Below are 72,089 nucleotides of genomic sequence, written 5' to 3'. Positions count from 1 at the left end.
TCATACACTCGTTGCCATGTGAGCCCAGGGAAGTCTTTTAAACTTCTCTCCTCTGCTTTCCTTGTTTGTGAAACCTTCGTGTCCCTGCTGGTTACTATGAGAATTCAATGGGATGGGAAGTATGACATCGACATTTGAACAAGCCTGCTTCACAGGATACAATCAGAATGCAATTTTATTTTTGTTTTCCGCTACCCCATTAGACTTAGCACATAGGGTTGGCTGTTCTGTTACTGCGGGAAGACTTGATTCGGCTCATGGCATTTCTTTCCACGTGAAGACAAAAACACAGTGCCAGTTCAATCGCTCAAGGTATCTAGTCTGTGTAATAACCAGAGCTCCGAGCTTCATCCAAAAATAAAAATTCTCTCTAGCCCCACATGCAGGGCCTTGTGTCGGGAGGGCTCCAAGACCAGCTCCGGTTTGATGATTTCCCAGGACTCCCAGGACTCACATGCTTATACTCTGGCTCTGATTCATTATGTCAAAAGGATACACAGCAAATTCAGCAGAGGCGAATGGCACATGGAGCGAAGCCTGGGGAAATCAGAGGCAAGCTTCCCCGGTTCCCTCCCAGGGGCCACACAGAATGCACCTAATTCATTCCCTCAGCCAAGAGTTGAAAGGTTGCCAACCAAGGAAGCTCATTAGAGACACAGCAACAGGAATTTTACTGGGGGCTCATCACATAGGCACCCTCGCCTAGCACATACCAAAATTCCAAACTCCCGAACTCCCAGAAAGAAAGCAGGAGCTCAGCATAAAAAGTATTGTTTGTATAAACAGTTTAAGCCCAGTGAGCTACTCTGATAAGCTGGAGGGAAGAGACCCCTCCCCAAATCCAAGCTCTCCGGCTCCAATAAAGGACAACCTTCTAAGTAGCCTTCCGAAGGATAAACGGTCGGGCCTGCTACGTAACCGCGGGCGGCTGGTCGCCTGCCTGTAAAAAGTAGTGTGTCCTCTGCTTTCCTGCTTCCTTACCTCCTCCCAACCGAGCTAACCTTGAGTACAGAGGGGAGGAGAGGGAGGAGAGGGAGGGGAGAGGGAGGGAAGAGGGCCTTGCTTACTCAACTGGTGCCATTTCAACTTTGCCTCGCAGGCTGGCTCTGCCTGGTGACCGAGGTTGGCGCAGTGTGTCACTGGCATCTCTACAGAGCTCTCCCCGGACAGCGTTCAGCAGGACTTGCTGCGAGGCGCTGGCAGGTTGTCCTTGGCTGGGGAGGCCGCTCAGCCCCCGGTTCTGCAGCAGGCGCTCCTCGGGGGCCCTGTGGCGCCCTGGCCTAACTGCGAGGGGCCTGCTGGACAGGCTGCCAGAGAGCCGCATGCGGTCCCTCTCTGGCTCCGGGAAACACTTGTGTGTTTTCGCTCCTCACAAGCTCTGTGACTGTCCTTGGCCCGATGCAGTCACCTCCCCTTGGCTGCAGTTGCCTGGACAGCTTCCCAGCCTGACCCTCGCTTTGAGGTTTCCAGCTGAGAGTGAGATACCAGCCCTGCTGTTGCTCCAACTGCAGGAGCTAGACTTCAAGCCTTCTGAGTGGTCCTGCCAAAGCACCCCTTCATTTGATGTAAAAATCAGAACATCTTCTCCCCCCCGCCTGGGACACTAGGGGAGGGGGGGGCAGAAACTCCTGGCGCAGCAGCAGCCCTCTCCAGAACTGCTTTCTTAACTCCTCCACGGACCTCTGTCTCACACTCACTCTGATATCTAAAATCCACGTGCAAACCCAGGTTCTAAGGGGCCTGAAGTTTATTTAATTTGGGGTAGGGGAGATATGCCTTATTTTAAAATACCTATAGAATTATGAATGCAAAACTAAGTACTAAATGAATATTTATTTTGAATGAGGCAATAAATCACAACAATACGAAAATTTTAGAAAGCTGGCAAATACTACAAGCATAAAACTCAGGATAATAATATGATCAATGAACTATCTGACACTCCTCTGGAACTTTTTTCTATATTTTTAGCTTATTTTTTGCTGTAGACTCTTTGATCTCTTCTGTATAAGACAACAACTCTGTAAAATTTGTCGTAGTGTGAAAAGAAAGATAATCTAGCCTTTTCTCTAGCATGCTTGCTTGGAGTTTATTTTTAGTATTGAGAGGCAAGATTATTTTCTTTCAAAGTCACAATGCATCACTGGTCAAGTCATATACATTTTTAGGATTGTGGTCAAAATTGGGAAGGTTTCTATCAAGTTTCTTTCACGCATGAGTTGTAAGATTTGGAAGGAGTTTCCACAGACTGGCGTCCAGCTCCATCATTTCCACGTGCTTCCATGCTGGGTCTGTCACCCTGGTGCTGCACCTCTGTGTTGTGAGGTTGGGTGAGTGAGTCGCCACTAAGAGCAGTCAGAGTTTTTGCAGAAGCCACACTGGAACTGTTGGCGATAATGTAAACTTGGACATAAATGTGACCTTGAGCCGCATGATTATATTCCAGCCACTGCTAAATGTATCCACAAATCAACTTCCCATTAGTTCAGTAGTTCTTAGTGGATGGAGGTTCAATTACCCCTCCCCAGGGGCCTTTGTCACAACCGGGGGGTGGGGGTTTGAGGGTTTGGGAGTGCTACTGGCATCTAGTGGGTAGAGGCCAGGGATGCCGTGAACATCTTTCAATATACAGGACAGCCCTCACCACAAAGAAGTACTCAGCTCAAAACGTCAAGAGTTCTGAGTCTGAGAAGCCTCACCAGCTAGCTCCTGGCTCCTGGTGGCTGGATCTCCAACATCTGCCCCCAACCCCATCACCATAACACCACTGAACACTGGGGTAGTGTGAGAAAGAGAAAACTCAAAGTGGACACAGGCTGCAGTCCTAAAGCATTGCAGCTAGAATATTTTACTTTTGCAAATTCTGCAAAAATGCATGATTGTACAAGCACATTGCCAGGCTCTCCTTGGCCTCAGAAGGGGCCCTGGAACCGAGGGATCCTAGAGCTTCAGCTTCATCTGCTTCAGGATGTCTAGTCCCCCAATCCAGCTGAAATGCCACCCGCACAGTCCCAGGTTAGCATCCCGATGCATGGTGAACAGGAAAAAAATATCCTTTAAGTGTTTATAACGGACTAACACATGATCTCAATTTTGTGACGTATAAGGCAGAGGGAGGCCACACACTGGCCATGGGCAGGCTGGGACCTGGCCTGCAGACATGATATGTTGATTCTAACAGGATTCTCACATTCAATTTGAATGAACTGCCAGCCCTTAGAAATTATATTTTACACATAATCCAGATTTCAGGCTTTGATTGAAAACTCCAGCAGCACTAGTCTCCTGCTCCCACCTGGCAACCAGGGAGCTGGTTTTAGCTTAGCAGTTGCTTTTACACTGAGCTCTGTTCCCAGCCCAGCCCTCCAGGTATTTGAATCTGCAAGCCTGCCCTGGGGTATCAGTTCACTACAAAGGGCTGCGCAAATATTCAACAAGCTAGTGAAGTTTACACTTTAAATTTCTTATCCAGCCTCTTCTGAATGCTAGACAAACACTCCCTTATTTATTGTGGATCATTTTTCTTTTCTTGGAGTCACAAGGTCCATACTCTAAGAGAAGCCACAGACTCTGCAATTTGTCACATGCTGGACTCCCTACGAAAAAGCAAGTGCTGAGGGAAAAAATAATTGTCCTCCCTGTGGAATGTAGCAGGGCTGGCCTGAAGGTGGCAGGCCTTGGGGGGTAATCTGCAGTCAATTGCTCCAGGAAAACCATTTCTCAAAGAGGTCAGAGTATAGAATGCTAAATTAATTTCAAAGCCCGAAAGGCCAATTAAATTATGCAAAGATTAATGAGCAAAAAAAGGGCAAGGAATAATAATTGCAATACAAAAATTGTAATGTGTCTAAATTTAAATTAAGATGTATTTCTCATTTGATACAGGAAGATGGCACCCACTGACATTTAGCAAATAGTGTGAGTGGGCTCCTTTCAAAGCTAGGCCTCTGGTCACATCAACAATGGTTACTAATTCCCAGCCAGGCATCAGGTAGTATGTTAGATATCAGGCAACAAAAGAGTAGAAGTGTTGAGTATCTTCTCTCCCTGAATCCTAAACTCCAGGCTGTTAGCCTTATTCCTAAAGGCAAAATTCATTATTTTAGTTTGATAAAATCACATCCACCTTTCTTATTTCTTATTGAAACCCCAAGTTTCTTGGAGACTATCTGTGATGGTTGATTTTGTGTTAACTTGGCTGGGCCATGGTGCCCAGATAATGTGGTTGCTATTATTCTGGATGTTTCTGTGAGGATGTTTTCAGATGAGATTAACATTCAAATCTGTGAATTTTGAGAAAGCATACTGGCCTCCTTCATATGGGTGGGCCACATTCAACCAGTTGAAGGTATGATCAAACAAAGGGCTGACCATCCCCAAGCAAGAGGGAATTCTACAGCTGATAGCATTTGGATTTAAACTGCAGCAGCTCATCCTTGGTTTCCAGCCTGCTGTCCTACCTTGCAGATTTTGGACTTCACAATTCTCTGTAATCTCTTTGCGTAGATTACATACATCTTATTGGTTCTGTTTCTCTGGAGAACCCTGACTAATACACTTCCCAAGGAGAAGATTTCAGACTAGGATTAAAGTCCTGGGCCTTCCTATCCAGTGTCCTTTCAACATCAAGTGGCCTGACTGCAAAGGCCCTTAGGGACAGTTGTTAAGTAGGTAAATGGTCATGCTCTTTGGGGAAGTATCACTTGTGTGTATTGTTCAGCTCCATCAGCATGAACATTTTTCAGCTCTCTCTCCCTGAGGGAAATAAGAGTGACAAGCAGACTTAAATTAGAATCAAAAGACAGGAGCAGACACCAGTTACAGGAAATCAGAGAGAGAGCTGAGGCAGGAAGTGCTCAATCAAGATGATAGAGATACCAAGACCCTACAGATGGATGAAGTAAACAACAGACAAAACACTGAGACAGAAACTGATAAGAGAGAACCTTTGAGGGGAGTCAAATCCTAGGGAGACAGGGAGGTTTGTTAAAGTACAGAGTCAAGAATTTAAAGCCAGCCAATAAAAACTGTACAAGTACAGACTATAGGAGGGAGACTCAATGATTCACCCAACAAATATTTACTGGGCACCTGCTGTGTGTCAGGCCCTGTGCTAAGCACCGAGGATGAAACAGTGAACGAAGGCAGCATAATCCGCACCCTCAAGGAATTTGGGGCCTGCCTTGAGCAATTACCTGGAGGAGTGATTCTCTGCGGAGAAAAGGAGAGGGCGGACCTTGCCGAGAGGGCAGACCTTGCCATGAGCTCGCTTTATGTCTCCAAGGAACAGGCAAGAGACCTGTAGTTGTGTTGTTTTTAAAACGCATATTCCAAATGCTTCGATACATTTCTACTGGGAAACAATTTTTAAAATCTATTGTTTTCATAACATAAACTACAGAAAGTAAAGCTTGGAGAGGGAGCTCTTCATGCAGAGAGGGAAGTTTGAGAAGCTTTTGCCACGAACATTAGCAAGCGTCTGCAGCCTGCTTTCATAAACTGGCGGGGTTGGGCTGGAAAGTTTTGTTGACTCGCACGAAAGGACCAGGTTGGAGCAGATACACGCACGTTCCCATGCACGCATCACTTTACGCATCCTCCAGCTCCTGAGCCCCCACCTCCCACTCCAGGTGCCTGCACACATTTGTGCACACACGTACACACACACGCAGGGTGTTCACTGGCTTCGCTCACAAGGCGCGCTGTCCGGTGGCAGGTACTGGGAAGGTGCCCTTGCCCTCAGGGAGCTCCCTGTCCGTCGGAGAGAAAACCATGAAGCAACTGCTGGCACCGAGGAAGGGACACTTCACACCGATCAGCAGAAAGGAGGGCCACGCAGTGCCCCAGAGCACGGAGAGGGGGCCAACCGGCCCTGGTGTCAGGAGGAAGGAGCAACCCTACGGCTTGACATTTTTAGGAGAGACACGTTCCTCTTTTCAGAGCCATTAAAACACCTTCTTGCGCCCCCTTCCCATATTTCATCTGCATATCAGGGTGAGCGTAGCGAGAAGAGGGCGGAGGCCTAGGCTCGGTGTCGGAGTGATTGATGGAAGGGCCGTAATCTTCTGAAAATGTGACCTGAACGTCACCCCCGCGGCACGCGTGGCCCTCCCACAGTCCTCCACGGTTTCCATAAATCCGCTTGTGAGGAAGGTGCTCCTGCCACTCACAACACACCGGTTATTTGCAGCCTTTTGATTTTCGCCAGGTGATGTGCAGTCATTACTAATTCAATCAAACAGCTCAGCTTCAATAAGCCATTGGCCCCAGCAGTTTGCAAAACAAAACAAAACAATCAATGAAAAACATATATCCTGGGCTTTGTCCAGCACCCCTGAACCTTTTTTTTTTTTTTTTTTACTTTTTCTGGGGCTTCTTTATAAGATTTCCTTAGAGAACCAATATGTTTGTTCATTTCTAACCTCCTTTTTGGATAAATAAGAAGACAATTAGGTTCATCCTGTAGCTCAGAAGCCTTTTTTTATCAATAAGTATTTTTGACGACAAGACTTGTTGACAGGCTGGCAGGGAGGCAGGGAGGCAAATAAATGAAAACAATAAAGCAAGCAAGTGTGAAAGCAGAGGCAGAGACTAAATGCCTAGAGAGGAGGGTGAGGGGTTGCTCCACGGGGAGGTGCTGTTTTAGCAGCAGTGGGAGATGGAGAGGAGTTTGCCAGGCGGGCAGGAGAGGGGAGGGTGGAAGGGGAGGAGGGACTGGGAAGAGAAAACAGCTGTTCAAAGGCCCAGAGGTTTGGCACAGCCTGGCCCAGTCATGCCAGGCAGAAAGCTCTTCAATTCGGTGCTCTGCGGGCACCAGGCAGGAGGGGCAGGCGTGGCAGGCAACCAGAGCGGTGATGGGGATGGGGACCTTGGCGCTTTGAAAGCTGAGTTAAGAAGTCCGTGCTTTTCCTGGAGGCAAAAGCAATCTCTAAAGAATTTTAAGCAGAAATGATGTTGTGATCGGATTTGTGTTTCAAAAGCATCACCTTGGAAACTGTCCGACGGATAAGCTGGAATGGAGAGACCCAAGCAGCGGGATGAGCCGGGAGGACACGGCATCACGGACACGTGTGGGCTGAGGAAAGCTGTTCATCTGATTTTATTTCTCCCAGAGCCCGTTTCCTCCACCCCAGTCCCTGCTCCAGGAGCCTTGTGTTTGTTTCAAACTTCTCCCCTGGAATCCAGCACCCGGTATATTCAGGCGGGCTAGGGCTGGCAGGCAGGTTTGCAGACCTTGACAAAGTAAATAGTCCAGGTTCCTTTTTGTGCCCCTTCCATACTCCCAGCCCTGGAGAGTACCATGCCTGGCCCTTGGTAATTCCTGATTCAGGCTCCGAAATTTTTTAAAAAAGGAAAAATTCTTCATATAATACCATGGCAACCTGTACTTGGAGATAGATGGCATCTAATCCACACACATCATTTAAGTTTTTTGAAAATCTAGGTAGAGGGTATTTTCTTTTTCTCATTTTTTAAAGTTATTTATTCATTTGGGAAAGAGAGGAATTGGAGGAGAGAGAGACATCAATTTGTCGTCCCACTTATTTATGCTTTCATTGGTTGCTTGTTGTATGTGCCCTGGCCAGGGATTGAACCCATAACCTTGGTGTATGGGGAAGATGCTCTAACCAACTGCTGGCCAGGGCACACTCACATCATTTTAAAGAGGAAATAAGAGGCCAGGTAAGTGAAGGGACTTGGCCCGGGTTATCACATGCAGTTGGTGGCAAGGTCTAAACCATTATTCTCTCAGCTGAATGGCATATCACGGTGAATTGTGGAATGTTTAAAAAACAAATGTTACCAGTCATAGCGGTTATCTTGTGTTCTGCAGCGTGGCCTTGGGTTGATGAGAAATGGTTAGAGGTATCTGGAGAAGGTGATCAGGCACAGCAGTCCTCCCGGGGCTATACAGGTAGCACATTATCGGGATTCGTGGGGGTGAGCAACAGAAACCCAGCTCGAGGTAGGTTCAGTTTAAGCACCAAAGGCAAATGATTGCAAACTTCATTTAAATGTGTGAAGGGTTGAACTGCAGCCCCTCCTGTCTCAGGTGTAATTGGAAGCTCTCACACTTTCTGCTTCTCTCTCCTGGAGTAGAGTCATCTTTAGTCTTTCGAACTAGCTTCACCCTTTTGGCAGAGGCAAATACAGATGAAATATGGTAGCTGGAGATTCTCAAAGCTCATCTCTTATAAGTTTGCCCCAAAAGAGCAACTATGTTTTTCTTCCCTTGGAAAGTCAAAATATTCTCAGGAGAGAAACTTGATTGACTTGGCTTATGACACATCCCTGAACTCCATCAACCAACTGAGGTACTGTAGCCAGAGGCCACTCATATAACCGAGTATTTGTAGGTGGGGGAGATGCTAGAAAAAAATGATCCGGGAGGTGGATGCCTTTTCCTTCAACTGGTTTCACTGATGCAGCAAATGTAAGTAAATGTAGAACTTGATTCTCTTGCAAATGTAGTTTTTAAGTTTTATCATTGCAAGGATGGCAATGTTTTCTTTATGTGAATATCATCTATCAGACACTTCTCTTTACTGCATGTATTGATTTCTATTTCATATACACACAGACTTTTCCCCAAATGAAATTTAAAACTGAAAGATAATGGGCTATTTTTCTCATTCCCTCACAGGGCCTGGCCTTCATGCATTGCTTGTGGTGAGCAGTTAATTTGTGCTAATTCCAGAGCTAGGAATGCTTATACCGAGAGGGAGGAGACAAGAACAGCTTATTCAGGAGAGGGGAGGCACGTGGGCTAGGGGTGAGAGCTGACCAATGGGAACTAATCCATAGGCATCAATCAGATTCCCTCTCTGGAGAAAATGAAAGCAAAGGACCAGGGACAATTTTCCAATTTCAGTGAGACATGACCAGCAAGTGAAAGGGCCTGGAACTAGGATTTATAGAGAATTGCAAGGCCCAGTAATGCTGCAACAGAAACAAAAGGAAGGAATAGTTTACTCCACATGGGAATGCTGAGGAAAGCTTAGCAGTATTGTCATGAGATAGGATTCTTCAAGGGGGAGTATGGGTTTCCCAGGTAATAAAGAGGACAGGTAGAAATGTCAAAGGGAAAGATACGGCGCATGGAGGCGTATGACGTGCGTGCTTGGAAACACTAGTGTAATTGTAAAAAACATGTACACATACTTAATCTAAGCAAAAGAGAAAGGAAAGAAGGAAAGGAGGCAAGGAGAGGGGAGGGAGGGAGGGAGGGAAGGAGGGAGGGAGGGAGGGAGGGAGGGAGGGAGGGAGGGAGGGAGGGAGGGAGGGAGGGAGGGAGGGAGGGAGGGAGGAGGGAGGGAGGGAGGAGGGAGGAAAGAGGAAATGGGACAGGAGGAGGGGAGGGGAGGAGAGGAAGAAACCAAGGAGTCTGAGTGCGAGTTTGACTCCTGGGCCTCGAGGGGGCTAGGCAGGCAAGGGGAATATGACCATTCTCCCTGCTTCTAGTGGACAAGTGGAAACCCACCTTGCTTCTGTTTTATGTTACCTCTGCCTTCCTACACGTGTCTGCTCTGTTCCAGTGCTGCTCTGAAATATTGTTCCACTTACTCATTAGTTGCACATGGCTTAAAAAGACCACCCAATCCCCTGGCCTAGGCCCCTCACTCCATCCAACCTTTTTCTTCAAGTTTCAGAACTCTCTGGGGAAAACAGAGAAAAACTCTGTTTCATTGTGCAAATTCTCAAAAAAGGAAACCCAACGGTTTGTTGGTCACCCTGTGGTTTGTTTCCCTTAGACTGAGACACACATTTTTTGTCTGTCAAGTGGAGCCCCTGTCAAAGGCCTGCCCTGGTGCCCTCTAAGGTAGGATACCACCTGGTGGATGAGTTAAAGAAGATGTGCTTGGTAAGCGGAGAGGGGTGGAGAAGCACAGAGCACCACTCCACCTGTCACAGAACTGAGAGGAGTCAAACCACAGCCAAGCGGCATCCGGCAGCATCTATAAGAGCGCAGTGGGGCCAGCTCTCCACCCAAGCAGCAGTGCTCCATGGAGAGTCAAGGACAACGTGAGAGGTTAAAGGAAGACGCCAGGACACAGCAGGGGAGATGCCAAAGCCGGAGGGATAAGTACCACTGAATTCAGCCAGGCTCCCAATGACCACGCGTCTATGGGGCATTTATTGGATGGTAGCTTTCTCCTCTAGGGCTGCATTCAATGGGCTGGAAACACATGAGCTGGTTATTGCTCCGAGTGTGTTTCAGACTCAGGTGGAAATTCACCCTCCCAGCCTGAGTGCCATCACTGACCCTCCCAACACTTTACCGTCCACTTCCAAATGCCCCTGGCCGTGCTCAACTCCAATTTCATGTCACAAGATAGCATCCCCCTTTCCGTGTTATGTGAGCTGACTTTTCATGGGGCAATAGCAGAGAGAATCAATTTTCTTTTAAAAATGTGTAGAGGCAGAAACAGAAATTTTATGTAAGATAAACAAAGTGGTCTGAAGAATATATTCTTTGGAGAACCAGAAAGCCCCTAGGAATCGGCTCACCTGGAGCTGCAAAGCCCAGCCTCTCTGTCTCGTGTTTCCTAGCATGGTTCAAAGCGGGCAGACAGAGGAAGGGAGGACAGTCAGAGAATAACGTCCTTAGCTCTGGGCCTACAGATCATTCCTCTCGCCTTTGCCAGGAGCTGGGTTTAAAGTAAGGCTGTACTTTGCTTTTTATATATTTATTAATTTGGAGGCTGAAGATTTGTTTATTTTTTTAAGGCAGAGGTGAGAAGAGAACTGAAGAAGGAAAGAAAAATGAGTCTCTCTTCAGTAGCTTTTCTAATGCAGGCCTGTTAGATTGGAGGCTGTGAGCTAAGCATTAACATTTAACAAGATTAAATGCAGTCAATTTCTATGCGTGCAAGAGTTAGAGCCACTTCTCTCAAGCCATTATTTTAATTTGGGGTTTACTTTTGAGTTATTTTGGCCATATTTAGTCCTGGCTAATTCTCAGATTAGAGAAGATGGGCCCATGCCCATTTATCTAAGGGTGGGAGGAAGTCACAAGGGAGAGACCCACAGTCTTTGAAATCATGATCATCGCCACTGTAGTCACCACCCTCATCCCCATAATTGCTGCTGAGCTCCAGGCACCTTGTGCAAGCTTCTCCTGTGCATCGTCTTGTAAGAGACACAGCTACTTTCTAAGGCAGTATTATAACTGCTCCTATTCTGCAGATGAGTAGATCGAGGCTCCTAGACACAGAGTAAATTACCTAAAGTCACTGAGATGTTAAGTAGAGGGGCCTGGACTAACATCCAGGTCTTTCTGATTCCAAATTTTGTGTTCCCAACTGGGATGTTTCCCATAATCTAAGGGTCTGAATCCTGGGACCGTCCAACTTCCGAACAGAAAAGCAACTCACAGAGAGAGCATTAAACTAAAAGACTTATGTGTGTTGCAGTCCAGCTCATCAATAAATTATCGTTTGGCCTTGGCAAGGTTACTTACCACCTGGGCCTCAATTTCCCCACCTGTACCATGAGGGGGCTGGACAGGTTGACCTGAGTTTCCTTCCAATCCTGACATTCTGTGAAGTGGTCATTTTAGGGATTACCTACGTACACTAGGTTTCCTCCAAGCAAAAGAGTAAGTGGTCTCAGTTTCCCCATCTGTAAGTAAAAAGATTAAAACGCTAGGGCTCTACTAAAAGAGACCAGATTCTCGCTGATTAGTTTTATAAAAATATACTAGCTGGGTTAGTGATTAAACCTTGTGCTTGGTCTTCTCCCAAATCCAGCGAGAGCTGCTGCTCCCCCACCCCTCAGCCCTGAGGGGGTGCACTCGCCCCGCACCCCCAGGCTCTGCAGGCTCCCAAAGCCTTAGGCTGCAGGAGGGTTGCAGCGCTTACTATTGTAACCTCATTCTGTGCTCCATGAAAAGATCTGCTAAAGGGAGCCTTTAAATAGCAATCTCTTTTAGAACATTTAAAAGTAATTTAATTTTCTTCTTTAGAAACGCATTTACCACACACTAAGGAGGACCCACCTTTCTCTCCAACCAGAGTTAGGAATATTACCAGTCTAAAGGAAGCAGGAACGTTTTATGCTTATAAGAGAAAAGATACAAATTCACTGACTGAAAACATATTCATTGCCAGCCTATTTATTGAGCACCGAATCCTGTGAGCAAGACTGGGGCTGCCACACAGAAGCTTTAAGTCCGGTGTGTTGGTAGGCAGCTTTTAAAGTACCAGCTTCAAAGGGAGTAAATGCTGTGACAGGAAAAGTACAGGTTTTATGGGTACTCCAAGTGTGGGCACGTCAAGGGAGACTTCCTGGAAGAAGTGGCATTTGCAGTAAGACTTGAGGATTCGGAAGGAAATTGGTGAAAGAGGCGCGTGGGTAGTAGGGGTAGATTGTTCCAGGGAAAGAGAAAGGCAAGTATAAAGAGCCAGGGAAAACAGAGGGCGTGGCGTATTGAAGCCCATAACAGCACAAGTCAGAATATCCAAAAAATGAGGTTGTTCAGGTAGGTTAGGGGCCATCTTAAGAAAGGTAATAAGTCTTCTTGGAGATCTCTGAGTACCCTTGGGCTAGTTCCTTAACTTCTCTGATTCACGGATTCCTAATCTGAAACACAAGGGGGTAAGAACAGACAATATCAAAATTCCCTACTAACTATGAAATTAAATGCCATAGCGAAAGGCAGGAGGAAAGATTGGATAATAACTTCATCTGAGCTTCAATGGAGGTGGAGAGAGACCAGGTTAGTGTGTACTGATTTGTTAAATCAATAATTATTTACTTAATACTTACGATGTGCCAGCTACAAAATCAGGGATGTATGTTAGATGCCGAAGAGATGGTCCTTAAATAAATAATTAAAAAATGATTTTACAGTCAAATTTTCTAAAGAAAAAATAAGATTTGGATCAAGGATATCTATCATAAAGCAACAGAAAACACTATATGATAAACATTAAGAATGTGTCAGAAGTAAGCCAAGGCCACCTTCTGTCACTTTTATTCAACATTGTAATGAAGATTCTAGCCAGGGAAATAAAACAATAAAAAATAAAAGGTAGGAAAATCATAAACAGAGAAATAGAAGCACTACTTTTAGCAGAAAATAAGAGAGTCCAAGTAGAAAATCTCAGAATATTTCAGACCTTTGGAATGAGTAATAAAGCTTATCAAAGGTGAAGAAAAACATTGCTGTAAAAATAATAAATTATAATATTATACAATTGTTACACCAGAAATTAAAAGTTTAAAATGTATTTAAAATACTATTTCTAGCACATTATCTAAAAGATATTTAAAGAAAAAAATTATGAAACTTTTTAAGTACATTTAAAAATCTAAATAAATTGATGATGACCATATTTATGGGAAGAACCCAATATTAAAGCAATGTCAGTGCTCCCCAGACTGATTTATAGATTAAGTGCGACTCCAATCATAGTCACAAAAAGTTATTCACAAAACATAGTAAACTGTTTCTAACACTTATTTGAAAAAGGAAAATGCCAAGAATATATAAAACAAGTATGATTTATAAGGTATCAAAATATATGATTAATCTATAACAATTGAAATAGTATGGCAGTTACCTAGTAATAGATTAAAAAAGACCAATAGAACAAAATCAGACCCATGACTATTTTGATACTTGAATATGATAAATAAGTAGGGAAAGAATGAACTACATGATACACAGTGCTGGGTAAATAAGTTATCTATTAAAAATGAAATTATCTCTTTACATCACACCTTACTCCAAAGGATTAAACATGGAATAAGAACCTAAGTGTGAAATATTAAATCAACATGTGGTATACCTTAAATTCACACAATGTTATATGTCAATTACATCTGAATAGAAATGAAATGGGGAAAACACCTAAATGTGAAGACACTAGATTATGTTAGAAGAGTTGTGTTGGGAAATTTTCCCCAGATAGATTACAGTTCATACACTATCTTCAGAATCTTTTGTGTTCCCTCAGGGCCAAGATTGTGTATTTTTTATTTTCTTGTCCTCAGGAGCTAATTCCATACCTGGCTGAAAGTAAATTGTCCAATATAGTTTGTTGAATGAGATATGTGTTGAAAATTCAATGAATAAGTGAGCGAATAAATGACTGAGTGAATTCATGCTCTGTTATGGAAATACCAGCCCAGACTACTTCTCCAGGTAGAAGGAAACATGTGAAGTACAGAGCATCGAGATCTTGTTCTGCATGGAAGCAGCCCAGGTGCCCATCAATAGATGAATGGATATAATAGCTGTGGTTCATATACACAGTGGAATATTACTCGGCCATAAAAAAGAATGGAATCTTACCATCTGCGACAGCATGGATGGACCTAGAGGGTACTATGCTAAGTGAAATAAGTCAGTCAGAGAAAGACAAATAGCATATGGTTTCACAGCTAGAATGAACACCAGTCTCCACTATCTCAGGGGCAGGGCCACTCCCTTTGGTCTTCCACACTTCCCAACACAGGGGGTCCAAAAGTCAACCAACTTCTCACCTGCTCCCCCCAGATAAACAGATAAGCAGACATATGAGCCGCCTCTCCTCGTCCCCATTTTCTCAGAAATTATGCTCTTTTCCTGTCTCTGAGTGTCTCACCCCCAGCCCCATGCTGCTTGTTGGCTTCTGATCTAAGCCTTCTCCTTGCCCTAGATCAGCATTTATAGAAGTGTGACCAGTAAAGAAATCTATGTAACATTTGTTAAAATTTGCTTTTCCAATTTATGTGACCTTAGGACAATTTTTATCCTTATGTCAATCATAATCATAATAACCATAGTAATGCATGCGACTGCATTTTACTTGTGGGGCATGTGCCAAGAACTTTATGTGACTTACCCACTAGCCCCACACAAGAACCTAAAGAAAAACAAGGCACTGAGCAGGTAAGGAAGTGTCTCCAGGACAAAACAAGCATTAGGCAATAGCCAGGACAGGATTTGAATTCAGGCGTGCTTGGTCCCAGAGTCTATGGTATGACATCAAACGAACCATTCTAGAGTGATTTCTAGAAAATATTCTCCAGCCTCTTTTCAAATACCTCCTCCTTCCCTGTCTTGTCCCGTTGATGCAACCCTTCCTACCCATCCTTAGTGATCACCTGCAAGTCATCGTCCCAGGTTTTCCTGGCGCGTTGTAAGCTCTCAACGAATAGTTCATCAGTGGAGGTACTTTATTCAATGCTGGTTGCACAGTAGAGAACCCTATCATGAGCGAAACCATACCAGCCTGTATGTGTACATATTGACAATTCAGTAAGTGTAAAGGCGTTTCTATTAAAGAATATTTTGTTTCCTCATTAAAAAATTAGAGTCTCAGGCTGCACTTTCCGTTTCCATTGTCTTCTTCAATGTTCTACATTCCAGAAGGGTCCCAGTAAAAACTGCTTGGTTAATGAATCACCTCTCTGAGCAAAAGTAAAAGTAGGACCCAGCCCCTGCCTGAGCAGGGAGCTCTCAGTTGGATGGGAACACACACACACACACACACTGACACTGCAATGTTAGAGGGGTCATCATAAAACCTCAACACCCCACCAATTTCAAGTCATAGGAAGCAACTGAACATCAAATGAATCTGGGTTGATGGGCAGTTCTGAATGGCAGGTGGGGATGAGCTTGCTAATTATTACCTAGCCGTCTTTAGCTGTTGCTCATAGCTGGCTACCTGGAAAATATCTTCCATCTCACCTTGGGAATCCCCAGTGGGACTTCTCCAGATAAAGATTGTCAAGCTGGTAACCTGAAAAATCTCTCCAAATGACCTTCGGGTGTCTAGGCTAATAAAGGAATTAAATGTGAAATATTGATGTCCCTCATTGAATGTGAACTTTTGACTGTGTCAAAGCCCTCACCAGCCTTCTCCACATGGTCCCCACAGCCTCTGTTTTATTGTTATTGTTATTGATATTGTTCAGCCAGAAATTAGCCTGCCCTCTGAAAGCACTGTTACTCTTCCACCCCACCCCCTGCCAAAGTCATTTTTGTGCATCTTACGGCCTTGGAGATGATTAAAAGATGATTTCTATTTCCCTGTAGTCATTTGTCATTTTGCCTTGGATCATAAAAGTCTAGGGTAAGTTTCCAGGGAGATTTAATCAAGTATTTCCAGAGATAAGAAGGCAGAAAAAGGGTGAGGCTGTTCGACCTGAGTTCCCACCATGCCCTGGGGACCCGTGCTGATCAAGGTCCTTCACTCCTGCGCCGTGGTCACCTCCTGTCACAGGTTATGATTAATGAGCTGATATGCATGAACACACAGCACATGCTCCACACCTGGGGATTTCCTTCCCCCCTCACCTCTGAAGAGAGGCCCTGGGTACTGCTCTTGCAGGGAGGACTGTGTCCCAGGTCAGGCAAGTCCAGCACCTGCGAAAGCATAGCCAACAGGACTAGGAGGGCGCGGGGAGGACCCTGAGGGCTGGCGACCGTGGGGCTTTCCAACATCTCTTTGGAGGATGACTGTCCTTGTGCTTTGCGGGGCAGTTTATATCCAGATGGGGTCCAGTGTCCTCGTCGTCTGTTGGACTCATGCACTCCCTAAAGTCCTCAAATCCCTGGAGCCGCTGCAACATGGAAATGGCCAACCCAGATCAAACGCTGGCCAGCCTCACTCTGGGCCACTGTTCTGAAACCAATGAGAGGCCTAAGTGACCATCTCTGGAAGGGAAGAGACATCCTTGTTGGTTTCAATGGTGTGAGCTGGGTGGGAGCTAACATCGTGGGGAGCAGTTCTGTAGGAGGGGCCGGGGAGGCGAGGAAAGAGTAAGGCATGGTCCCTGATGCACACAGACTCTGTCACAACGTGAGCGGGCCCGTGCCAGCACCGTATGTGTGGTGCCAGCAGTGTAGTACAGGGAGAGGGTTTCCTTCTACCAGGAATGCAGGGTAGGGACAACCTACGAACAATGTGATTCGGGGCTTAGGGCTTGAGGCCTGGACAAGAGCTTGGCAGTCAGGCAGGCTGCCTACATGGAGGGGAGGGGGTGAGCCAGAACGCAGAGGAACAGTGGCAGGTGGGCGGGAGCGAGTCTGGAAAGATAACCTGGCCAGAGGGTCGAAAGCCTCGCCTACCCTGCTAAGGTCCCAGGCAAAGCCACCACTGAGGCTCCTTAGGCAGAGCACACCTTGATCAGTTCTGCTTGTGCTGAGGCCCACTTTTCTTCGTAGTTCAGAATTTCATTAACCAGTTCATGCTCTCTGGAAAACTTCCATTAAAATTGATATTGTTCTTTAGAGGGAGCATATTTTCCCATACAGTATTGTATTTATTGCTCAAATGAGTAATAATGTAATACATCCAACACAATGATGGATCCCTTAATGCTCTTCCAGCAGAAACAAAAGAAACTAGCATCCTGAGAATTAGAGACACCTGAAGAATCGGCCACCAAAGGGCAGGGATGGCAGCCCCAAGGATCCCAGGGCCTGAAGAGGGGCACTGTCACAGAGGTGCCAACATGGGGCTGAGTAGAACCAACTGCTTTCTTTTCTTTTTTTTTCTTCTACATTTTAAAAGTATTAGGACATAAAGGCAATCTTAGAGAATAATATAATAAACAACTGTGTTCCTACCACCCGGCATTACCAAATCCTTACATGCTGTCCTATTTGTTTTAATAAAATGCTAAAGATACAACCAAGGATGCCGTGGACTTCCTCTCCCGTGTCCTCCTTTGTATGCCTCTGTCCCAAAGGTCAGGGCTCTTTTGTTCTTATGAGTGGTCTTGTTATTTTATGTTTGGATGTGTAAAACTACGTTGCACTGTTTTGTGACTCTGACCTGCACTTTGCTTTTGAGTTTGAGCCCTACTGTCTGGTGCAGGTTAGTTTACTCACTGTGGCCGCAGCGCCGCAGTGCACTCTTTAACTGCGCCCCTTCTTTCCTGTTCCTCTTTCTTTCTCTTTATTTCTCTGTCTCACTTGTTTCTTAGATCAGGCTCTCCGGGCCAGTCTCTAACGTGGAGAGCTGTAAGGCTCACGAGGGAATATTTCTGGGCAATAAGAAAGTGAGGAGGGAAGGACTGGGCAGAGGCCTCGACCTCTCCCACAGGCAGCTTTGGAACTGGGATGGTCCTCATCATGGTCCCGAAGGACAGGCCTTTGCATCACCAGACTAGCCGAGCAGTCGCGGTTATTCCCTTGGGAGGGAGCATAACCTCGGGCGAGTCAGTTCTCGGTGCCCATGGACAATTCCCAGCAGGTATACAGATGTGAGCATGTGGCACTGGAATGCCAGCCCCTGGGGAGTGGGCCTGCCAGCTTGAAGAGAGGATCTGGGAGGAGCACCCACTGCAGATCAAAATGCCGTTTAACACCAAATTTATTCTCTCTGTCTTCCAGTGCGACTGAAACACAAAATCAAATCCCTCGGCCTTCCTTAGAAGTGGTGCTGTGCACAGGGCTTAGGTTTGTCCAGTCAGATGCTCTTGCGGGAGGTTTGGAAGGAGGGAGCTGGGTGCTCTTTCTGCATTTCTGCGGGGAGCAGAGGCTTGGAGGGGGCTTTGGTGTTGCTCCGTCCGTGACAGCGGAGTTTCTAGTGTCTGGGTCCTGGCTTTGTGGGTGTTGGGAAACAGCCTACGGGGCAGCCATTCAGCTGAGACAGGTCACCCCAGGGGCAGGGTGGCTCTGGAATCACCAGCTGCAGCTTCTGATCTTGGCAGCTGCCTGACTGTGGCCATGGCAAGCCGACTCTGCAGCCAGAGGCTTCCTGATCTGGGATCTGGTTCTGGGCAACTCTGCAGGCCATTCCTGTGACCTCTAGTCTATTTTTTATTGTTCTCCCCAAGTGATTCTCTAAGCCACTTAGTGCCCTTAAATGTTAAAATCACACAGGGAGATGTACCTACAACCTGACTGAGATATATCAGTTATTTCTCATTTTATTTAGTAATTAGCATCAGATATTTAGCCCCCCCCCAATTGTTTCTACTAAAAGAAATACTGCAGTACATATCCTTGCACATGTCTCCTCCTGACTATGTGCAAGCTTCTCTGTGTATTAAGGTGCATGTCTTCGACATTACTAGAAAATGCCAAAAGCTCTTTTCTTACCTCATGCTCCACTTTGTATGGTATGAGAGTTCAATTTCTCTGTATCTCCACCAACTCTCAGAATTGTTATACATTTTTATTTTTGCCAATCAGTATGAAGCCGGAGAGCTTTGTTGTTTTCACTTTATTTCCTCTAATAATTAGTGAGATGGAGAATTTTTCATAGGCATAATGACCATCTTTCATGTCTCCTCTCCCATGAACTCCACATTCACATCCTTTGGGGATCATTCTACCTAGTGGTTCTTCTTATTATTATTGATTTGCAAAATTTATTTATGTATTCCAGACTCAAATCCTTTGTTGGTTATGTATGTTGTAAATATAGTCTCCCAGTCCGGCTTGTCTTTTAACTTTTTATGGTGCTTTTCAATTATGCAGAAGTTTTTAAATTTTTAAGGTGTTTCCAAGCTTCTGCCCCATGGTGGTATTGGACAAATCTCAGGAAAAGTCAAACTCTCAGCCACCAGTGCCTGTGGCTTCAGCCACTCTTATTCAAAGGAATGTGTATATTTTTGAGTCAGTATGATTATGGCTATCTTTTTCTTAATATTTAATCTAATTTGCCATTTGTTTGTATCAAGAGGATACATGAAAATATTACAATTTTCCGTTTTTGTTTCACTCCACTCAAGATTCAAACTCCAGAGAAAAACAGATTATCTAATTAGTCTAGATTGAATCATACACTTACTCTTGGCCAGGAGATAATGGGCCATCTGGATTGATAGTTCCACCAAGGCTGTGTCAGAGTCCCAGTGTATCCTTCCTATAAAGGAAGAATGGGCACCGAGCAGGCAAAAAACCCCTTAGGTGTGCTGCACGCATTTGGCAGGATGCATATGGAATGAGAATACTGATTTCTCAGCTGTAGTAATAGAGTTTTGTTTTTCCAAATGGTAAAACAAGATAAATTCTTTCTAACACATTTGCATTTAGTACAATTTGAGCATGAAAGCAAGCCCTCCAGTCAGTCCCGGGCATTGGAGAAGGGTTCTGAGGAAGCGATGCTTCAGCTAAAGAGAGGAGGAGCTCTTCCAGGAAGGGAAACAGCCGAGCAGAGAAGGGGGCTGGAGTGAGCAGGCCGGGCTCTGCCAACCTCCAGGCGTTCAGCACCACAGGCGTGTGAGCTGCAGGGAGGGATGCTATAGACAAAGAGGAGAATAGAGTGTCTTATAGCTGTTGGCCAGGAGACACCTTCAGGGAGAAATAAATGAGTGTGAAGAGGTATTTTTAATAATGAAAAACAAGAGCATTGAAATGTAGGTGTTAAAAATATTTTAGGCTTCATAGAGACTAACATGTGAGACAGTCTCACAGCTGTTTCAAGGTGCCACTGCCAGGGTACACATGGGCATAGCTCATCTTCTGATCTTGGGCTGAATTTAAAGATCTCCATCTTCAGTGTTGTATCAACAAACTCTAAAGTATAAAAGCATATGAGAGTCACAGTCAGGGAGAACTTATAGCCAGGATTTTTTTAATACAGTCTTTACTTCAAATATCACGGTCTTGTTGTCCAGACACATCCTAATTTTTGTTTCTGGACACCTGAGTGCCTAGATTTGGGTACACTTACCAAGTGAAAAAATAGATAGGGTATAAAACATAGTGTCAGTTCACCTGGATTCCGAACCAGAGTCTGCCACATGCCCGGTACGTCGCTTGAAGCTTCTCCAAACTTGAATTTTCATACCTGTGAAACAGTTATTAAAATAGCCACAGACCTCACCCACACCCAAACAAACCAAACTAAACTAAACCTAGTCCCATACACCTATATAGAGAAGTAATACATAAGAGTCTTCATACATGTCATGCTTTTAAAACAATATATGCAAGTCTGCCTTGTCTATTTGATCTTTCCTTGTTTTGAAGCTATAAAGTATTTTTCAATCTGTATGTTGAAAAAACAACAACCTAATTTTGACCAGAATTTTAAAAATAATAAAAACTGAATAGACTGGAACAGCATGGAATGGCATAGAGTCACTAGAGATAGAAAATACCAAAGTAATAGCATAATTAAGAATACTATTGCTTCAGGTGTGTGTGTCATCTCATTGTGTGTGTGTGTGTGTGTGTGTGTATCAGTTCGTGGTATAAAATAGTAGTTTTAAATTGAAAAAAAATGTTTTTAATAAGATGGACTAAGATTTTTTTAAATTTATTTTTATTGTTGAAAGTATTACAAATGTTCCCTTTTTCCCCCATTGATCTCCTCCCCCCTGTGCTTCTCTTTCCAGGTCTTCACCCCACTACTGTTTGTGTCCATGGGTTATGCATATATGCATATAAATTCTTATGTTAATCTTTCCCCGCTCCCCTTCCCTCTGAGATTCATCAGTCTGTTCCATGCTTCTATGTCTCTGGATCGGTTTATTTTGGATGAACTAGGATTAAAACTAGATTTGGGCCTCCAAGTCCAATTCCCTTGCTCATAATAGATACTTGCCCAATATAGAGAAAGGTTGAGTGCCCTGTGGGCTTCTAATGAATATTGATTGCTAGTCATGGAATGAGTGATGGAAATTACCAATTGAGGGACTAAGACATTCCCAGGAATTCATGTTCTGCTAAGAAGGAGTGATATCCTAGTAAACAGCTAAAGGCTTTTAGCACCAGCTCAGGTCCATCTCTGGGGACTGTCTCAATCAGAAGTCACCATTATTTTCTCAAGAATTGCAAATGAAGATTCAGAGGCCCATAAATTTCCTCTTCTATGGGCCCCGGACTTTCATGAGTAAGTTAAAAGGCGGAGCTCATAAATACATGTCCTCTTTAATAAACCCAGAGTTGGGGGCAGAAACATTTTTCATTTTATAATTCTCTTAGAACCATTTAGTTTAGAGTCTACCAATAAGAATGTCCCTGAGAAAATTACCTTTGAAGGATCCTCAGTTTGCTGTTGTAGAATTGCACTATTTGATCTCCAGGTTTTTGTTCAATTTAACCTTCTGTGGGCCGAGGTGGAATTTTTACCTACAGAGCCCATTGGCGAGTCTTGATAAGAACACACAGAGGTTTTGGAGCCACAACTTTAATTCACTGATCCATTCAATTATATTTTAAACACAGTATATTGTACTCCCACTATGTTTTTGGTACCAGCTAAATTGAGGGAATGGAGTCAATAAGACAGACATGTTGAGTACAAGTGGATTGAGTTTATAAAGTCAATGCAGGATGTCATGGGAAACAAGGGAATGTCTCTTGTCTGGTCAGAGGGTTCACGGAAGATTTTTTAAGGAAGTAACATTTATTTTTTATTTTTAAAAATGTATCTTTATTGTTGAAAGTATTACACATGTCCCCTTCCCCCCTCGCCCCCTCATTGACCATTTAAATTACAACCCGCTGGGAGGATGATTAGGAACTAGCTTGGTAAAATCTCAGAGTGGAAGAATGTTCCTCAAATATGCTACAGGGTTGACACATTTGAAGGCCACAAGATAAAGAGGGGGAAACAGGAAAGGAGAGAGAGTCAAAGAGACAGAGACAGAGATTGAGACTGAGATCATAAAAGGAGTAAAAGTGAGAGGACTTCAGCAAGAGGTGAAGCTGGAGAAGTCGTGGGACAAGTAAGAACTTAAAAGCCACATGAAGGAACTTGGAGTTTATCCTAAGTACAATGGAAGGTCATGCAGGAGAAAGAAAGTCGAATTTTAACAAAGCTAGCAGTTGATACAGAGAAGTCAAATAGAAAGGACAGACTTAAGGGTCTGCTTTTAGCCTATGGTGGACAGGCAGTGAGGGAAAGTTAGGAGACCCATGATGTGATCCCGAGTAAGCATGTCTCCACAAGGCCAGTGGCAAAATTACAAGGGCAAAATTATTGTTCTTTCAAGGACATTCTCTTTCCCACCTTAAATCTTGCCCCCAAATACTGCTATGTAGCAAGTATTTCAAAAGTCAGTAGCTTCAATAATAAGAATAATTTTTTTTCTCTTGTTGCCTGTGCTTTTGGAATCACCTCCAAGAAATTATTGCTAAATCCAGTGTCATGAAGCTTTTCCCCTGACTCCATCCCCTTTTTAAAAATCTCTACTAAATGACACAGCAAAAGGAATGGATAGAAGGAACAGAGAAGCGTTGGTGCTAAAACCCCACCTGGATACCTCCATTCCCTCTTTCAGTTGCTCACTGTCCCAATAACCTCCTGTTACTTAGGAAGGAATTCAGTCAACTCTGAGATAGTAGTGACTAAGAATGGTCTGAAAAATCCTCAGCTCCCAAAGATACTTTCCCTTCAACCATGGGCAAAATACCTTAAACCAAGGGAAGGGAGGTTGTGTTTGACATTTTGGTCATCTCTAAGCACATGATAGAAACTTCTCACAACCAGAAGCCACAAATCAGAAAACTGACTCAGTGGCCCACTCCCCACCATTTCTGGTATTCAATCTTTAGCATCTTATTAATAAAACTGTTTTATTAATAAAAGTTACCAAGATTCCACTACAAACAGGATATGGTAGAAGAGTAATCCATTAACCAAACAGACCCAGCTAGTGAAATAAACAAAATTCTTATAACCCTGCCACAAAATGTTGATCCCTCCTTCAAGGAAGCGTGACTCCTCCCCAGGCGCCATGGCAGTTAACTGCTTTTCTTTCTTTTCCAGCTGTTTTCAAGTCATAGGTATATCATGTAGTTTGTTTCATAAAACAGAAGATATTTTCTTGGAATCTTCCCCAGATTTTATCAGGTCTCTTTCACATTGTGTAATATAGATAGTAAAACAAGTTGTTTTCTGTCTTCTAAACATAAAATTGCAATGCTGAGTCTGATCTTTCAAGCTATACTCCCTTGCTACGGATTCTGACTTTATGTCTCCACCATCATCCTAAGGTACCCCTCCGCAGACATGCACACACACACACACACACACACGCAGTCACAAATCGTTGGTACATAAAGCAGAGGGACTGGAAGTGGTGTTTGTTGCTTGTTTGCATTGTGATTTCTTTTGTTTTTGTCTTGCAGAGCACAAAAACTAATGAAATCAAGGTTTGTGTGTGTGACAACCAGAGGCAAGGGACCAGAGAGGACGGTAATGGGCCAGGCTGACTGTGTGAGGGCACTAGGAACCTGGAAGGGATGGAGGTGACAGGGAAGGGCAAGTTTACTGCTGACAGAAGGGAGAAGGTGGGTGGAATGCACCCAGCTGGAAATACTAAGTTCCACCTCCACTCAGTCGTGAGCCCGATAAGCCCATTTCCATCCACCTATCGAAGCCCACTGCGGCCACGCAGATGTGGGCAAAAAGCCCCTCCTGTGGGCTTTCTGATAAAAATCCCAGAGAGGTGAGGGGCAATGTAGGGAGGCAAAAAATATGCATGACTGAGGTTAGCATAAAAGCTTTCTATGCCTGATTTGTCGCAGAAATTACTCAAGAATAAGTCAGCTGTGAAAATATGGCCACAGAGACCCTGCCAAGGTTCGTACGAACCATTAGGATCTGCTGAGCAAACGCTAGTGATATAATCCAAAATTGCTGGGTTGAAGCTTTAACTTAAGTGCCGATTTTCCTTGCCCCCGGTTTCAATAAGGGAATGTTGTGGGGGGCAGGCTGAGGTGACCACGCTGCAGGTAATTGTGCTGAGCCAGGTAAAGTGGCTCCTGGTCTCTCTCTCAGAGAAACTAGCTTTTTTTTTTTTTTTTTTAATCCTTCTCTGTCCTCTCTCCCACAAACATCCCTGAATATTCACCTCAGATCTTACACAAAATGACAGAGACACTCATTTCACAGGGCTTTTACTAGAGCACTGGAAGTGGTAGTCTCTTTTCCATTCAGATAAGCCAGTTTTTGGCTAGATACAGGGACTCAAATAAGAGCTAAACAAAGCTTGAGAAGCTGAAATGAGGAGGGGGAGCCTAAGGGTCTCACATGGGCAATGAATTAATTGGTGTCACCAGAAGAAAACCTTCTTTGATAACTCAATGAATATTCTATCAAAGATATATTTTACATCACCCCAAAATTTATAAGCATGCTCACTCCAGTGGAAATCTCTACCCAGATTTTACTCTCTAATGGCCATGTAATAACAGGTAATATATATCTTTATACTAAGCAATAAATAGGGACACTCAGCAGCACTGTCTTCCTGAGGAAACCTCTGGTTTTCTGGGATGCATATTTGTTCACACAATGAGCAGACACAAATCCACATGGTGGCTGAGCAGCCACTGGGTGAGTGATGGCCTCGGCTCCTAATGAAATCAAACCATGAAAGACATTAGAAAGATTGATTGGTGGTAAGTTAGCTGCCAGTGTTAGCCAGGGTACCCCAGGCTGTAATGAAACTGCCAGTGGTTATTTATGGAGACGTGGGGTTTAGGGTGTAAGTTACGTCCAGCAGGCTGGTCTTGCAAACAGGCAGACACTCCCTTGAACTTCCACAATGAAAGGAGCAGCAGGCACCCAGTTCCAGGGGGGTCCTCTCCTGCTGGCTGGGGTGCCGTGCTTTTCCAAGCATTGGAGCCAGGCTCCCATCCAAAAGGAAAGTGGGTCAAGGTTAAAGAATAGCTTGAAAACATTGACTTTAGATAGGACAAGAGAAGGTGTCAAAGTCAACCGTAGGTAGATAATCGTTGCTAATAACAAGGCCAGACAAACACATACACATACAAAAACCATGCTCTAGTCTCAACCAAAGGACAGGGTATATATGTTTATTTTCAATGCTTATTAACCCTCTTTTGCTCAAGCCTCCTTCCATGAGAGGCAGAGAGGGGAAGGGAAGGAGAACCAACCTGGACGCTGGCATGTTCAGGTTCTTCACCTCAGGTCTCTTTGCTGTGTACGGTTTGGCTTTATGGTAAATGTGGATAGAAAGGATGGAAGTCTGTTGAAAAATAGAACTTTCCAAGAGCCACTGGCAACGTGATTATATAAACTGTACCATGTCCACGAGGCTAGAAGTGTCACCCAGTCAGAGAGTCTCCAATTTCCTGCCTGACCGGCTTCTACAGGGACAAAGGGAAATGATGTGATTCTTTGGGAGCCGCCTCTCTCCTAATGTGCTGCCTCCAATTCTGCAAAAGCATCTGTAAAATGATGTGGAAGGGCCTGGGCATCTGAGGGGACAGGCCAGTGAGCGGAGCAAGGAGTGTTAGGGACATAACTCCTCATGTCTCTGGAGAGATGGAAGAGAAATCAGGGAGAGACAGAGGGATGGACCAAGCTAAGTCCAAGGCCATGTTTTCCTTTCAGGGCTCCCTCCAGTGCAGACTCTGAGATGGGGGTTTGGGGTGAGTAACTTACTTGGGAAGTGATAAGAGGAAGCATACAAGAGAAAGTGGGGAAAACAAAAAAGATAATAAAGAAAAGCCCAAAACCTGAGAAAGTGTATTGAATATATTTCAGAATTAAGGCACTAAAGGGCAAAGAGGTTGGGTCATTGAGCTGTCAAGTCTCATAGCCCATTAGTTGGGAGATGCTCCCAGAAAGCATTTCCATGCTGTTCATTGTGTGGAAGCTCTGAAATTCCATGGACACCAGTAGACAAAATGACAGGCAGAGGGCCTGGAGGTGGCAAGCTGTCGGCAGGGCAGGAACTGCCCACCAGAGCTGTAGGTGACTCGGGGGTTTGAGGATGTATGGAGGAAATGAATTATGACTTGAGTCTTCCTGACACAGTCGTCTGAGAAGGCTGGAACTGGTGAGCAGGACCAAGAAAGGCCTTCAGGAGGTAGAGGCTTCCGAGCGAGGCTGGTGTGAACTGGAATCAGGAATACAGATTCTGAATTAAAAACCAAGTCTTTTAATGTTAAAGGGTTTTCTTTAAAGAGAAGAAAGAAAACAGAGAGGGATCATGGGTATAAAGAATAAAATGGCAATAAATACAGACCAATCAATAATAACTTTAAATGTAAATGGATTAAATGCTCCAATCAAATGATATAGGGTAGCTGAATAGATAAGAAAAAATGACCCATATATATGGTGCCTATAAGAGACCTGCTTCAAACAAAAGATAAATAGAGACTAAAATTAAAGAGATATAAGAAGATATTGCATGAAAATGGAAATGAAAAAAAAAGCTCGGCAGTAATACTTATATCAGACAAAATAGACTTCAAAGCAGAGGCCATAAAAGAGACAAAGAGGGACATTACATAATGCTAAAGGAATCAATCCAATAAGAGAATATAGCCCTTATAAACATATATGCACCCGACACAGGGGCACCTAAATATAGGGTGTCCCCAAAAATGTATACACGCACTTTGAATAATTATAAAGGCAGTGTTTATTAAAATGCATTTCATTTTCAAAATTGAGCTATCAGCTGTTAAAGTGTGTATACATTTTTTTGGGGGGACACCTTGTATTTAAAGAAAATCTTGGTGGACAAAAAGGGAGAGATTGACTATAATACAGTCATAGTAGAGGATTTTAACACCCCGTTGACATCAATGGATAGATCTTCCAGACAAAAAAATCAACAATGAAACAGCCTTAGATAATTGATATTTACAGAATCTTTCACCCCAAACCAGCAGAATACACATTCTTTTCAAGTGCAAGTGGAACATTCTCTAGGACAGGCCACACGTTAGGACACAAAACAAGCCTTGATAAATTCAAGAAGGTTAAAGTCATATCAAGCATCTTCTCTGACCACTATGGCATGAAACTAGAAATCAATTAAAAGGGAAAAAACCTGAAAGACACACAAACACATGGAAGCTAAATAGCATGTTACTAAACAACGGGTGGGTCAACAATGAGATCAAGGAGGAAATCAAAGGTTATCTTGAGACAAACGAAAATGAACAAACAAGTGAAAATCTATGGGACACAACAAAAGCAGCTCTAAGAGGGAGGTTCATAGCATTACAGGTCCACCTCTAGAAGCAAGAAAAATCTCAGATAAACACTCTAACCCTACACCTGAAAGAGCTAGAGAAAAAAAAACAAAAAAAACAAACAAAGCCCAAAGTAAGTAGAAGGAAGGAAATAATAAAAATTGGACCAGAAATAAATGACATAGAGACTTAAAAAAGACACACACACAATGCATAAGATCAATAAAACCAAGAGCTGGTTCCTTGAAAAGATAAACAAGATTGACAAACCTTTAACCAGACTCATCGAGAAAAAAAGAGAGGAGCCAAATAAATATCAGAAATAAAAGAGGAGAAGTAATAACTGACATCACGGAAACACAAAGGATTGTAAGAAAATATTATGAGCAACTGTATGTCAACAAATGAAACAATCTGGATGAAATGGATAAATTTCCAGAAAAATGCAATCTTCCAAAACTGAATCAGAAAGAATCAGAAAATCTGAATAGACCAATTACAGCTGATGAAATTGAAGCCATAATAAAAAAACACACCCAGCAAACAAAAGCCTGCACCAGATGGCTTCGCAGGCAAATGTCACCAAAGGTTCAAAGAACTAACACCTTTTCAACTAGTCCAAAAATTTCAAAAGGAGGGAAGACACCCAAGCTCATTTTACCAGGCCAGCATTATCCTAATTCCAAAACCAGATAAAGAAACTACAAAGAAAGAGAATTACAGGCCAGTATCCCTAATGAACATAGATGCTAAAATCCTCAACAAAATATTAGTAAACCGGATCCAGCAATACATTAAAAAGATCATACACTGTCATCAAACAGGATTTATTTGGGGGATGCAAGGTTGGTAGAATATTCACAAATCAATAAACATGATACACCACATAAACAAAATGAAGAATAAAAATCACGTAATCACATCAATAGATACAGAACAAGCATTTGATAAAAGCCAGCACCCATTTATGATAAAAACTCTCAGCAAAGTGGGACTAGTGGGCACATACTTCAACACAATAAAGGCCATTTGTGACAAACCCACAGCCAACATCATACTCAATGGGCAAAAACTAAAGTGTTTCCCTTAAGAGTGGAAAGAAGACAGGGTTGTTCCCTTTCACATCTCTTATTCAACTTGTAATGGAAGTTCTAACCAGAGATCAGATAAGAAAAGGAAATAACAGGCATTCAGTGACTCTAACTAAGACTTTATCAAGGTGGCTATCGCTCTTGCTGCCATATTTTCAGGGAGTCACCTTCCAATGCTGGTGGCTGCCGAGCGGTTCTTGGGCACACTAACCATTTTAAACTAAGGCCAGCTAGGAGCATGGGGCGCAGCCTTAGTGTGAACAAAGGCAAAGCAGAGGTTTGGGGTCTCACCAGGGGGCTGAGTCCCTATAGGTGTTGAGAGCTTCGCTCTAAGTGTTGGGATAGCACATCTTCACTGGTAAATAATTTTTAAATTACAAATACATAATATGTGCCTTTCTGTTTATTTTTGTATAAAGCATATACAGTTTCTATTGTTTTGCATATATTAAAAAGCACAAAAATATAAAATGCCAAGATTTGAAATAGAAAAGAAACAAAAACTGCTTCAAAATAATTTTAAATGTACCTATTAATACCACCAAAACATTTGGTTGTATCACTAAAAATCATGTGACTAATACTTCTGAGAGTACTGCATCAGAAAAACTAGTAAAGTCTTTGAAATGTGCAGGAAACCGTGTGTCCTTTCAGTGGAATGCTGAGCATTGTCTTCAGGGTTAGCCGATTCCCTGCACCTTGGACTGTCTTGGTCTAGGCTATTTCACAACTCCCCAAATTGTAAGAAATTAATGATAATGCAATTACCTTCATCCACAGAAATGCAAATGAATTTTGTCCAATAGAGATACAATTGATTTCTGCACTATATTAAAATACAGTTTGCTGCCCTTCGGGGTATGAACCAGTTTTATAACTATTACCCAATTCATTTTAGCATTCCCGATTGCTTATAATATGTCCGCTTTTCAGATTTTCCTTTGAGCTGAATTTAAATCATCTTATGGGTTTTCCAATTAATTAATAAATAACATCTTTGACACCTGTTCATTTTGTATATGTGTGACAGTAATAATTTTATATCTTGAAATTTATTCTTTAACAAATGAAAACAAATATGTGTGTTTTTAAAAATCTAGGTTTAATGCTTTGTGATATTGTAATTTAAGTGTCTGGTTCTAAGTTTAGTTAATTTTGATACTTGGTTTTAATGGATGCTGTAGCTGCAAAAATAAATTTCACAGAGATAACTTGGCCCAAATATGAAATTATAATGGTCATTTTTCAATCTCATCTCAATTATGTAAATGTCTTTGACACATACAAATAAACTGTCTTCCCTAATGTGAATCAGTAATTATTGTAAACTAATAAAAATGTGTCCTGTTTTTGTAGAACTGTGTATGTAATCAAATGGGTTTATATCCAACTGAAATATTTTATTGAAAAGATTTTTAAGAGTTAAAAATTCTGTTTGCAGTTTTATAAACACTGACCTGAGAGGCACAATAGTTCTCACACTTAATTTATTTTTGTTAAAAAAAATTATATATATAATGTTGAAAATATTTTCAGACATTCAGCTTTAAATGCTTTCTCCATAGCACAAATTTCATTTGAAAAATAGTTATTTTTCTTGTTTAATGCTAAACCATCATTTTTACCTTGAAAAGACAGGATAAGTATATTAATTTTAAAAATATATATGCTAAGTAGGATAATTTTTATCACTTTTGTTGTCACAAAAAGACCAGACATTTTGTGATATGGGCTGAATTGTCTCCCCCCAAATTCATATGTTGAAGACCTAAATCCCAGTGCCTAAGACTATGACTGTATTTAAAGATGGGGCCTTTAACGGGGTCCTAATCCAGTATGACTAATGTCCTTATAAGAAAATGAAGAGACACCAGGGATGTACATTCGAAACACAGGGAGAAGGCCGCCATCTGCAAGCCAAAGAGAAAAGCCTCAGGAGAAGCCAACCCTGCTAACACCTTGACCTCAGACTTCCAGCCTCCAGAAATGTGAAAAAATAAATTTCTATTGTTTAAGCCCTCAGTCTATGTTGTCTTGTTGTGGTGTTCCTGGCAAATTAATTCAAAATGTAACTCATCTTTAAGTTTGAAAACACCTTTTAATTCTTTGCTGAGAAAACCAGTAAAACATCTTGTGCTACAAAGGATGCTCATCTCTACAAAATATCCTAGAGATCACACTATTAAGAGTCATTCATATAATTTATAAGTCCCCTTAACAAGGGAATATAAATTGCATAACATAACACAGAAGCCACAATATGCTAAAGTACACTGAAAACCAGAGAATGGATCAGTCACCACTGTCAAGACCTGCATGTGATAGAATTCCCATTATTCCATCCCCGACCTACTTTCTAGATGAGGGCTCTGAACACCCATGCCAAGTCAAAGGTCAAGTTAAGCTCAATTTCTTTCTTTCTTTTTCTTAAAGATAAAAACAAAATGCAAATTAAAATTTCAATATTTTCTTCCCACACCTCAAAGAATCATTTTTTGCATGCCTGGGATGTCCACACTCTACGTTGGGGATCATCACTATAGTATAGGCCATGGGAGCCTTTAAAAAGTGTGAGTAAAGGAGATGTGATTTAAAATGGTTCCACGGGAGGCCCCATAGAAAATGAATTATGGGTAAATGTGAATAAAGGGCTGTAAAGCCACTTAAGAGGCCGATGCACTTTTCCAGGTGGAAGACGCTGAGAGTGTAAAATGAAGAGCTGTTATGAGGATGAAGAGGAGGAGGCATATTCCCAACACATCTAAGGGCCAGGGTGGCTGGGGTTGGGCAGCGGACCGGTTGTGGGGTGCGGAGGGAATATGTGAAATGAAAACCATAAGTTTGGGATTCAGGGCTTGGGGGCCTAGAGAATGGGGTGGGTGTTGAAACCATTAAAAAGAGAAGGAATGAGGTACAAGACATATATTTTGGAAAAAAGAAGATCACAATTCTATTTTATTCATGTTGAGTTTGAGTGCTTTGGAATATCTAGGTGAAATTATCCACTGTGAAGTAGGATATTTGTGTCGGGAGCTCACAAAAGGGGACATGCAGTTAATTTTGTATTAATTAGAGTAAGGATGGGGTGCAGAGGAAAGAGAGTATCACATACAACTTAAAGTCGCATTCTGGACAAAATTAGAGTCAACTCTCAATATTCTAGTGTCCATCTAACTCTGTCCTTAATTGTAGCCAGTCCACAGAGGCAGAACTCTGTTTTTGTACAGGATCTATTTGGTCTGCAAAAGAACATCTCTCTAAGCAAGAAATGGGTGACTTAGGACTGCAAGGAAAGGAGACAGACCTCGCTTCGAAGGAGTTAAGTCCATCCCTGAGGGGACTCTTTGCTCCAACACTAAATCAGCCAGGGGTAGCATGTTACACAACTGTTTCCTAGGGAACTACTCCCATCCTGGGTCCCTGGTGAGCCTTACCCAGGGTTAAGCTCTCCTCGGTGAGAAAGAGTTGACTTCGTATATTTGAGTCATGAGGATATTAGTGGCAGCAAAAGTCGAGGGAGTGGATGAATTCATGGAAGACGAGCATGCTAGGATTGTAAAATGGTATCATTCTGTTTCCTTTGAGCTGAGATCCTGAAAGAAGTGATGCCAACTATTCTCATATTCCAAAGCGAGTGATAGGCAAGGAAGGTTCCAAGAGATAATTTTTAACCTCTGATCTAATATCTTTCTTCAGGTATAACGGGGATGGAATGAAGAAGCCTCAGAGAGAGAATTTCCTTAGGAGAGAGTTGTTGGAGTGGGTGCCATTTCTTTGTCCCCCACTAAAGAGGAATGAAAGAGGGTAAGCTCTCTCCACTCCATCAGTAAAAGAAGCCTCAAAGAAACCATTCGGAGTTTGGTTGGTGACCTCTGGTGTTTATTGGTGACACACTGGACTGGTGTCTGACAGACCCCAGGAATCTAAAGCTCAGAGGTCCCACGCCTGAGGCCTCAGGGCTGAGGCCCGAGCTGCATAGGGAGTAAGCCGCACTTCCTCCAAGAGAGGCCAAGGATGAGTGTTTCTAGGGTATCAAGAGAAAGCTGCATGTCAAAGGCTCTCACACCCTGCAACCATTTTCAGCCCTCAGATCACCCAGAGGGGTGATGTGTCCTCTCATTCAGAGAGAGGGACCAGCACGGCAGGTCGGGGAGGAACTGTAAGCGGCCAGCTAGACATTATCATCACGGCGCAGAAAGTGCAGTGAGACAATCCCAGTGGTGAAGTCCCCAAGGAACTCATGGACATATCCCAGGAGAAAAACAGCCTTGCACAGAGATAGAATCCACAAAGCCAATGATGGATGACATGCCAGAATCATATAAGTAAGACCTCTCTCATCGCTGTACTCTCTTCACCCACAGCTGAGAGGCAGACACAGAGACAGAAAGAGTTGGCCCCAAAGCTCAGAGCGAGAGGGTGATGAGGAGAGGAGTGCTGATGGCAGAGGAGAGGATAACTCTTTCCAAAAGTAGACTCCCCGCCCTGAAGGAGGAACTTGTTAAGGGAAAGGAGAATTTTAACTTCTGATGACCAATGGAGCTCTGATTATAAAATGGGACTGTCCATCTTACTGATTCAAATGAGACTGTTTCACTGTTTCATGACCAAAGGTGACCAGAGGACCGTCAATTATCTGAGAGTGATCAGAAGGCTCATTCACGGGACCCGTCATGGATTTCACTCAAGGGCAGGGAAGAAGAAGCCCCACAGACCAGGTCAATGGGGGAACATAAAGTTCTCTTGTTCGCCATGGAGGCTGACTCCTTTAAGGCAATGGCTGTATGAGTCTAGAATAAGAACAGAAAAGGTCCAAGAATGGAGTCTCCCCAAGCTGCAGCATCTTTGTGCAGCGTGGGCAGAGAAAGGGAAGCATGAGAGACTGAGAAAGGACAGTGAGGAAAGGGGGGGGGCAGGAGCAGGTGGTGTCATGGAAGTGGCTGCCTTTTCCCTTTAAGGGCGACCCTATCTTTGCTGCACCCTTACACACCTCCCTACCCATGCGCATACTCAGGGCGACCCTGGGACATCTGGCAGGCCACTGACAGAGAAATGTGAACTGAACTGGCCGAATAGTCCTGCAAATAGCTTCCACCCAACTGTCTCAGTTTTAAAGACTGGCTGACTCTGTATACCAACGAGGTCCTTGTTTTACAGATACGAGAAGGGAGAAATCATGGGTCTGGGTTTCCAATGCCAATAAAGAGCCAGCTGATGAAATATTCGCAGCCTCGGATGGGATGAGTGCGTCCTGCTTTCCATAACACTTTCACCCGATGGCATGTGAGCAGCTGAGCACAGCCCATCGTCGCTGAATAAGGGAGAACAGGTGTGTTCTCTCCATTGGACAGATGAAGGTGGTGGGAATAAAAAAAGAAATCGACAGACTTGCTAATTATGACTCTGCGACGAGACACCAGGACTCCTGAATCTTAGGGCTTTTTATAAAACACTTTGCTCTCTTCCTGAGTTGCCTTTTATTTGCACGGCCCTATAAGTTTGTAAAGTATGGTCACTCACTTTACTTGAAGGTTCTCCATCCCCCTAAGCATGTCAGCTCCTAGTGACCCTACGAAATTCAGCCATTTGTCAGCACATCTTAAGTCTTCACCAAATCCCTTAAAGTACAGGCAACCTTAGACTATTTTGGATGCCTTCAGTTCATTTAAATAAAATGGAAATAATGTTATTTCCTATTCCAAAGGAATGTTGAGAGGATTAAGAAGATACATGAAGTACCCAACACACGAACAGCTTTCTGTGACTATTAACTAATGGACACCATCGTGAAGAGGTCAGTGGACAGTGAGTGGGAAAAAGACATTGCAAGGCCTTCAGCTCTAACCTTGGGGATATTCTTGTTAGCATCGCAGACATGCCATCCTCCTGACCACTCAATGGCAAATCTTGCTCTACTCAAGATCAGCAGGAAGACATAATGCTTGTGCTCTGTTCCTGCCACATAAAAACAGCAGGGCTCAAGCAACTTCTCAACCAAAACTATTCCAAATGTTTCTGCTCCTTCCTTAATCTCAGTGATAAATGCCATGCAAAGAGCTAAGGCTAAATGCCAAATGCATAAACCAGCTGGATAGCAGCAAAAACATGAGCCATTAGACCCCTCTCTCTGATGCTCAGGGGAACTTACCTGTTCCTCTTTTTCAACAGGCACCACAGTGGAGTACTGTGGGATGTGTTTTGTAATCAGCATAGCAACAGCAGGGATATATACATATTTGAAGTATCCTGCATCCAAGTATCTCTCTGAGTACTTTTAATACCAGCCTGTACCATGCATACCAGCAGGAGTTGGCATTTAATAACACAGTCAGTCAGAGGTACAGTGTCCTAGAAAAGTCCACCTGTTTCACTGTTGATCAAACGCAAGGTACTGTGCATAGCATTTTCATGAACATCCACTCCATGACCTCCAGAGCACCCATGACAAATCAGTATTATAGTCCCATCTTAGATAATGGGGAAACTGAGACCAAGAGGTTAAGGAGCTCCTAATGACAATATGAGTAGTAAAGAGCAAGGTAGATCCTACATCTTCTGGCCCCAACTTGCACAACCTCGATGCTACCATGTGGTTGTCTTGGTCTTCTCTACAACTTGTGTGTCTCCCTGGTTCAATCATGAGGATCCTGGAGACTCTAGTTAAGGCTTCATGGGAACTCAGCTACCATCCGGTATAGTGACTTTCATTAATTTTTAAAATTATTATCTACAAAATAAATTACATTGAGAATCCCATTATGTAAAAATAGATTCAAGGGGGACCCATATCCCTCAACTGTAAATTTTGAGGGGACTAGTGCTGTAGCTTTAAGTGGTCCCTTGCTTAGAGCAGAATTTGAAATTCACTAGCTTAGACCAATCCCCATATTTTAAAATTGGGGAAACTGAGTCCTAGAGAGAAGGGATCACCAAAAGAATATTTTGAAAGTCTTCAGAGCACTTTTACCTTCATTATCCCATTTTATTCTGTTTGCCGTGGGTCGTGGTCACATCATATTATGAGAAATGGGCTGTGACTTCCCCAGCTTTACCCAGAGCATAAGAACAAGAACTGGGATTCAAACTCAGGTCTTCTGACCCCAGCTCCTCCATGCCTCACTGTTCCATAGCGGCACCCCAGGCCTCTCAGGAGGAAGTGAAAGCTGTGCCTCATTAAAACCCAAGTTCCCAAAGATCCAGAACCTTTCTGCACCTTCTGAAGCACCCAGACTCCGGGGCCTATCAGCTCTTAATATTTATTGAACAGGCCCCAGCTCACTGGTTCACAGTCTGGATCATATTCTCAGGGTTTAAACTCAGCCCTGCAAACACCCCTTGTGCTTGCCCCATCTCCTATGCCATCCTGGATGAAATAATTATATTGTAAGTGGTTAACTTGTGCCTGTTACTGTTCAGCAAGTTTATTCTTTCAGTGCAGCCTAGAGGGAGGAGGTCTAGAGGGAAGGATGCAGACGAGAGGAGGGAAAGCTGAGTTTACAGTTAACCAGGGCATTAGCAGCACAGCAAGAGAACAGAGTGAGTGCAAACAAGAGTGCAGAGTAAGAAAGGATGACTGCTCTGTGCCTCCCTGCCCGCACTCTGCCAATGTGGTCCCTGTGGGAGTCACCAGGCCCTGCATCTGAGCATCTGGGTCTTCTGTGTCCTTCCCTGCTGTGCAAGGTGGAGGCCCCTGGGATCTTCCCAGAGGATAATCCAGATGTACGTTTACATGAGAGCCAATGTCTGGACTCCTGAGACATAGAAGAGACTTCGGGTCAGACTAATTCCAATAATCAGGAGAAAGGGGCCAGAAAAAAACAGCCATGAACAACCATTTAAGGATATACTTTTTAAAAAAACCTCTTTCCCATTCCTAAGATCCAGAGAAGCAAGGCAAGGGCAGATGAATGAGTAGATGGAAGAACCATATGAACCAACTTGTCCCTCCCATTCCTGCCGATGGGCCACAGGCTCCCCTGTGCTTGGGAGGCTTGGGTAAGAGACAAGAATTTTAGAATGCAGAGGGCTAAATCTTAGTCCTTGAGGTGACCAAGAAGTTATAAAATCTGACTAGATTGTCATCAAGTAGGTGACTATATAATTTATTTCAAATTCCAGGGCACTAATGAGAGTCAAAAGGGGCACTATTAATAATTGCTTGAGGACAAAGGTATTCTAGGCAAACCAGGACGGATGTCACTGTGCCACTTAATATTCACTTTTTTTTTTTTTTTTGTATTGAGGTTACTTTGAGAGATTCCTGTAACAACTAAAAGCCCTTCGTGAAATAATATGTAAATGTAAAAATAATCATTCAGGATGTAAGTACTTAGACAAAGGAAAGCATTGGGGACTAGAGCATCATGGGTGAGAAGCACCTAACCCAGCCTGGAGGGTCCAGAATTTCCGAAGGAAGAAACCTTGTGCTGAACATTTAAATACAAACAAAATACACAAATTCATGGGAAAGGTGGGCAGAATGGAGAAGGGAAGACAAAGGAAGAAGCATGTGAAAATCAATAAATGCAGGAGAGCCAGGCCGGGTGTGGCTCAGTGGTTGAGCATCGACCTAGGATCCAGGAGATCGGGGTTCGATTCCTGGTCAGGGCACATTCCCGGGTTGCAGGGTAGGCAGCCAATCAATGACTCTCTCATCATTGATGTTTCTGTCTCTCTCTCTCCCTCTTCGTTCCTCTCTCTGAAATCAATAAAGATATACTTAAAAAAAATAAAAATAAAATAAATGCAGGAGAATACTAAAGATAAAAGTGGTTATATCTAAAGCTGTGCATACCAATTGCATTTGCAAGTCAAATCTGGCCCTCTGTCTGTTTTTTGTCTGTTTTTGTCAATAAAGTTTTATTGGGACACAGACGCAACCATTATTTTACATATTGCTTATGGCTGCTTTCCCACTTCTTTGGCAGAGCTGTGTTGTTGCAACAGGAATGGTCTGGCCTAAAATATTTGCTAGCTGGCCCTTTACAGAAAACATTTGCTGACCCTCTTCTCTAAAGCTCTAAATAGTAAACCAGTTGCCCCCTCCTGTTCACTGCCACATCTAAGGGAGGTATACGAAAAGGTGATGATCCTTTTTTATTACTACTCCTTTATTACTTTATCACCTTAGTAGCTTATTAAAACTACTAATATAGGCCTGTGATTTCACATGTCTATTTGGTTTCCCACCTAGTGAGCTTGGCTGGACCAAACATAACAGAGAAGATTATGTTGTGAATGACAGAAACAGTTCTAAAGAGATTGCCTCTCATATCCTATGGCTTCAGCCCCATTTTTAAAGTTAGATCCTTGCAGAAACAAGCCCTGAGAAGAGAACAGAGGGCATGGAGTTTACTTTAGAGGTGCAGAGATCCTGGCAGGGGAATGGGAAGGAGATCCTGGAGGAGGAAAGCAGAAAATAAAGGGCCTATTATTCATTCAGCAACCACAGTGGACAACCAGAGCATCACTGCTCCAGGAACATGTAGGAAATTATGTACAAAATTGTGTTCCTGCCTCAGGAACACCCTGGTCAAGGGAAGGGGAGGCTGGGCTGCTTCTGCCCAATACCCAGCAGTCATTGGTCATTAGAAACCCCATCCCCAGATATCAGCTCCCGGTCATGGGCTGGGCACATGCCTGAGGACAGATTCGAACAAAGAATTATTCAGACGAACAATATCTTAATTTTATTTGAATAGTGCTATCTCAATTACATATAGATGTACTTTCTCAAAATAAATGCATGTGCAAAATATTAACTGTATATATATTACAAAAATTATATGCAAAAATATATTTGCATATAACTTAATCTTTAAAATACCTTTGTGTCTGGCCGGCATGGCTCAGTGGTTGAGCATTGACCTATGATCCAGGAGATCGAGGTTCAATTCCTGGTCAGGGCACATGCAGGGTTGTGGGCTCGATCCCCAGTAGGGGTTGTGCAGGAGGCAGCCGATCAATGACTCTCTCATCATTGATGTTTCAACTCTCTCCCTCTCTCTCCCTCTCTCCGAAATCAATAAAGACATATTTTTAAAAAAAACACTTTTGTAAGGTATGTTTATGTATATGTGCAAACATATATATATACATTTGTGTATGTATATTACTATATATACACTTGTGTGTTTATGTTATTCCCATTTGTAGATATTGAAAAGTGAAGTGCTGAGATATAGCATGTAGAAAAGATAAAGAATATAAGCTTTAGCATGAGGCAGATTGAGATTTTAGCCCTAACTTTGACTGAGTCTAGGAGAGTGACCCTGGAGAAGTTACCTGAGCTCTCTGAGCACATAAGTTGGGCTTTTAGGACTCAGGGTATTTAGGAGAAGCAAGTAAAGTAATGCTGTGCCCATTTCATAAAGTTTCTATGGGGACTTAAATGAAGTAATGTCGTTATAACAAGAGCTACTGTTTTAGGGAACCTACCTTACCAGGCACTGAGCTAAACACTTGATGTACTTTCCTTCATTTCATTGTCTCAGTCTTTTGTGATATGTTCCACATTGCAGCTCTGCGAGGGCTAAGGGACCTGAGCAACTGTGCGTAACTGCAGGACACTCTCAGCACCCCGTGGGGAAGCCACAGAGCCGCTGGAGACAATCGAAGAGCCTGCGGGGGAAGCTGCCCAGGGAGAGCAGGAGCAGGAAAGGAAGCGGCGGCGGGCACAAACGGGACAGTTTCCACGCCCTGCCGAGAAGCCGCACGATCGGGGCACAGTCCACTGCTGACAGACTGCCCCTTTTAAGCTATGTTTCTGTTTGTTTCTACTGCTGCAATAAATCAGGCTGTATAACAGTGAAATATTTATTTACTCACAGGGCAACAGTAACACCACATGGTCTAAATATACATGTATAATGGCAGAGGCGGAAATCCAGCTGGCACTGGTGACAAGAGGTGTCAGACCTCGCACCGGGGGCCGTGCCAGTAGGCGCAGCACACGGCTTTCCCGGGGCCCTGGAACACGAGGCTATCCGGCAGAGCTGCAGCTCGGCATTGAGCCCCAGTGGAAATCTAGCAGAAATGGGGAAGCCATACGGGCTGCATCCTGGTCCTGGAGCCCCTGGAACACAGCCTTGGCATTCGCTGGCCCTCCACCTGGCAGAGATTTTCTCCGGAGAGCCGCGTGGCCCACTCCCTACTTCACTCAGCTCTGAGATGAAGCCTGGGGCCTGAGACCCTTCGCCGCCTTATCTGCAATAGCACCTCCCCACCTGCACTTTCTCTCTCCCCGGTCCGGCTGTGTTTGTTCTTCACGGCATTTATTGACAGCTGACACTTCAAATGTCACTTCATGCAACACTTAAGGCCAGGGATACAGCCTGAGCAATGTGTCGTTAGGTGATTTCGTCAGTGTGCAAACATCACAGAGCGCACTTGTGCTTGCTCCTAAGCTACAAGCCTGTTCAACCAGTTACTGTACAAAACAACTCGAGATTAAATCAAGCACAAGAGAAAATGATGCGTTTAAGACACACGGTTAAATACAGGATGTTATGAGGCCGCTGCCAGGGTAACCTGGCGTGTTTTTGCACAGCAAAATCACTGCTGTTTATAAGTAGGAAACATACCTTAAAATAATGATGAAAGTGTAGTGTAATAAATACATAAACCAGTAACATTATCAAGTATCATGTTCTGTACAAAATTGTATGTGCTGTACTCTCATCCAGCTGGCAGCTCAGCAGGTTGGTTTGCTCAGCACCGGCATCGCCGCAAACATGTGAGCAATGCGTTGCGCTAGACAGTGTGACGGCTACGATGGCACTCGGTGACAGGGAATTTTCAGCTCCCTTAGGATCTTATGGGACCGCCATCGTTATATGCCGTCCGTCATTGACCAAAACGTCATTACACAGCACATGACTGCAATTTTATATCTATTAACTTATTTTATATTTATTCATGTACTTATAATTTTATGTTTCTGTGCATTGTCTGTCTCTCCACACTGGAATGTAAACCGCGCAAGAACGAGAACTTTCTGTTCACTGAAGCACCTCAAACATCTACAAGAGAGCAGGGCATACAGTAGGTGTGAATAAGTGTTTTTCTAAAAAAATTTATCCTTATACTTGTTTGGAGGTTTATTTGTTGATTTGCTTTTAAAGGAGAGTTATAAACAAGCTACAAAATGCATTTGAGTTGGGCTGTCTGTCCTGTCTCTTGGGTCCCTTCAGTTTGGTTGTCTAAATGTTACATTAAATGAAGAAAAGAAACCAGAAAAACATATTAACTATGTCTATCTTTTATCTGAGGTTTTATACAATTATTTTAAACTGATTGTCCTATCATGGTCTCACACTATACTAAGAAGACTGTATTGGTATTAGTGTTCTCATTTGAAAGATAGAGAAGCTCTGGTTCAGAGAAGTTAAAGGTCTTGCCCAAGGTCACACAGCAAGTAAGCCATTGAAGGAACAGGTGGCTGATGTTAGAATACAGACACCTGGATTCCAATCTAGTGAGTTTTTCATTAGGCACAAAACAGGAAACTGATAGTATGCACATCACCGCCACCGGCCACGGCACCTCCATGACCACAAAAAGCATTAATCCTCCGCCATCGGCCAATGAGACCCCTTACCCTGGACCAGGGCATGGCTCCTCTTCAACGCAGCAGGCTGGCCAGCCTCCATCAAGCAGTGATGTTGGGAGATTAACACACTTACTTGCTACCTATCCTATTGACTCTTATTTTCTTTTTTATTGACTTTATTGGGGTGACATTGGTTAATAAAATTATATAGGTTTCAGGTGTACAATTCTATTATACATCATCTGTATATTGTATTATGTCTTCACCATCCCAAGTCAAGTCTCCTTCCATCAGCATTTCCCCCCTTATACCCTCTTCTACCTCCCCCATCCCCCTTTCCCTCTGGTAATCACCATGCTGTTATCCGTGTCCATGAGTTTTTTTCTTTCTTTTCTTTGTCTTTTGCCCTCTCCCAGTCCCCTGTCCATATAATGGAGACAGTGCATGGGTTAGGTTCTAGAAAGGGTCTTTTAGGGGTTACTTACTAGAGAGTTACCAGTTGCTCAGCAGCATTTCACAATATGTGCAAGTATATTTCCTGTTATTTTGATATATTGCACTGAAATGAACTTTTATACACACACAGAGTCATAAAATAATATTACAAATTATATGTGAGAACAGGAGTGAAGGCTTTAAAATATTTATTTCGTTGCCATTACAGATACATCTCATATTAATACTTTACAGAAACTAGAATGAATCTAATCCTTTGGTACGAGATGTTTACATTTCAAATGGTCTTAAATCTTACATGCCTGCAGTATCAGACTGAGGAACCCGGTCTTGATAAGGCGTGTGTTTAGTTGTTTGTTTTGCACAGGCAAAGACCAAAGAGCAATCATCCTGTTAAGGAGTATTCCCAAAGAATCTGGTTTATACCCAAGCAATAATTGTGGTGCATAATTATTTCGCAAATAGGCAGTAAATGTAAAATTTCATTATACCTGATTTCTCAGTAACCACCTGGGGTTCTAATTAAAATTCACTCTTGATATATGTAATAGCATCAGATAATGTTATCCTTACCTCATTATGTAATAATTACATCTGTGGCTTTTGGTTTTGTTTTTAATTAGCATCCACAGTCCTCTACAAATGACATGAGGCAACCAACAAAATTCATTTTTTTATGGTAGGAGAAAAAGCTTAAAGGTCAAAGAAAGCATCCAAAGGTAATTTGGACACCATCAATACATAAGTGAAAGGCCACTGATTTGAGCTAGACTGGATTGTATTTCATCCACCCTTTTCTCTTACTCATCGGTTCTTATGACAAGGCTGTGGAGGGGACCTTGTGGCTATTTTGTAAAGGGAGGACCCTGTGGTAAGTGGTTGCTCTCTCCATTTACCCAATTCCATGATACTGGTGTTATGGTGTTTTGCTAGCTTCATTAATTCTTCATCAGAGCTTTGCACCATACCTGTCGTAGAACTCTGGGCAACCTGAAGGGGTAGTGCTTGGTGATAGGAGTATCCGCAGAGGAAACCAGAGCAATCATCAGTAGTGTGGCTTAACCCAGAACCTGGTGATAGGTTTAAGGGCAGAAGGAACAAGGGAGATGGAAGGTTGCTATAATGTCTAAACTCGTATTACCCCCAGAACTGGGTTTGTGCAAGACAAAGGCTTAGAGTCACTTACTTTGGGTTTAAATAAAATGCAAAGTCATTTTGTATTAAAAATCTGGAAAGGCTAGAGAACATCTTGGCTACAGTAATTTTATTTAAAATAAAAATTTAGCAGGCATATGTTGAAAACATGAAGCTCTGTGCCAAAGGATTGCTCTCCAGTGAACATAATAATGCTTTAGTTGTAAATAATAGCTATTTTGTTTCCTAACTAATTTATTTCTGTTCCTGAGACCTGTCATGAACTGTTTAAGAACCTTCAATGGTTCTCCACCACCCAAGAGATCAGTTCTAAATGGCTTCCAGTCAAACCCCAAACCATATGTTCTGCCTTAGTTTCTAATATTTCTCTCAAATAACATTTCACCCCAGTCTTTCTGGTCTTAAAATCATGCCTTACACATTTCTACTTCAGTTCCATTCTCTCTCTCTCCCTCTCCCTTTCTCTTCCTGTTACCCTTTACATCCTTCCACACATAAACATAAAGCCTAAGCAAGGTTTTCCTACTCTCTCATTTCCCCTACATAAGCCTGACATATTCCTGTCTTCCTACCTCAAACCTCATGTGTTACTAAATAGCACACAAGAGACTCTGCCACTTAATATAAGAATGATCTATTCAGGATCAATGGTGAGCGGAGTGCTACACTCATCAGAAAATCACCGCTCTGCTCTCCAGGTCCATATTAGTCAGCCTGCCTTCAGTCTAAGAAACATATAGGACCACATGCTGCAATCTAACCCACCAAGATGATCCAGTTGGGTCATCCAAGAGGTTAACTCAGCAAATATTTCTGAGCACTGGCCAGGAGAGACACTTTTCTGGGCTCTTTATATGGATTATCTCACGGTGACCCTCACAGCACCCTGTAAGGTTGGGACTGGATGTATCCTCAAAAACAGAGATAATTCAGGCTCAGTGATTTTGAATGACTTGTCCCAGGTCACATAGCTAATGGCTATCAGGAAGAACCTGGCAGGGCAAGCCTATTGCTTCACACCCCTCGTCATTGCAAACCATTCCAACAAGGGGACGCTCTGAGAAAGTCTCCCAGAAACTTGCATGGCCCCACCCTTACAGTGACCAGCCAGAACTCACAGATTCAGAGAAACGAGGAAACTCATTTGTTCTCAGGGCAGGTTGGACTGGGTGGCTCTATGTCAAAATTCCTGGAAGAATGTTGACCCATAGTTTATTCCATTCAAAGTACTGTTGTTTTCCCTACATCCTGTCTTCCAAAGACAGGGAGGGCCATGGAGATGACCTCAAGCAAGATGCCCTTGCGGGCCTCACACGACAGTCAAGCTGAGTGGTCATCATCTTCCCCCTGTGCAGACAGAGCTCTCTGTCACTTACACGCCCCACAGTGGCATTAACTCACGCAGCCCTCTCAGGCACATTGTATGACAGGAGGGGGCAATGATGCTATGATTTTCAATGTCCTCAACGCACAGGTAAAGAAGCAGAGGCTCTGAATGACTGCAAGCATCCATCATATTGTGAATAAAAACAGGATATGAACAATGTCCTATTTATTGATCAGATTAGTAATTATAGGATGTTCATTTTGTCCTAATTCACTGGACTGCATAGTCTCTTCCATATGCACTCACTTCCAATGAAATGGTTAAACATGAGCATGGAAGGACAGGGTAGATTTAATTCTAAGACCTAAGAATGTATATTACACACCATTCTTTATCATTCTTTGTCCTAGCTGTGTAGTATTCCATTTATAGATGTACAGTTGTTTATTTAACATTCTCTCCCTAATCGAGTTTCTTCCTAGTCTTTGGAATGACATTGCATGTTGCAAAAAATCATCTATATACAAACATCTTTGCTTGTATGTGCATGTGTCTCAGTAAAATAAATTATTTAAAATGTATTTAAAATATTAGTCCTGGACCAAGCATTTTTTATTAAAGCTTTGATAGTCATTGCCAAATTTCCCTCCAAAAATCTGCACCAGTCCTTGAGGGGATTGCATTTCTTCACATCTGGCCAATATGATGATCATCGGATTGATATCTGCCAAACCAACCTGGACAAATGTCTCATTGGTGTTCTAACGCTCATTTCTTTAATTATAAGTGACACTGGGCATTTTTTTCATATGCTAATAAGTCCATTTTATTTTGTTTTCATCAATCTGCCTGTACATGTTTCTGCCTATTCATGTTCCTATTAGCCAAATAGTCTTTTATTGATTTCTAAAAGTTCTTCATTTATTGAGAAATTCAGTCCTTTATTTGTCATTCTTTATGCCAACAAGAAATGCTCCATTTTTATTGGCCAAATTTGTCCATCTTTCCTCTTATACCCTTTGGGTTTTATGTCTCGTTTAGAATGGCCTTCTCCATTCCAACTTACTTAAGAAAATATTTTCTCTAATGCGGCATTCTTAAGGGGATTTACTTAATAAGATTTTGCTCTCTCTGGGCAACAGAGTATTGACAACAATACCCAGATAGAGCCCATGCATGTTCAGTTTAATACCTAAAGGATTCCTTAATACGAAACTCTACGAGCATGATCCAAAGAAATACTTGAACAAGACTAAAACCACTGTATAGTATGGCCCACAGGCAGCCTTTACTGGGCAATTAACTAAAGTTTATGTTGCACAACAGACTCTAGGTACTATCTGGTGGGCTTCTGCTACTCACCCATAGTACCTCATAACGAAGGAAATAATGAGTGTATCTAGCCAGATATAATCTAAGCACCATCATTCATAACACCAGCCACAGCTGTTAGGTCCTGGACACAAACTACTTCAGTTGTTACTCCTTAAATTATTTATAGAAGAAAAAACAGGGTCCCAGAGGTGGAGTGGTTTGCCCACCATAGCACTCGCCTGTAGAGATAGACAGGATTTAAATCTAGGTCAAACTGCAAAGACTAAGCTCTTAAGTGTCAGACAACATATCCACGTGAGATAGTCAGAGGTACACAGGACTGCAATGGAGAGGCTAAAGAAACGTTGCCTGAAGAAGTCCGCACAAATGAGACTCTCGGGAGGGGTCTCGGTAATACCAGGCGCCCCCAAGTTTTAGCACAATAGCCCTTTACGGAGAGTCCTACACCCACTGGCTGCAACAATCGGTGCGCCGGGGGCTGCCTCCCCCTGCTGGCTTGTTCTCTGATGGCTGCGGATGACTTGTTGTCTAGACAGAACCTGCTCCCCACAGCTCCTGTAATTTCTCAGATGCCACCGGGCCACCTCCACCTGCTCGGTTCCCTCCTCCTCGGTACTCTGTATGCTCCGTGCTGCTCCCGTCCTGCGGAACAAACACATCAAAGCCATATGGAGTCATTCTTTCTGGGCGCCCGTGTCCTTCCTCTCTCCTCCTCTCCCTGGCACATTAATATTAATAGCTTGTTTCTTCGCAGCTGCTTTCTTCTCCATCCTCAAGGGACCGGAACCTTTTCTTGGTCTTTGTGGCGAGACTGAGGCCGCTTGGAGGCGTGGGGAGGAGCGCTGCTGCCTGATGTAATCCGGGCCAGGGTGCAAGCTTGGGACGCTGCTGCACCGCAGCCCAGGCCAGCCAACGTCCTTGTAACACAGGTCGTTCTGGAGGAGAAGGAGGACAGGAGGATGTGCCAATGATCCAGGAAAAGGCCAGTGAAATCATTCCTGATGAATTAACCATTGGTTGGAGCCGGGCCCTGCACTCATTCTTGCATGCCTCATCTCATGTTATTATCACAGTTCCACCCGGTTAATATCCCTACCCCATTTTATAGGTATAGACAGGCTCAGAGAGAGCCAGCCACTTGCCCTATGTCACACAGCTTGTAGGTCTGAAAATGGAAATTCAAGCCTCTTTCTCATTAGCTCCAAAGCCCATACTTTAAACCTGCACCCTCAGCTGTTGCTTGTGCCGGAGCCTCTCTATTCAGGCTGAATTCTCAGAAAGTGGAGATGGGAAGAAAGGCTTCATTTGTGCTCAGTCAGTGGACCCGGCGTCAGAGCCTGAGACCTGGCCTGGCAGGCCCAGCCTTTGTGGGTCTGAGTTCTCCTCACTCGCCCACTCCAGCCCAGCTTGGCACCGGCTCAGGCTCGGGAAGCTCTGGCACCAGAGGGCTGTGAAGCCAGAGGCCCGCGGCCAGACATGTGCCTGCCAGGCTTCCAAGAAGGCCGAGCCCTGCACTGTGCGTTCCCATAATGGGCCGGAGAGCAGCTGCAAGTCAGGAACAACAAGGGGACTGTGCCAGGTGGACTGGGGCGAGTCCCACAGGGTCAGCGAGCGGTCATCCTGGAGTGGGGAGAGGTGACAGTGCTTCAAGTTCATGGAGATACCAGAGTGTGGGCTGGCAATGACACGCCCTCGCTAGCTCAGTGGGGTTTCTTCTTTAATTTTTAATGCATTCTCTGGACATGAAAGCCGAACATGGCCAAAATATCCAGAAGCTTTACCGTGGTTTACAAGGCTTTATGTGATGCAACTTTGGCAGGCTTTTTCAGCCTGAGCGTGAATAGCTCTGACTTTCAGCTCTAACACTATAGCCTCCTCTGGGTTCCTCTGATTCCCCCTGAGGGAGGGCTTTCCGGCCTCAGGGCTGCTCCCTCTGCCATCGACCTAGCTCATCCTACTTATTTTCTAGCTTGCTGTCCCTGCCTTGTCAGATTAGGTGAGTTCCCCAGGCCAGGCACCAGTTATACAGGGCACTGGATTAGTGAGCTGCGTATTTTCCTTTAAAGGAAATATTTTCAGCTCTGTGGTCCATAGTTTCCTGTCCCATCTACTCAACCCTGCTGTTGTAGTGTGAAAACAGCCACAGATGATACATAATCCAGTGGGTGTGGCTGTGTTTCAATACATCCTGATTCACAAAAACAGGTGAAGGCCAGATGTGGCCTGTGTGCTGACCTTCGCTCTAGGACGTCATTGAAACATGGAACTGTGGAAGCAGTGAACTCGGGTTTCCACAGTAAACGAAGAAAACTGGCAACATGTAAATTGGTTTGGATTCCAGAAAAGCAGATCACACCCCTGAGCATAAATTAAAGCAAATATTTCTTGCTGGGCCGAGCCCACTTGTGATGCGTTTTTTTAGAGACACGCATGTTATCGGCAGTCAGCTGAGACTCTGGATCCCAATAATCCATGGGGTGAAATGGGAGCAAATTACTTATTTTAATATCTATATTTTGGATCCTTTAACATGCTTCCCGAGATACTGCCTGGCTTGGGAAATTGTGAAAGAACATTTAAGTGAGGACAAGAGCTAGGGAAACCTAGAAAACATGTTGCCAGAAATGTTCAGAATATCGATTCCACTTCCGTCAGTGGAAGTGAACTAATGGGTGGAACTATTTGGGGATTTCATTTGATTAACTGAAAACAAGCTTCCCCTAAGCCTGCTACATGCAGGTCCCGGGCTCCGTGGCTGTGCCCTTGGTTTCTACCACCCACCTTCCCTGGCCCAGCCAAATTACAGGCTCTACTGCTATCAGTGTTTTCTTTTTGGATAAAAAGACTTCCCATCAGCTCTCAGTGTCTGGTGGAGCCCAGCAAGAGCCAGATAGAAGAAGTTTATTTATTTATACAGCAACCACTTATTGGACACCTGCTGTGGGTCAAGGAAAACATATGGCTGAAGCACAGACCCTATCGTCAAGGAGCATCCTGATCAGGTGAGTTAAGAGGTAATACTTATATGTGAAATACAATTCAAAGGAATCAAAATGACCTGCAGCACTAAGGAATGATGCACCTATATATGAGCACCACAGCCACCTGCACAGTGTGGCCCTCAGCCACACATGTCCTTGTAGTCAGCTTGCTGGCAGAGCACCACACCATCAGAATATAGGCTGAGGTTAGATTGGGGCATTAGAAGACATAAAAGGTACAGATTCACAGTTCTGTTGGGGAACATGGGTGACCGGAGCAAAAAAGGAAGTGTTTTGACTTTGCAAGAGTTCAGGGTTCCCAAGACTCCCATAAATGCCCATTGCTTCAGCTGGTTGGTCTAGTTTACAACTCTTCAGCAGCCCATGAGTTAGGGATGAGGTGGCATTGCCCATAACACAATGCATTTCTTTAATTCTTGCCTACTCTCTCCTGCCTCCACTTTAGCATGATCTCCAACAACCCCTCAACATCTCATTTAGTTATGGCCAGGAGTCCCTAGCAAAGTCATATGGAGTCACATGGCCATACAGACCCAATGGGTGCAGCAAGAAACAAAAGAGGAAAGCCTTTAGGTTATGTGGGGGTCCTTGGGAGTGTTCTATCAACTTCCTAGCTATGGCATAGGGGGAAAAAAAGTGCCCCCAGAACCCAGACTGCATCACCACCCTAAACAAAGATAAAAGGCAGGTCGCTGGTAGGTTTCTACTCCTCTGACCCAATAGATGTGTCCCTCTAAACAGGATGCCAGACCCTTCTCCCCAAAAAGCACATCCATGGAACCATGCCTGCCCACATCATGTGTAGTCTCACTCTCATACACATCCTCCAAAGAGCCTGTTTGCTTTTCCATTAGTGAAATGGAGTGAATTCTTTTTAAATCGGTTCCTTCCTGTCTCCATTAACTAATAGGTGAACGAGTATTTTTTAATCTGTTTGAAAGTATATAGAATTATTAGCCTATGTAGAATGCCTCTATTTTCGAGACCCTTTGCTTCTTATAGTTCTTTCGTTGCACTTTTCAAAATTACAATTAGTTAATGATTTTTTTTAAACTATTTCTTCAATATCTCTCTCTCCTGATTGCATACCACATGAAGGCAGGGCCATGTCTGCTGTATCATTGCAGGTTCCTTCAGCGTTTATTTGTTGGATGAACAAAAGGATGTACTAGCTCTCTCTTGCTTACTGCATTGCTCCTCTCCTGGGAATGCCCACATTTGGGCTGAGTGTCACTGACTTCAGCACTAAGTCGGTCAGGACCAGATGCCCCATCTAGAAAGCCCCCTCCCTGCATGGGTGATGGAGCGTTCCCACTGATCCTTGTGGAAACCAAATGAGAGGAGAAAAAGAAGACTGTTCCAGAGGGAAGGCACGAGCCCCCAGTAGGTCAGATTATTAATATTCTGGGGGAAATAAGAAACCTATTTAATATTTTATGGCAAATAGGAAACCCAACTCTATAACAAATAACTTCCTGCTGGACATTTCAAGTAACTCAGACCCTAACTCTGCTGCATGAAAAACTGTGTGAGTCCTGGAGCCAGAGAGCCGAGGCTGAGTTACCATTTGCAAGGCCAACAAATTTCTGAGAGCGCTCCAGGCGACCTAATGGGAAAATTCAAATGAGGCCACCTGCTTTATTACATGTCCAAAGGAGCTTCCCCCTCCTCTGAGTGCAATTTATTCTCCTAACCGTACAGCATGGGAAATAGGATTTTTCAATGGATTTTTCTTTTAAAAGTCATCGTCTTTATCAAAAGCCACCAAGCTTTCCGTTGAAAATGGATTTAGATAATTTGGGGTTTAGTGTGTCGGGCTTTTATTTATTTATTTTTTTCTTTTCAATTTTCTTTTTCTGTTTAGGAAGAGACCCGTTCTGGTATAGTCATGCCCCATTGAACAGAGCCAAACCTGGATATAATTTATTTCCTCTGAGATGAAAGCAGCCTAATATGGAAAGTGCTATTGAAATTAAAATCTCAGAGAACCACCAACCCAAGGCAGAGGTATTTTTATCAATGATGCATTCTCCCAAGAGGCAGGTTATTAAAATTTCAATTATATATGTATATATATATATATATATACACCCATACATATGTTCACACATATATGCATGTGTGCATATAAATACATATAGAGTTTTTATATATAAATATAGTCTTTCGGAAGGAAGATGTGCTGTAATTAGCAGAGAAAGCAGGATCACTAGCATCTAATTAGAATGGAAAGAGAAGTCATTTTTAAAAACTGTTATATATTTAATTAAGAAAAATTAGCACTTGGATGCATAACCACCAGTTGGTAATGAGGTGGCGGGGACCAGGTTTCAGGAGAAAGGGAATGACGTCTAAACGCGCACACTGCCCCATGCGTTACTGCCCACAGCAGGCCCTCCAACGGGAGCAGCCTGTGCTAAGCTGAAATTCTTGTCCTGTCAGGTTTCTCTTCTTGTTCGAGAGCCATTGGAAACATCCAGTCAAACACCTCGGCTTTAAGAGGTTTCCTGTCTCCAGAAGTGTGCACGGGGATGTCAGGTAGGCGTGACACTGCCCCCGGTTTCCTCTCCAGAGACGAAGGGAGGCCATTAGGTGGTCATGGTCTGAACCTGAAGCTCAAGCAGAAGCCTGTAGCTCTGCTGGTCCCTCAGCAGGACAAGTTCCCAAGAAATGATAGATTATTGTGCCTCTACCAGCTGTGCTTGCTTGGTTGTTGGTTGCTTCTGTTTTATTTATTTCCATCTTTTTTCCCCTCACCCCCCTCCCCTGGTTTGGTTTTTATAAGAAATCCACCAGGACAAACAATTGTCTTAGTCCATTCAGGCTGCTGTAACAGAAAGCCATAGACTGGGTGGCTTAGAAACAACAGAAATTCATTCCTCACAGTTCTAGAGGCTGAGAAGTCTAAGACCATGGTGCCAACAGATTCCTGGTGCATACATAGCAGACTTCTCACTGTAACTTCCCATGGCAGAGGGGTGAGAGATCTCTCTGGGGTCCCTCGTATAACGCCACTAACCCCATCTGTAAATACCATCACATTCTGAATTAGGTTTCACTATATAAATTTTAGGGGGACACAAACATGCAGTCTATAGACTTAACCTCCTTATATTGGTCCTTCTGCTCTTTTGATTGTCTAGAGCATCCTTTCCATCCTTCCAACTTGGCTTTCTCCTAGACATCTTTCCAGAACAAGTTTCAACATTCTTCACCTTCTACACCCCTCTGGGCTGAAATACATGGTCTTCCTATGTGCTCCCACAAGGCATCATGCTTCTCCCGTTCACTGACCTCATGGTACCCAATTGATCTGATTATGAGCCTGTCCCCCATGATCTCTAAGCTCTCGGCAGGCAGAGCATAGATCTCTCTAGCCTTTAAATTCATAGCACTTAGAAGAGTGGGCAAATTTTAAATGATTATTAGATTTAATTTAAAAATTTGTTTCCTATTTTGTACTTGTCACAATGGGGTAGGTTTTGCTGCTTTAACAAACAACCCCCACATCTCAGTGAAGAACAAAAAATTATCTTACAACAAGAAAAAATTTATTTCTCACTCATATTACATGTCAATTATGTTCCAGTTGAGGCCTCTGTTCCATACCGGCCTCACTCTGAACCCCAGGATGAAGGTGCAGGCACTATAGGGAATACTGCTGGGTTGCCTTGGCCAAAGGAAAGAAAGCCCCCGTAGTTATATTGGTAGGTAACTACTCTGACTTAAAAGTAACACTCATGACTTCCATTCACAGCTCATTGACAGGAAATAATCACATGGCCCATCTAATTACAAGTGAACTAGGAATTTACTCCGAATCCTGGATAGCACAGTGCCAAATATTTGAAAACTAACACTAACAACTTCAGCATAGCTGGTAAATAGCTTTACTCTGAAATCCTGATGGGGGTTGTGGGAAGGTGGCCTGTTACAAAGAAACAGGAATCGTTTCTGATTTGTCCAAAGAACCTAAACCCAGCACTAACTGTGTATTGCCTCACTGGTCTCCCACTTATTATACTTTGACTTCTGTGCTTTTTATCTAAGCTGTCCCTTGAACCTTGAGCTGTCATTGTCTCTGCCTGCTTTCACTGATGGTGCCTCATTCATCTGTCAGACATTTGGCTATATGCGACCTCCTCCAAGAAGCCTTCACTGGAAACCCTTACACACACCCCACCATAGTGTGGGTAAGCACCCTTCGTCTCTCTTTCCGACGGAGCCCTGCATCCTGGAATTTAACACTCATTTCAATCCCCTTTCACCTCCCACTAGATTGAATGTTTCGTGAGAGTACGAATCTTGTCTTGTCCAGTACTGTACCACTGTATCTCCAATGCTAAACACATACTAGCTGCTCAAGAAATATCTTCGAAGGAGTCAGTTAATGACTGTGTGAGTAAATACATGAAATCTCAACTGTTTTTATCTTCTTTGAAGACTATTTGCTCCAGTGCTCTGATTCCTTGGTTGCCTTCCAAGGGAGGAAGGAATCCATTCCCTTTTTTCATACTCCTGTTTAATCCAGGATCACCACTATTCAGTTCATCTTCAGATTTACCTCTCTCTGGCTAAAATTCTAACTCGCCATTTTTGTTTTATTTCTAAGTTGTGGGAAGTTGGCTTTGGTGAGCAGAAGGCCTTTTCGGAGCTGCATACTCTAAATTCCATCAACTCATTTCACACACACACTCATGCACTCAGGGGCTTGATTTCTGATGTTTAGAACAGAAGCTATGGCCATGACTGCTTCTAGAGTTCATACCGGTTCTGACACTCTGATTTTATGATCTCATATAGTTGCTGCATTCCAATCAATTTGCCAGTGATTTTCCATAAAACTTAGAATAAATCCCTGAACCTCTGACCAGCTTAGCTGTTCCTGAGCAATCTTAAGAAGCATTAGTCTTATCTGGGAAAGGTAATATGTTAGGTCATTACTCCTTCGGAATGGGCAGAAAACTTTTTCCTGTCATCGGCAGTATCGCCAGAAATTCACCATTTGTTGATGCAAATTTTTGACATTTGTGTGCTAAATTCTATGCTATATTTTTGCCCACGGGTAAGTCATAGGTGCTATGGCAAATCTCTGCTCTTCCTCTCACACCCCATTTCTCAGTGATGTTATCTTTGAATAAGACATGATGTAATCTCCTCCCTGCCTGCGGAGGGTTTAATCCAACTCGCTCTCCCTTAGGGAAGCTTTCCATGGTCCATAGACTAAGGCACACATCCCTGCACTCAGTTCCCATTCACACTGGAGTCCTCCAAAGATAACCCTCCTCACATCTTGTAATGACCTACTTACCGTCTGCCTGGCCCCGTGGAGAGCAAGCTTCACTGAGAACATGGCTGTGACCCTTGCCCAGCATCTGCTTCCCAGTGCCTCGTGCATTACTCACGTGCTGTATTAATGGGCACATAATAAATATTTGTCAAATGCGTGTAAGAGAACGTTCTGGTCTGGTTGAGACTGAACTGGAGTGAATCCTACAATCAGTACTAGATTTTCCAATTCTCAGGCTAAAACAATGATAGTGAAAAACATTATAAAAATTCCTTTCACAAACCTATCCAGAACTTTGGAATTAAATCATCCCATAAGCAGCAATTATAATGCTAGGAAACATAACCACTTCATGTCATTTCAAAAAAGTAAGATTCTCTTTCTGGAAATGTTCTTTCTATGGTAAGAAAGGCAGCATTACATTTAGTAAAATTAAATTAATGGTCTCTCAAACACTGATCTAGCCTATGTAACTCAAATGTCTTAATATGGCCTTACCTAGTCTTCTATTTGTACTCTAGTTACCACTTCCCTTCCCAACTGAACAACTTTCCAAAAGACAAGCTAAATGACCAAAGTGAAAAAGAGAAACCAACAGTTTTGTGCCTGACAAATTTCCAGGGACAGGAAGACACTGGGCCTGGACTCCCTAGTCCTGGCTGCGTGGAGAGCTGCCGGAGGGTATGTGAGGCCCTACTGAGAAAAAGCTCCAGTAAGTCTCATCTGCGATTTCATATATGTAAACTGAAGTGTGTTTAGCCGTTTCCAACATTCAAACGTGTTTAATTCCAGGAGTACATTTCTTTGTCAGATCCTTTTAAGAACTCAAAGCCATTTTCCTATATTGTCAGAGGCTGTAAGTTTCCCAGGCTAGCTCACCCAAACCTATTTATTCCATACTTTAGCTGAAATACGTTTTCAATTACAAAACTAGAAAATAATGCAGTAAAGGGACCATTTTCTTTCAAATGCCATAAAACATAGCTAAACAGGGAGATTAAGCAAAATACATTTAAAAGTCACAATAAGCCCAGCCGGTGTAGCTCAGCAGTTGAGCATCAACCTATGATCCAGGAGATTTCGGTTCAATACCTGGTCAGGGCACATGCGCAGGTTGTGTGTGGGTTCGATCCCCAGCAGGGATCATGCAGGAGGCAGCCGACCAATGACTCTCTCATCATTGATGTTTCTCTCTCTCTCTCCCTCTCCCTTCCTCTCTCTGAAATCAATAGACATATATATTTTCTTAAGTCACAATAATTTCTTAGGCCTCAAGGTTTAAGGTACAAAACTTAAAACAAGGAAAATGAATAAAAACTAGGTTTTAAATCACCTGTAAGCAGAGTGGGATACACAGCTAGCCATTTCCTAACACCCAGTCTCTCCCTCTTCCCTTAGAAAGAGAAACTGACACCCAACTTATCAATGGATACAAGGCCAACCAGAATAAAGAGCATACTTTACAGCCCCTATGTATCTAGGTGTGGCCATGTGATCAATTCTGCCAACGGGATGTATGAAGAAGTGAGGAGTGTGGCTTCTGGGTTATGCTCCTAAAATCCTATCTATGCCCCTCCTCAACCAGCTGGGGCATAGAAATACTGGGAGCCCTCCGAGATGGTGCAATTGAAGGTGGCACCCTGGGGAATGATGAAGCACAAGATTTCTTAGACAATCTTGGGAAGCAAGGCCTCCCCTCGGTTCTGAACCATCTACTTAGTGATTGCTAGAATGGTCACTTTGGTTTTCTCCCCAACTTTGAAGATGAGTACACTAAAAAACACATCCCTTCTTGGAACCCCAACAGTAATGTTATCTTTGTCTATTTTTCATCAGAATCCCCAAACTCACAAAGATTAATTCTGTAAAAGTAGTCACTACAGACCTGACCATTTATCAAAATTAATCTCCGCTCAAAGATCCCTCTCTACTTAACACAAATATCTCCTAGTCCATCGAGACAAGTGAGGCAGCATTCGCGTATTATCACGTACAAGCATCTTATTAGTACCGTGAAATACAAGAGCAAATCTATTTCAGCTCAAAACTGCACGTCTTCTAAAAGATGCAGGATTTCAGAACTTCATGCTTCTGCCATTTTCTCAAACTCCTTGAGCTGAAAATATAGAAGTTAGGAAATACCCTGAGTCACAGAGGTGGTGAGTGGCAATACTAAACTGTAGCCCTAAGTCTGTCAGACGCCATTAAACATTATTACTTTTTAGTATGCCTGTGTTCTTGAGATTGACATGACTACCTCAAAGGCTATTGTGGGAATTAAATAGGACCATGAATGAGCTATAAATGCTAATATGCTATATACTAAGTGTTGGGTTGAGTTCCCTGTGAGCACATCCTTACCTTGCCACTATGCCTATTAGCTTTAGACAAATAGTCTCCAAACTTTAATCCTATGCTTCTTTTGGTCTTTTATTGGTTTAAAAAATGTAGTAATTTATGTATAAGTTAAATATGTGCTACTGTGCTAATAAATCTTGACTCTGTCACTTATTAGCTAATTGGTCTTATGTTAGTTTCTTAACCTCTTTGTACTTCAGCTTCCTGATCCTTTAAATAAACATGTTTATATATATATACTGGGTGTTACAAAAGTTAAAATAATATATGTAAAGCATTAAAAACGCTAGTTGGTACACAGTGAGATGTATAAAGCACAAGCTATAATTATTATGATCGTGTCTATTAAACAACACCCAAAAATAAAACTTAAAGAAAATAAGAAATATGAGTCAAATACATTTTATTTTGTTTACTGATTAATTATATAAACTTTATTGGCCTACCTAAAAATATTATTGATATCATTAACTTTAGCAACAAAAATATGATTGAATATGCTCCATTGCTTTTGAGTCTGGGTACATCACTTTGTGGTAGTGATTTGATGACCTGGTTGAGGATATATTTTGATTCTTAATTTTAATGACTGCTTCCTGAAAAAATATACTTCATAAAGAAACACAGGTCCTCATGGTAAAATCATATGCATGTACAAGTAATCATATTAGCTTTAATTTTAAGTCCTGGTCCCTATCTTGGTCCCATTCACTAATAATTTTAAGTTTTATGTTAATATTTATTTTATGTTTTTAAATTTCCATCTTCCATAATGTCAATCTGTTTTTATGCAAATTAAATAACAGTATTTAATATTTATAATCTTTACAAATGGTCTAAACACCTACTAAAAGTTTTCATTTGAAAGATTTTTTTAAATAGATTAGAAAATTCAGGTTCAAATGACACGTTTCCCCCACTTTATTCAACTTCAGTGTTGTTCTGTTTCAGGAGTTTCCTGCCCTGGTGGCCTGGAGGAAGACCAGCCCCGGCAGCCACTGATGCAGCTACAGCACCCGGACAGGACGCAGGCAGCAGCCACTTGGGGACTCTGAGAAGCAAACGGCAAAGGAAGGCTGGGAAGGCAGGCCAGAATTTGAAAGCCACCGAGATAGTGGTGATATTTTCATCCCCTCCTACCCGATCCCGTCTGGTAACCCCGGTCTGAGCACCATACAGCCTGAAACTCAGAAGCGGGTGTCGGCAGAGAGCTCCGGAAGAAACCCTCAAGTCTCCGTAGCTCCAGGGGTGAAAGGAGAACTCTAACATTAAAATAAGAGGGAAGGGCAGAAAAATTCCCTTTTTCTTCCTCCCGTTTTCTCATACCCAGCACCCAAGCAATGCCATGGTAGTGGTAGCCGAGGCTAGTGGGAGCCCACTGAATGGAGAGGGTGTTGGGGGTCCTTCCTCTCTGATCGATGGAGCTGGGATTCCAAAAAGGTGGGGTGACCCCTCTTTGATATTCACTCTCTCTCTCTCCGCCCAGCAGTTAACCCCAAACATGGACATAGCTACAAAAATGCGTGGCAGGGCAGGATTAACTAAAACTCCAGCTTTCTAGCTAAAGGGACAGAAGGGGAACACTTGGAGAGCAAATACTAATAGATTGCAAAGAGGAAGGAGACAGAGAACATGACCTCATAAAGTTGCGTATGAACTTGTAGATGCCCCCCTAATCTGTGCGTGCTTTGGTGTGATCCTAACTAGCCTATCAAGGAATTCGAGAACTGAACACAAGACTGGCCACTGCCCAGACTGCAGGCTGACCCCTGGGTGGCATACACACGAGACAGATCTAATTGGAACTGCAAAGGCTTTAGAAACAAACTGACATTAGAAACATAGCCCGAGGAAGGCATGTTGGAACTTGTAGCTTGAATGTAACAAGGTCAATTGCCTGATAAAACAAAAATATCTATGCTTTCAATGGGATTTAAATAAGGCCAAGAGTCTCACAACATAACATGCAAAATATGCAAGATACAATCCAAAATTACCAGAAAACCAGGAAGCCTTCAATCCACACGGAAAAAAAAAAGGTAATCAACAGACAGCAACCACAAGATGATACAGTGTTATGAACTGAATGGTGTTCCCCCAAAATTCATATGTCGAATCCCTGACCCCCAGTACCTCAGAATATGGCTGTATTTGGAAATAAGGAGTTGAAAAAGGTGATTAAGTTAAAATGAGGCCATCAGGGTCATTTCTAACGCAACTGAGCGGTGTCCTGTAAGAAAAGGAAGCGGACACACAGAAATGCCGGCACGCAGAAGGGCCTGTGAGACACAATGAGAAGGCAGCTACCTGCAAGCCAAGGAAAGAGGCCTTGGGAGATTCCAATCCTTCTGGCACCTTGATCTCAAATTATGAGATTCGTTTTCTCCAGCACTGTGAGAAAGTAAATTTCTGTTGTTTAAGTCACTTAGTCTGTGGTGTTTTGTTATGACAGTCTAAGCAAACTCATACACACTGATATTATAATTTAAGAAATGGACTTATATGAATATATGCTTAACCCAGGGACGCAGGCAATAGTGTGGTGAAGGCCTGGGGGGAGGGGATCAATGGGGGGAAAGGGGGAACATTTGTAAGACTTTCAACAATAAAGATAAATTTAAACAAAACAAAAAATGAACAAAAGAAGAGGCATTTCCTTAAAGAATTCATAGGTGTGGTCAATATGCATATAAAAAGATGTTCAATATAATTAGCCATTAGAGAGATGCAAATTAAAAGCATAAGATGCTACTACATACTTATTAAAATGGCTAAAATGAAAAATGCTGGCAATACTAAGTGTTAGTGAGGACTTGGAACAACTGAAACTCTTGTATATTATTGCTGGTAAAAAAGGAAAATTATACAGAGGCTCTGGAAAACAGTTTAACAGTTTCTTATAAAGTTACACATATATGCATCATATAACTCAGCAATTCCACTCCTGAGCATTTCCCCTTAAAATATGAAAACTTGTATATGCACAAAAATCTGTACATGAATGTTTATACCAGCTCTATTCCCAATTGACAAAAACTGGGGGAAAAACCAATGTCCTTCAATGGACAAGTGGACAAATAAATTGTAGTATATTCATACCATGGCATGCTATACAAAATACAAACTATGGATACATTCAACAGTATGGATAGATCTTAATGAAATTATGCTCAATGGAAAAAAAAATCTCAAAATATTTCATTTATATAATATTCTCGAAGTGACAAAATCATAATGACTGAAAACAAAACAGAGTAGTGGCTTCCAGGGTTAGGGATGGGAGATGTTCTTTTAAAAGGGTATCACAAGGTAATTTGGGGGGCATCATAACTTCTGTATCCTGATTGTGGAGGTGTGTTAAAATTCAAAGAGCTATGCACCCCCAAAGCAATCAACTTTCTTCTATGGTAATTTAGGAAATAAAATAAATAAATAAAAATATATTCTTCTGTCTTATGTAGTCATTCAGTAACATTATTACTTTTCCAAAAAAATTTTTTTTTAAATATATCTTTATTGATTTCAGAGAGAGGAAAGGAGAGAGAGATAGACAGAAACATCAATGATGAGAGAGTCATTGGGGATCGAACCCGCAACCCGGGCATGTGCCCTGACCGGGAATCAAACTCTGATCGCCTGGATCCTAGGTCGACGCTCAACTGCTGAGCCACGCCCAGCCGGGCCCCAAAAAATTTTGTTGCCAGGTATCAATTACATTGTTGGAGAGATGACAACAAACCTAGAAATCTGAATACAACTTATCACAGTATTTTCAGGAAAAAGATATATTTTGAGTTTCCATCATTATTTGACAATGAGAATGACTTTGATTCAGAAGTCAAGGTAGCAAGGCGGGGTCAAGCTAAGACTAGCAGAGGGTGTGGTAAGCGGAGCTGTGTGCAGAAGAGCAGGTGGGTCAAGCTGAGTGGGTGGGTGCGGGTCCTCCAGGAAGAAGGGAAAGCAGAGACTCCCTGAATCAGGAAACACTAGGCCTGAGGGGAGCCTGAGCTTCTAACCAGCGCTTTATTTACCCCAAAGACGCTGAAGGACTCTTCCCAAAAGGAAGAAATTGATCTCAGTCACCAAAGTTTAGTTTGACTGTCCTTCCCCACCTGTCTTACTTCGGGCAGCTGTAACAGAATATCACACACTGCATGGCTTATAAGCAACACAAGTTTGTTTCCGATGCTCCTACAGGTGGGAAGTCGAAGGTCAAGCCTCCAGCAGACTCAGTGTCGGCAAAGGGCCCACTTCCTGATTTGTGACTGACACCTTGTCACTGTGTCCCCACGGGACAGATTGCAAGGGAGCCCTCTAGAATTTTTTTTATAAGGGCACTAATCCCATTCATTAGAACTCCTCTGCATGACCTAATCACTTCCCAAAGCCCTACCTTTTAATACCATCTCACTGAGGGTTAGGATTTCAACAATGAATTCTGGGTGCCACAAACAAGCAATACATTGCGCCACCCATCAGCATCAGTAGTTAAGAGTGTGCCTGAGCAGGATGAGGGGAATTCTAGAAATAAGATATTTTCTTTTACCACAGATATATATTATTTATATATTTATATATTATCTATAAATAAAAATATATAACATATATTTATACATAAAATATAAAAATAAATATAATAAATTTAAATACACTTTATATATTATATATTAATATTATATACATGTATACATATAAAATATGTGCCAGGTAGCACATATATATTTTATATTTATATTAATATTTTATATGTTTCATATATATTTATATTATGTATATGTGTATATATGTGTGTGTATGCACATACATACATATATGTACACATATATAATAAGTTCCAGATGGTGAGGACTACCAGGGGCCACTGCCACGTTGGCCTGGCATGAACAGAAGTGTACGAAGTACAAGGATGTCTTAGCTGTTGGGTTATCCGAGTGGCACCTACTTTCTGGAGGGACTTTTTCAAGGTATTTTATGTCCCCAAGTTCAGAGCCATGTTTGGGAAAAGCAGTTGATCTTTCCAGCAAGAAGGTTTTCCTGGCATGTTCCCTGGGGACCTTGTCCAGCGTCCATGGTCTGATGGGACCCTCAGAGCCTGACTGGAGATTTTGCCAAAAGCCTGCATTCATGACTTGGGCTATCCTAGTTGAAAGGGGAGCAGCCTGCAGTCAGAGCCCAGAGGATGGAGCACAGACCTTGGCAAAATGAAGCTGATGCTACAGAGTATTGGCTGCCCATGGCACATGGTTGGAGAAGGTCCTTCAGAGGAGGTGACTACAGATTAACCAGAGAGCTGTATGAGTACTGCTCTCAGAATGTCCATTGCACCTGGCATTGCCATAGCCAGAGCCACTTAAAAGATGCAGCCTTGAGAGAGCAACGTGGTCTTTGGACCCTCTGAACAATACACGTGACTAAGCTAAGGTCTCTGTATAAACTCAAGATTCTGGCTGAAGGTGCGGAGATCTTTACGGTGCCAAAGACAAGCCTCGCAGGTAAGTTCCCTTGCTTATTAAAACCTCCCCTGCTGCTTTGGAGTGGCCTGCCTCTTTTCGGTTCTAAGCACATATCTAAGAGGTAAGATGCCAATCTAAGAGTGTGATTTGGCTTGCTGGGACTCTGCTGCTGACTGTGACTTTTCCAAGTTGCCCACATGAGGACCTGATTAGGGACCTTCAAATGAATGTCCCTCAAGCAGCTCCTGAGTCACTTGAGCTTTGGTGAGGGATTCACACTGCACCAGGGTTTCATCAGCACAGGAGACATCTACATTCTAGGTATCTGGGTCCCAGGTGTATCTTCTAGCTTCCATCATCCCAGCTGCAACTCAACCTTCAGGAAAGAGATTAGGCAGAAGGAACACTTGTCCACAGACACTTAGGAGACAATCTGGAAATGATATACATCACTCCTGGTCATCTTCCATTGTCCCAAACTCAGCTACATGGTCACACTCAGAAGCCAGGGAGGCTGAGAAATGAGGTTTCTACCTGGGTGGCCATGTGTCCAGTTAAAAATCAAGAATTATATTATTAAGGTAAAAGGGGAGAGTGGGTATCAGTGGGAAACTGTCTGAAGGCACTAGGTATGCCACAGTGCTGTAACCGTGAGCTGGAAAGGACCTCAGTTACCCTCTTCCCTGTGTATAAATCCATGGAATAACATAGTTAAAAATTGCTGCTGGGTCCATTGTGCAGACCAGCAGGGGTGAGAAGCACACACCCTCATCAGAGCTCGTTTTATTGTTGAACTATTTCCAGGCTTAAAACTTTCTCCTACTGAACCCCAATCTATCTCCCAGTAACTCCCACCTGCAGCTCAAGACCTTCTGTTTGAAGCCTCAACGGTAAAGCTGAACCTCTTTCCCACACAGGCCTCTTCACCCATTATCTAACATCTGTCTCTCTCTTTTTTTTTTTTTTTTTTTTAAGTATACCTTTATTGATTTCAGAGAGAGGAAAGGAGAGGGGGAGAGAGAGAAAAATCAATGATGAGAGAGTCATTGATCAGCTGCCTCCTGCATGCCCCTGACTGGGGATCAAGCCCTGACCGGAAACTGAACCCCTATTGCCTGGATCCTAGGTCGACACTCAGCCGCTGAGCCATGCCCGGCCGGGCTCTGTCCCTCTTAACTCGTCCTCACAGCCTCACCATCACAGTGGCCCTCTTCAGGCCACGCCCGATGCCTCTGTTTCTCTTGGAAAATTCAGAGCCGGATGGGATACTTTCCTGGGAATGAGAGATGTGATCTTGGTAAACCAGCTGTCTAAACCACGAAGGCAGCGGTGAGGTTTAGAAGCGTTGGCTGGGAGTTAGAGCTCCTGCCAAAATGGAACTCAGCCACGAACCAAAACATTGGGTAGCATTTCCCAAAGTGCATTCATCTCTACACAGGCACTGGTGAGGAAAGCCTGAGTCTTTTTTTTACTTGTTTTTAGCATTCATATTCAGGTCAAGGCCCCCAAAAGCTCTACTTTTCCAGATTTCAAATACTTCTGGTAAAAACGTGGCAAGAGATATTGAGGAGTGTTTCACTGGGAATAGATCGTAAGCTCTGAGTAAGCCCCTAGGCCATGCATGTCCTCATCACCCTTCCCTGCTCCTGTTAGGATCACATGTGTGGAATTAGAGTTAACATTGGTTTAGAGCTTGTCGTGTGTCAAGCTGACCATGTGCACACATTTTATGCATTTTAACGGCCACCCACCTCTATGAAGAAGATTCTATTATTGTATATATTTTGTAGAAGAGGAAATGGAGGCTTGGAATGTTAAAGGCTTTTCCTGAATGTCACAGAGCTAGTAAGTGGCAGTGCTGGGCCATTAACCCAAGTCTCTCTAGTTCCAGACTATGAGCACCCAGAGAACATTCTAGCAATCTTGGTACCTGAAATCCCACTTTGAAAGCCAGGGGAATGGGCGATTCCTGTCACTAAATGGTGACTGATGTGAGCTGCCCCAGCTCGGTAAACACAGGGCTCACACGGTCCCTGTGCTCAGCCCTCAGCGGTTAAGGCCGCGGTAAAGATCTTGGCTCAGTAGCACACTCCATCAATCTCTTGGGGTCTGGCAGTGGTGACCAATTTTGCTGTTCTATTGGCACACTTTCCCAGAGATATATTAGAAAGCACAAAAATTTAAGAAGGAAAAAAAAGAAGGGAAAAGAACACCTACCCTGAAGTGTTATTTTGCTAACAGCCTTAGCTTTGTAATAAATAAAGACTGCAAATGGGAAGAAAATGCATAAAATGAAAATAAGCCGAGTGAATCATGGCACGCGGCGTGCACAGTATATAAATATTCATGTTAAATTCCCTCCTACTTCAAGTCCATGGTTCTCCTGTGTGCGCTTAGGGCTGAGTGGTTTTGCTAGGCCTTAGTTACCGACACAAACGTGTGCGACTTTTGGGAGAGCACGAGGAGTAACTAAGGACTATTAACACGAGCCCGCATAATGTTGAATCCCACTGTCAGCCCCAGAAGCTCAAGCACCCTCCTCCGCTTGGCAAGGGAACAGTAATCCGTCCCTTGGTCTTTCTTAGTCAATGGAAACTAAGCTGAGGGAGAGGAGAGGGGAGAAAATCCTTAATCTTAGCAACAGCAGGATCTGGTATTTTAGCTGCAGAGCTTAAAGAAAGAAAGAAAAAAGCCTTGTTGAAAATTTCAGGTCTAGGTAACTGGTCTCTGAAAGGGTCTTTGTATGTGCGGGTCGGGAGGGTTGGGGCCATGCAGGGAGGCGCCCTGCTTCCCTGCCTGCCCGGGAGCGATGCCCTTCCCTTGAGGAGAAGAGGGGCTGGGTTGCTAAGGAAGGGCTGGTACAGGCTCTCACGACACGACATGGGAAGGCCAGTAAAGGGAGGTGAGCTAGCCCAGAGGCTCAGCTGACCCAGGAGCCAGCATTCTTTCCCTTCTTCTGCTCTGACCTCCCAGGGACCTTGGGGTTAAACTACAGTCAAATCCAGTGGCCATGATAACATTGATCTCACTCCTCCGTGCAGCCAACTAGCTGCTTTCACCTAAGGATTCTAAATGCTTCCACCTAAGGCAACGTTCTAGATGTGAGTCGGTGGAATTTCCCTACATGGGCACGGAGAGCTGGGTTGGACTCTTCTCCCCAAGTTAGCCCTGCTGGTCCCCACCTAGGAAAGGGAAGTGGGTGGTGTGTGTAGTTTGGCTGTGATCGTGTGTGTTCATACCATGTTAGGACATTGTCTGCGTGCAAGTGGACGCTGCACACATTGTTTTATAGGTAACAGCAGCATGACTTCAAGGTGCTAATTAAGCTTGGCTTTCTCCTGGGCCTCAGGGGTGCAAATTCATTATATCAGTGTAGCCTTCAGATAAAGATATATAGTCCATGAACTTAAAACTTTCTAAGAATAGTTTTGGGTGTTTATTCCAGTTAATTCAATAAGTACTCCCTGAAGACAAACTATGGGATAGGCATTCTATTTAGCGCCAGTAATGCCAGCATGGCTGATGCGGCTCCTGAGTGAGACCAGACTCGAATCCTGGCTCCGCACTTGGACCTTTGAGACCTTAGGTAAAAATGCTGAAACTTTCGGAGCCTCAGTTTCTTCATCCATAAAGTGGGGTAGCAGAGCCTCATAGAGCAGATGTGAGGATTTTATGAGATACCATGTAGGGAGCCTAGTAACACAGTGTCTGCAACCAAAGAGCTCTATGCAAGTGTTTGCTGGTGCTAAACCTCAGGTGCTCCCTGCAGAGAGAGCACAGCCTGACAGCGAACCCGTGGGCTGGTCAGAACATCTCAGCGTGTGAGGTCTTTAATGGGAGTGTGAGCACAGTCCTAGGGAAGGACAGACACAGGGAAAGTAGAGGGAGGAGTTGATAGTGACCGTGACAGGGGTGTGAGAAGGAAGGCCTTGCAGAGGGTCAGCAGGAGAGGAGAGCCTGCAGGATATTCTCAGAGACGTGTCACTCCATGGAGGAGAATTGGGAAATATTTCTATTTTCTGTTGGTGATGGTTCAGTAAATTAGAGATTCTTTGGGAACTATTCCTAGCTCCCTATTATTGGGGTATTTATGGATGTTTAAAAGAAAACAGGTTTCAAGAGAGAGAGAGTCATTTATTGAGCACCCACAGGCCTTTTGCATGTTTGATTTCATTTACTTTAAATAACCCAAGAAAAATAGTTATTACACCTTAACAAGTGAGGAAACTGAGGCTCAGAGAGGTGACGTGGTTCATCCAAGTTCACACCATCAGTGACAGGTGGAACTGAGGTGCAAACCCAACCTTGACTAATGAATTCCAAGGCCGTACTTGTCCCCCTGCCTTCACTGAAGTCTTTCTCCTCTGTGGGCCCCCTGTCTTCTCCCATCCAGCCAGGTTCTCCCGTGCCCTCGACCTTGAAGATCATGGGTTTATCTATCAGAAGGGCCTCTCTTCCTCCCATCCTGATCTTCCCAACCCTTTTCTCATTTCCAGCCAGACAGCCTCCCCACCCAGAAAATAGAGGCAGAAAGCAGGAGGGCCAGAGGAGGGCAGGCTACCTTCTTCATGCAAAAAGACTCACCTGTCTCCTGAATTTTTGTTAATCTATAGCATACTCCTACCAGGTAAGACAGAGAATTTGCAGAAATCTAGGCGATAATGACTTGTTTATGCTGACACAGAAAGTTTTGGGAAAAGAAGGACTGTGTGGAAGGTCTGTTAATACCAAGGTTAGGGACTGACTTGTTTCTGAAAGAGCCTCTTTGATGGTAGAGCTCACGTGATTGTCATAACTCTACATCCCATACATACTGCATTGTGGCAAGTTGAGTCCCCATCTCCTGCCTCTCCAATAACCCCAAGAACCCTTATTCTTTCTAGAAACATTCCTTTAGTGATTAGTTGCTTAAGTCACATTTTCTTCATAATAGCATGTGAACGGGCTACCACAAATGACAGATATGAGAGGAATGCAGGAAGTGGGATGGGCTGGAAGAAGTATTTGAGCATTCTTCAGGAGAGGAAAACAAAATGTAATTTTCTTTTTATACGAACAAACTCATCATTACCTGGGCTGGGGTGGGGACCACACGTATCGCCCTCAGCTCTTCCAGTTAGGCCCTGCTTCAAGCACTTAGTCCAAAACACTAGTGACTCTTTCACATCTGACCTAGAAAAGGGAAATGCTAACAGCCAGAGTTAACTTCCATGAAATGCTTGGTGCCGGGAACTGTGCTAAGCCCTTACTGTCATTTCATTATTTCGTCATCCACACGGCTGTGAAATGGTTTGTGCTGAGTATATTCCATTCGCCCTCACAACCGTCCCCACCCCCTTCCACTCTGCTCCCTCTGCCCTGGGAGGCTGGTCCGTACAGATTCCATCACTTGCTCCGCTAACCTCTAGCTTCTCGTTGGGTCTGGCCAACCAGCAGCCTCAGGAGAGCAGGATTTTGGAGAAGGGAAGGAAATTAAGGTCAGATTCTCTCCCTGTAAGGCAGGGGTGGGGACCATCTGGCCTGAGGGCCATATACTGCCAGATAAATCATTTGGTTTGACCCTGCAAAGGCAACTGCAAGAGGGACTTGAAATTCAATAAATCTGTAAGGTCATTTCTGGTAGAACAGTCATGGTTTTTCACAGAGGCCTTTTCTCAGCGCCTCTTCCCCCTTTTTGATCTCTGTCACTTGTCTCTCCCCTCTAAGCCAGAGTAGTCACAGCTCTGTGCTACTAACCTGGGTTTCGTGATCTTGAATGGTTTCCTAAACCACTTCCACACATTTATAATTTCTCCTTTTGTAAACAAGCCTTGTTTGAATGACCCTAACCTGAGTGCAGCACCTACGCCCTGCTAGGATCCTGATATATACGTATCATTATACCCCATTTTACAGACAGGTCTTAGAGAGGTAAGGCCTCACAGTTAGATAGTAAGGCCTTGAACACATGGATTTCAAAACCAGATGTGGCTAAATCTGGAGCCCATGTTCTTAACTGCTGTGTTGTAACAGCAATAAACCATTCCGGACTGTGCAGGCAAGCTGGGAATCCTGGGAGATGCAGCCGTGGGCAACTCCTCATGGGAACGTGCAGAGGGCAGAAATACACAGGGCAGGTGGTGTACACACCTGTCAACCTCTTTATCAGGCAGAGAATTTATACAAATGAAAGTGGGCTGAAAGGTGGACATCCTCATTGAGCCTGCTGTCCCTGCATCCTGGAATCACCATTGATATTGAGGCAGAAGCACTTGATAGTGCAGATAGGTGCAGATAGTGCTGTGAGGGGCTGTCAGGTCTCACCCACATTCAAATCCTGCTTGGGAATCACAAGCAGGGCCCCTTCAGCCTTTTTCTAACCACCTGGCTTAACCGAGAGAGAGGCTCCCAAAGGGACAGAGTCTTATTTAAAACAACCAAGAAGATCAGGACAGACAGTGATTGATTCTTTATTCCAAAAGGAAATATCAGGGCTATTTTTGCCCCCAAACATCTAATTCATTCACTGGACCCCAGGAGAATTAATAGTGGGAACCAGCTAAGACACCACTTGCATCTGAGCAGGGCCAATCTCTGCACGCTGGTTTCTGTCTTGCACCTCCCTCGGCAGTTGAATGATCTTTATTTAATGCTGCAACACTGAGGTTCCCTCTGCAGAGTTGCAGAGTTTATTATCTCAGGCCTCAGATTAAGCAAAGGTAATTCTTTAACTAAAATAGTTGCATATATGCATTTCCATAAATGATTTTACTATAAAATAGAAAGAATCTGCTGTCTCAGCCTAAAGTAAAACATATTTTCCCCAAGGCCTCTCAACAGTGCCATCTTCCAAGCAGCTCTGTTACCTTGTGTCTCCATGCTGGCTCTCCCTACACTGAATTGTGTTGTAGGCCACCCCCTGTACTAGAAAGTGTGGTCCTTGCAGGCAGATCATGTGCCTCTTTGATCTCTGGGTCCCTGGCCCAGCACAATGCCTGGCACACAGCAGGCACTCAATATATACATATTACAGGATGAACAGACGTACAGATGTCCCCAGAACACCCTGCAAGGGCTGCCATCGAAATGTATTAATTATATTTGACTCACCAGTCTCATTCATGAAGGCAGACACCATATTTCATTTAATTTATACCTCCCATGTTTGCAACACCATGACTACTAAAAATAAACATGTTCTGTTAGAAAAATAGGGCTGGAGAATGTGGTAAGCAAGAACTAAAGCCTCATTATCTCTTGCCCTCCTGCATGTCTGGGAGGCACGTGGCCAGCTCCTTAGGATGGAGTCATAGGACCACAGCCACCAGAAGCCCAATCATCCCAAAAAGAGCTGTACTTCCATCATGGAAATGCCTTATAGAGAGGAAGGCGGAATAGGAGAGTCTGCTAAGCAGGATGGTCGTGTCCAAGTCAATTCCAGTCATCCTAAGATCTCCGGTCAAGGGCTCCTACCCCACCCCAGCACCATGAGTGTACTCTGAATAGTCGAACTGGCTCCTGGCTCTATTGCCCAACCTCGAACCACCTTTAGAGAGACATGTAGTTTCCTTGTGGCTTCTCATGGACCTAAATACAAGTTGTTTTATTTAAACTTTACCCTTCTCATTTGGCTTTTCCATTACATTGAATGAGAAATCCCAGTTTGGGCCCAACCATCTCCTATAAAGTCCCACCCAAGACCAATGGGTATGGGAATCCACCGAGGACTGCAGGGAGGAGGGAGCATGAATGTGAACCGGGTATATGGGGAGCCAGACTGTTTCATATTCCAAAGTCACAGCCAAGACCCCTCAGCAATCCTGCTGATAAATGCACCCTAATTGCCAACAAAGAACCCAATGAAGAACTAAGCAACCCTTTGAAGGCAAACCAGAAGCTGTTAACTAAAAGTGTTGACACCGGGGTTACTGGCAAATGCTTTCTGGGAGGGCAGCAGGGGTGCCCCTGAACTGCCTCAGGGCACCAAGGCAGTTAGGAGCCGTTTCCACCAATTAATGGGGTGCTTCGGAGCAGTCGCTGTGTGGGGGAGAATTTCTAAAATAATCTGCAGGCTGCACCAGCGAAGGCCCTGGGAAGTGGGAGCAAACTCCACTCTCCAGCCCAGCAGCAGGGTCATTCTTTTCAGGAGAAGGGAGGCAGGACACGGCATCACCATGGCTACTCAGCAGAGCCAGCCTCAAAGCCTTTCAGGAATCTCTGCTATTTGTGCAAACTGGATAGCATCCCCCAAAGGCCAGCATTCCTACACTCTCATATTGTCTCCCCTTACTTTCCCTCACTCCAATCAAAAAGGCAAGAGAGGACCCTTCTACTCTACTCATGCTAGGGACCCTCAGCGATGCTCAGCTGGAATGCCTCTATCAGAGGGTGCACAGCAGAGGTGATTCCAGCAATTTCCATTCCCCACAAATCCCATATATTCACAGACAGCAATGAGGAAGAATGCTAGCATGGACTTAAATTCCTAACAGGATTGGAGGAAAAACCAGACCCTCATTGATGTCACCATTGGGCTAATCAGGACTCAGTTCTCTTTTTTTGCCTTTCTGTGTGTTTTCCCAACATGATCTCAGGGGGAAGTGAGGGACAAGATCATTTAATCACTATTGTATATTTGCCACAAAGCCACCCAGTCACTTCCCATCATGGCCAGCAGTGGCTGTTAGTCCGTATTTTTTCAAAGAAAATAAGTGAAATGTGTAGGTTGGTTTAATAAGGTTATGTTTTGGAAAACATAGGAAGTAAATTTAAACTAGCTTAAATTCTTATTAAAACTAGACTTTGCCAACCAACTGCCAAAGAAAAAATATACAAAAGCAGAGTCTGTGAGGTTTTCTGTTCAAATAGTCCCTGACACTGTCTGTGCACATGTATTTGTCATTTCTGGCCAGTATATCTCCATTATTCCAGAACAGACACCACTTTATTTTTAGGGTGATGTCTCCAAACTTACTGTTTCTTCAACCCCTGTCCAAATATGAACTTCTAGTGGGAGCTGCCAATAATAGCAAAGAACTGCTTAGGCTCAGCATGGGCCTCTGGCCTACAGCAGACCAATCAGAGTTCTTCCCAGTGACTTTCAAGATAGAATTAAAAGAAAAAAGACCCTTTTCCTTTTGAGTGGGAAGCTGAGAATGTGATTCCTGGAGCTGAGGGCAGCTGTGGTTCTAGTCTTCAGGGGAGGTATTTGTCTAAAGGAATGAAGATGACCTGCAGACAAAAGCAAAGGCATGATAGAGGGAAACCTGTAGACATTCAAGGTGTATGTGGCAGTTCGCTCCAGTAATCGGCCCCAATAAATCATGTTTCCTTGTATATACAACCTGGCACACTCCCCTCCCACATTGATTTGGGTCTTGGCCATGGGACTTGCATTGGCTGGTGGGACATCAGCAAATGTGATGCAGCAGAGGCTTGAAAAGCACTTATGCATTGGGAACTACCCTTTCTCTTGCTGTTTTTAGGACTTAGTCCCCAGAAGAAGCCCAGGCTTACCTTCTGGAGAAAAGTGGCCCAGCCAATAGCCAGCACAATTTGCCAGACAGGAGAAGAGGACCATCATCGACCACTTGGTCCCAATTATGCCGCATGAAGGATACCAGAGATCAATAGACAAACCATCAAGCTGAGTTCAGCCCAAAATGATGGCTCACAAAGTTATGAACAGGTGAAATGGCAGTGGTTTATTTCACCAAGTTTTGGAGTGGTTCGTTACTCAATAATAAATAACTTGCTGCTGAGATCTTTCTGCTACCATGTGAAGGTGACTGTAGGGTAAGAAAACTCATAGAAAGAAAAGCCCAGATGTCCCAACTATCCCAGTCATCTAGCCAAGGTCCCAGATATAACACTAAGCCCAGACAACACCTCAAGGAGCAGAGATGAGTCTTTCAGCCTTAGTTGTCAATGCACAGATTCATAAACAAATAGATGTTAGTTTAAACTTACAGTTTAATAAGTCACTATGTTTCAGAGTTGCTTGTTATGTAGCAAAAGCTAACTCATATAACTTTCTTGAAGACACCCCATTGTTGCTTTTCTCATGGAAGCAATATCTTCCCATTTTGCCCAATCTGCAATGCAAGATTAAGTGCATTCCTAATATCCAATCACTCCTTCTCTTTTGACTACAAAATCCTGACTTTGTGTAGGGATGCAATATACCCAACTTAATACTCTATCCATTTCTCTTGTGGCTACGTATGCTTGG

This window comes from Miniopterus natalensis, chromosome 16 (assembly GCF_054644295.1).
Source record: "Miniopterus natalensis isolate mMinNat1 chromosome 16, mMinNat1.hap1, whole genome shotgun sequence".
In the NCBI taxonomy this organism is placed as follows: domain Eukaryota; kingdom Metazoa; phylum Chordata; class Mammalia; order Chiroptera; family Miniopteridae; genus Miniopterus; species Miniopterus natalensis.
Note: the sequence above shows the minus strand (reverse complement) of the source record.